The following is a 56,747-nucleotide window of genomic DNA, read 5'->3' as shown; positions in this document are numbered from 1 at the left end:
GACATCAGAACTGATGTGCTTTGTTTGCTCAGCTGCCTATGTTGGGGAACCTCAATTTTATTCTTCTTGATCTCCAAAGGACTGTGCTTCAGGGTTAATTCAGGGCTGTATCCTGACTGCTGGACTTTGGGTGTGTCTCCTTGAATTGACCCTGAACCTTGTTTCCTGACCTTTGGACTTCACTTGCGTGGCTCAACCCTCAGACTTTGGACTTGGCACACTGACTTGCTGCCAGGTAGGCCAAGGGTTCTGGGCACACAGATACATTCCTGGCAGACAGTAGTTTGTAGACCCAGGGCTTGAAAGGAAAGGGAATTAATGATAAAAAGCCGCCTTCTCTCTCTCTACCTATCTCTGTCTTGATGGGGAGAATCAACCATTTTTGCATACCTTGAATGTTCAGGCTGAAACCACCAACATCTCAGAAATGATGCAATAGAAGCAGAACAGGAACAAAGAAGACCAATGCAAATTAGAAAATATCCACCATATTGGGGTAGCCAAGGTAAAGGTAAAGGGACCCCTGACCATTAGGTCCAGTCGTGACCAACTCTGGGGTTGCAGATCTCATCTCGCTTTATTGGCCGAGGGAGCCAGCGTACAGCTTCCAGGTCATGTGGCCAGCATGACTAAGCCACTTCTGGTGAAACCAGAGCAGCGCATGGAAACGCTGTTTACCTTCCTGCCAGAGCGATACCTATTTATCTAACTTGCACTTTGACGTGCTTTCGAACTGCTAGGTTGGCAGGAACAGGGACTGAACAACGGGAGCTCACTCCGTTGTGGGGATTCGAACCGCCGACCTTCTGATCAGCAAGTCCTAGGCTCTGTGGTTAAACCTACAGTGCCACCCGTGTCCCGGTAGCCAAGGTGGTACCCTCCTAATTCTGTTGGACTACAACTCCCATCACCCCTCTCCATTGACCATGCTGGCTGGGGCTGATGGGACTAGGAGTCCAATAACATCAGGAGGGGGCACAGATACATTAGCTACCCCTGTGCAGTACATTTACTACGAGGGGAATTTAATTAGGCTGAAAATCTGCTGCTTCTAGGAAGCAAGTCATTTGTTTTAGAAATAACATGACTGGAGTATGTAAATTCTTGAATGGATAAAGGAAAGTGAACGGGGAAATTGATTTGCCAAATTATTAGCAGTGGAAATATCTGCTCTCTGCTAGTGGGTTGTATCAAAACAAGTTCTCCCCTGGCCCAATTAAATTAATGGAACTGTGCTAAGCATGCCCATTCATTTCAATTGCTCTGAGTTCAGGGCCAGCCCACCCATGAAGCAAGGTGAAGTGATCGCCCCAGGCAATTTAAAAATATATGTATTATTATGTATATTCTGCCCATCTCTGACGGGGTTACCCCAGCCACTCTGGGCAGTTTCCAACAAATTAAAATACAGTAAGACATGAAACATTAAGAACTTTCCTAAACAGGGCTGCCTTCAGATGTCTTCTAAAAGTCAAATAGTTGTTTTTTCCTTGTCATCTGATGGGAGGGCATGCCACAGGGTGGGTGCCACTACTGAGAAGGCCCTCTGCCTGCTTTCACCAGGGCAGCAAATCCCAATGTTGATCTTTCTTACCCTCCTTGTTTCTGAGGTAGATCACCCTTCACCCCTTTTTCCCTGGTGGGGAGGAGGGGTGCCATTTTGGGGTCTGCCTTAGATGTTCAAATATCTTGGGCTGGCCTTGCCTGAGTATGAACAACACTGGATGCAGCCCACTATATCTGAATTCAGGAGTTTGCAGACTTCTGGAGAAGTTCATTGCGCAGTTTCCTGCATTGCTCAGGCTTGCTTACAAGAGGAATAAATTTGTGACCGGCAAGGGGAGGGGGCATTTTGCGTTGCCAGCTGTTACCCACCCACAGAAATTGAATTATTGCTGCACTTTCCAAAAATAGGCTGCAAGCAACTACATGTTTATTACATGAGCCAGCCACCTGTGCCGTACAATGTTGCCGCGAGAAAGGAACCGGTTTCCTCAGAGCATACTTTTGTCTTCTGTGTGCATGGAATGCACTTGCTGGTAGAGCCTTACGTGCCATAAATATAAAGCGTTCAAGCTCTTCTGAGAAACCTGAAGGCTGCTGTAATGCCAAAGCAAATACATGGGAACATTGTTCCTTCTACTGAAGACACAAGAATGCAGTCATGCATTGCTCCCCCACCCCCCACTCCAGCAAGGTCAAACTTCCACTGATGTCAACAGAAGTTTTGTCTGGTGGGGGTTTGTTGCAGCAGGACATCGGCAGCAGTGAACTTTTACTCACAAATGTTGTCGCTGGCTATGCCAAGTTGTCTGCTATGCCAAGGAACCAACCTTCCCTTTTTTATTAGTCTAAAATGTAAGATTATGTTTACAGCATCCCCCATTCACCTATTATTAATGGAATACGAAGGCATCAACTGGACCATTTATTGTATTTTAATCTTTTGTTGGAAGCCGCCCAGAGTAGCTGGGGAAACCCAGCCAGGTGGACTGGCTTTAAATAATAATAATAATAGTAATTTATTATTATTATTATTATTATTATTATTATTATTATTATTATTATAATATTTATTTATTTATTTGTTTGTTTTTGGTTCAAATCGAGATGCTCTCAAGTTCTTTTCCTTTCCCCGTATTAATTGCACCACATCTAGCTCTGTGGCATCTCCTTCGCTAATTATTTGGCTTCTGTTTTGCACACACACTGAAACAGTGTGCCATTTCTAATCACGTACACACACCCCAATTCCTGTGTGCACTAGCTAGTCTATATACCTTTCCCGTGAGGAACTGCAGAAATAGTGAACATACCAACAAGACTTTTTAGTTAAATGAGTTTTGACCAGGTAACCACCAGTGATTGCTTAAAAACAACAACAAACAATAGTTATTTCTCCCTGCTGTACCTGTCTTTCTTCACTTTATTTCGTTTTTTTATGAGTTGCTCTATATGCGTTTGCCAAGCGACAGATACACAGCAGCTTAACAAAACCATAGGATACCAATCAACCCTACAAACCAATAACCAAGGCAATAAAACCATTACCTGACTCCTTTTACTGCACTGCAATATTTTATTGTATTGCTGACCTTAAATAAAGGTCATTTTACATTCTTGCAAGCTGCCCAGAGCACTGTGATTACAATGGAAGGGTGGAATAAATAGTTCCTTAAATTAGGGGTAGTTTGGAACACGTTGCTGGATTCCAGCACTCATCAGCCCCAGCCAGCATGACTAATCGGGAATGATGGGAGTTGTAGTCTAGCAACACCGGGAGGGCAACAGGTTCCCGCATCCCTGCCATAAATAAATGCACAAACAAATACCATTTGCAGAACTATCCAGGTAAAGAAAAGAAGTTACTCTGTAGCTGAATCCTTCTTTTGATCCTGGCTGCCTTTGTACAGAGCAGGCATGGGGTGTGGTGCTGATAACGCCAAGGTCGCAGGTTCGATCCCTGTATGGGACAGCTGCATATTCCTGCATTGCAGAGGGCTGGACTAGATGATCCTCAGGGTCCCTTCCAACTCCACCATTCTATGATTCTATAACTCCCATCAGTCCCGATCTGGCAAAACATTCCTCTTTAACTTGGCCTTTGGCTGATTGGCATCCAATGCCCTTTTAAAATGTGTTGGGGAGGTTATTGGGTTGTTGTTGTTGTTGTTTATTTTACACTGTATTTTGTGTTGTGATTTTATGTCGTGACCACCTACCTACTGGTATAGAGCCGTATACAAATTTAATAAATAATAATAAATCAGGGTGGCAATGATCAAGGGTGATGGAATTTATAGGTACAAAGGTGCCATGGGCTTTGAAGATGCTTTGAAGATGCTCTTTGAAGAGAGCCAGTGTGGTGTAGTGGTTAAGAGCGGTAGTCTCGTAATCTGGGGAACCGGGTTCGCGTCTCCGCTCTTCCACATGCAGCTGCTGGGTGACCTTGGGCTAGTCACACTTCTTTGAAGTCTCTCAGCCCCACTCACCTCACAGAGTGTTTGTTGTGGGGGAGGAAGGGAAGGGAGAATGTTAGCCACTTTGAGACTCCTGAAGGGGAGTGAAAGGCGGGATATCAAATCCAAACTCAGGACGAAACAGAGAAACATGCTAGGAGGAAGGCACATTTGGCAAACCCTCACTTGATCAACTCCTGCCTGGAAACCTATGTCCCCACTGTGGAAGGACGTGTGGATCCAGAATTGGCCTCCACAGTCACTTACGGACTCACTTTTAAAACCGCGTTTATGGAAGACAATCTTACTCGGCTACGAGTTACCGCCAAAGAAGAGATTCATAGAATTGTAAAGTTGGAAGGGACTGTGAGACGCAGGAATTTTTTTTGCCCAACATGGGCCTCAAACCCATGACTCTGAGGTTAAGAGTCTTATGCTCTACTGACTGAGCTATCCTTGCACATGTGCCTGATTGAGCATAGCTCACGCACATCTGGAGGGACACTGATGTCCCATCCCTGATAGAAAACTTTTCATTGCTAGATCATAAAAAAAATTCTCAGCCTAAGCACCAGCAAGGAGCACTCGTAACAGTAGCTACAGCAATAAATGCACTCCCTTTGTTTGTTACCTATGTTAATAAAGCTTTTTATTTAACTGTGAGCCAACAGGGAAGTAAGTTGGTGCCTTGCACTACACTCCTCAAAGCCACAAGGGTGCTTTCTTTTGAAATGTCAGAGGCAGGTCAGCTTTTTTCAGAACAACATCGATGGTTCTGAGTGCAAACCATGACGTTTGTTATGCAGAAGCCAATGGACTGGTCTTTGCCAATATCTAGCCCACTTCAGCAGATCAGAAACGAGTCTTTATTCAAACCAGGAAAGTGTTCAGAAATACATTACTGCAGCTTCAAAACGTTTTAGTCCTGTTCAGAAGGACATATCCTTGGAAATGTATTCTTTAGAAGGGAATTGAAAATGAATAATGGGGAAGACAAATGCATCTCACTGGGGAGGGTACTCCACAGAGAACGACCACTTAGGAAGTCCATCATGGGCCAACTGGTAGCCCTCAGTGGCAGCAGAACCAACAGGGCAAAAAAGGTAAAGGACCCCTGGACAGTTAAGTCCAGCCCAAGATGACTATGGGATGCAGCGCTCATCTCACTTTCAGGCAGAGGGAGCCAGCGTTTGTCCACAGACAGCTTTCCGGGTCATGTGGCCAGCATGACTAAACCACTTCTGGCACAATGGAACATCATGACGGTAACCAGAGCACACAGAAATGCCGCTTATCTTCCCGCCACAGCAGTACCTATTTATCTACTTGCGCTGGCGTGCTTTCGAACTGCTAGGTTGGCAGGAGCTGGGACAGAGCAATGGAAGCTCAGCCCGTCGCAGGGATTTGAACCGCCAACCTTCTGATCGGCAAGCCCAAGAGGCTCAGTGGTTTAGACCACAGCGCCACCCGTGTCCCCTGTTGATCGTAGGGTCCAAGATGGTTGATATTGAAGAAGGTGCTTGGGTACTTAGGTCTCAAGCTATTTAGGGTTTTGTATGCTGGCACCTTGAATTGGGCATGATAGCTCACTGGCAGCCTGCACAGCACTTTCAAGGCCAGTGATCCCATCAGGCTACCAAGCAAGCAGCCACATTCTGCACTAGCAGCCCCTCTGGATTGTCTTCAAGGGAACCCCCATGGAGAGTGCGTTGCGATTGTCGAAGCAGGTCACCAAGCATGGACAACTGAGACCAAGCTATCCCCGTCCAAGAACATTGACAGGGGCCGAACCAGCCTCACCTGGCACAATCCTAGCCACAGAGGCCACAAGGCTCCAGCGAGGGTCGGGAATCCAAGCCTGTTCCTTCAGAGGAAGTGCAACATCTCCCAGAACATGCTGTCCACCTAATTCCCAGACATGGGAACTGTCCAGCCACAGCACTGCTCTTTCCAGGATTCAGCTTTGGTTTATTGACCCCCCGTCCTCCAGCCCAACACTGAACCAGCACCAATTCAGAGGGAGAGAGCAGTGTGTCGTGAACATACTGATGACGCCATGCTCCAAATCCCAATGACAATCCCCACAGCTCAAAAGCCTGTTGCCTCCTGCAGCTACTCAAGAGATATCCACCCACTCATAAGGGACTATGTAGGAAAACGAGTCCATTTTAGTTTTTCCCCACCCCCAAAAAGCCCCTGGACCTATTGATCTGCAAAATGGCAGGCTTAATCCACTTTGGAGGGGACACTTATGACTTAACATTGACTACTGTCCTTTATTATTTAAAAGATGGAAAGTTACCGTAATTCTTAGAATCACCTCAGGTGCCCCCCAAAGAACTTCAGTGGTTTAAATGTGGTAAGAAAACAAAAACAAAACTGGGATCTTGCCAGTTAAAATGGAAACTTATTTTCTTATTTTCAACTACTGGTTTAAGATCATCCAGCTGGTGAGGAGAGGCTGCCAAAACTCCTTCTTCAGGATCAGAGTTCAATTACTGTTATGAAACAAATTATGGCTCCAGAACATCACAGCTTTTGTATTCATTGGGATTTTTCCGGGCTCTCTTTGGTATGAAAGTGCTGCTTTGGCCAAATCAGCACTAAGAACAACACACTAAACTACATTCTGGTGCAGTTAATTTGTCAATGGTCAAAGAACATGGGTTCTTTGGTACATGCTGAGATTTTAGTAAACGAGAACTTTAACAGAGATCACGAAGTTTCATCAAGAAAATGTTGACGTTTTAAAGGAGGGTGTAAGAGAATCTGCCCCACTTTATGAGGAGAGATTTACATACTTAGTGCACCAGATATCAAATACTAGTCACTCATCAGCTCAACAAAAAACAAACATTTAATCATCTTACATGGAATCATAGATTCTATGATACTATGTAAGCTGATTAAATATTTTTCTGTTGAGTTGCTAATATTTAGACAAGTGGAAAGATGGTTTCTTTTGTGGCTACCTCTGTTCAGTAGAAATATTTCTTAAACAGAAATAATGGGCTGGTTAAAAGCGTATGAATGTGTATGTGTTTTCGCTACCTTGGTGAAGCCTGCCCTTCTGTTGTGACCTTTAGTCTAAACAAATAAGTTTATTGCATATATCCACTTCACAGCAACGTACATTTAGATGAAAGCAACTTCTATTGAGTTTGACTAGCTGTGCATTGTAACATGGGCATAACTTGGCCAACACATTGGGCGCTCTATTGGATGCACCCATCTTATTTATTATTGATTGATTGATTGATTGGATTTATACACCACCCTATACCCGGAGGTCTCAGTGCGGTTCACAAATAAAATCGTAATACATAAAACCAAATTAAAAACAATAACCCAATAAAAAAACCCTAAAATGGTATCTTCCCTCCAAGGAGCTTGTGATGGACAGCAGAGCCAGACCAGTCTGGTGATGCAGTCCCTCAGTAACTCCACCAGAGCCTCTCTCTGATTGGCTACCAAGTCAGGGGGTGGAGTCAGCACTATGGGGTGGGAGAATAAAAGGAGCCGTTTCTGAGGGAAGTTTTAGACAGGGCTTGATTTGAGAAAGATAGGCAGGGGCTGCTTCTTTTTTTAGCAGGAGCTGAGTTCCCTTACCTTAAAAAAAATAATCTTTTTGATGATGGGGGAGGGGCGCTAGAACAGATATACACCCAATGCCTGAGACAAAAATCTACCTATATCTGTAATCAATAAAAGTTGTGGCCATTTCTAATCCAGACCATTCTTTGCTTCAGTTTATTAATCACATCTTACATTTAGCCACTGCCCAGGGGGTGGTGGCGCTATGACTGGGCCCGCAATAAATAGACAGACATACTTACTTGCTTTGTGTCAAGTTCCCTCACCTTATTTTCCAGGGGGCGGGGAAGCACTGGAGATAGGAATTAGGATAGATTTTGTCTGAGGGAGAATTGGTTCCGATTTGAGTTGAACATCTGTTCTGAGGAGACTTATCTATAGCCAGAGGAAAGAGCCTAGCACCTTAGGGAGACCAGGTTGAGTGTCTGGGGAAGGTGTACAGATAGGAGTTAACTGGAGGGCTAAGTCTGGGTCAGGAGAGGTAGAACCTGTGGGAATAGAGACTCCCTGGGTCTCATTCTAGCCAGGAGAGGAAAGTTCTTCCAGGTAAATAATAATAATAATAATTTATATCCCGGCCATCCGGTTGGGTTTCTCTAGGCACTCTGGGCGGCTTCCAACACAATATTAAAATACAGTAGTCCATCAAACATTAAAAGCTTCCCTAAACAGGGCTGCCTTCAGATGTCTTTTAAAATCTGGTAGTTGTTTTTCTCTTTGACATCTGGTGGGAGGGCGTTCCACAGGGTGGGCGCCACTACCGAGAAGGCCCTCTGCCTGGTTCCCTGTAACATCACTTCTCGCAGGGAGGGAACTGCCAGAAGGCCCTCGGAGCTGGACCTCAGCGTCCGGGCAGAACGATGGGGGTGGAGACGCTCCTTCAGATATACTGGACCAAGGCCGTTTAGGGCTTTAAAGGTCAGCACCAACACTTTGAATTGTGCTCGGAAACGTACTGGGAGCCAATGTAGGTCTTTCAAAACCAGTGTTATGTGGTCTTGGCGGCCGCTCCCAGTCACCAGTCTAGCTGCCTCATTCTGGATTAGTTGTAGTTTCCGGGTCACCTTCAAAGGTAGCCCCACGTAGAGTGCATTGCAGCAGTCCAAGCGGGAGATAACCAGAGCATGCACCACTCTGGCAAGACAGTCTGTGGTCAGGTAGGGTCTCAGCCTGCGTACCAGATGGAGCTGGTAAACAGCTGCCCTGGACACAGAATTGACCTGCGCCTCCATGGACAGCTGTGAGTCCAGAATGACTCCCAGCCTGCGCACCTGGTCCTTCAGGGGCACAGTTACCCCATTCAGGACCAGGGAGTAAAGCCTCCCAAATCTGTAACAAGGGGTGAGGGGGATCCCCTGGGTGTGTTTGACTAATTGGAATACCTCAGGGGTGGGATTTCTAAGAGAGTAGGGTAACTTGACGAAAAGTGCCCCCTCGCTCATGAGCCAAAGTATTAAGCTGTGAAGTGTCAAAAATATTTCACCGTGACGCCTGTCATAACTAAGTAAAGGAGCGAGAGTGAAGGAACAGAAACCGAGTTAAGCATTTTACTGACTATTCTAGAAACCGGAACACCTACATGAAGTGTCAACAACCGATTTTTAGCAACTGACGTCTAAGAAAAGCTGGGTATATACCACTGTGCTTGAGTCTGTGACATCTATTTCATTTAATAAGTTAACTTCTACCTGAAATAGTGCATCTCCTGATCCAACTTCGTTTTCTGGTTTGATCAAAAGTTTGAGAAGCTGCGCACCTGCTATGGACACCAGATGTTCTTGTCACGGTTCCCATGTTTATTCTTTTCCTCAGAACTATTAAATGATATAGGATTGGTATGGAGTAAGGAGATGATCGGTACAGAGGTTGCTGTCTGAGTGAAACGAAGTTCAGGCTGCTCACCTGATGCTGTAGCCCAGCTGTTGTGTGGAGTTGCAATTGTCAGCTTCCTCAAGATGTAAGGATATTTATAAATCTCTCTTGAATCCCTTGATTTTATAGAAAGGCCAGTTCTAAATCTTGAGGCTGCTTTGTGTTCCCTCCAAGCAGCTGCCTGCATGTTATGTACTGAGTTGAATAGGATCCAAACTGCAGCAGTCTGATTGGTCCTAGAACAATAGGATCCAAAATGCAGCAGTCTGATTGGTCCTACAACAATAGGATTCAGAATGCAGCAGTCTGATTGGTCCTACAACAATAGGATCCAAAATGCAGCAGTCTGATTGGTCCTACAACAATAGGATTCAGAATGCAGCAGTCTGATTGGTCCTAGAACAATGCAGCAGTATGATTGGTCGGCAGGAGCCACCCAATCCAGCTCCAGATAGAAGTGAATCCACAACCTGATTGGCCTACAGGAGAAGTCCGGAATTAGCCAATCACGTGCAGCCCATTGTGTAAATAATGTATATAAAGCAGATACTTTGAGGGGACTTCCATTCCTCCTCACCACTATGAGCTGAATAAAGAGCATGAAATCACTTTGCGATTCTGAGTATATTTCAATGCACAAACTTATGTCACATGCTTTGTATCTGCACAGTTCTGGAAACCTACAGTTGAGTGATTTGGCGTTGACATATTTTTTTCATGTGAATAAAATTATTCTGCATAAAATACATCTTTGGGGGTTTTATGCAGACATTCTCACTGCATTTTATTATGAGAAAGCTTAAGTAGTGAATGCTGGAATCAATGATACAAATTTTCAGGAACTGGAAGCTCGTTCGTCAGAACTTGTTCCTCAATACTTTTGGGCTTGGACAACTGGAAAGGTTATCAGGTGAACAAGTATTTAATGACTGCTACCCACATCAAATGGGGGTGCCTTTTGCGTGGTCGTGTGCAGCCCCCCGGATCCCAGTGCAACTCCTGGTAGTTTGGGCTGGCTTCATCCTCCCCAGGCTGGATACCTGGAGGCCTCCGCCTACCTCAGCCAATCGCCCAATCCTGCCTGGGGAGGCATTGCCAGGGGATGGCCAGGTAAGGGGAGGGACCGTCCTGCCCACACAACAGGTGAATTTTACCTGTGAAGCGCAGTCAGCTCCAGAGCTTCTCCCACCCTCCCCTCCCTCAGTTAAGTCATCTTTTTGCAAGTTAACCTCTTCTTCACAGGTACGCAGGCGCTGCTACGTCAGGGTCACTGTTGAAGGGCCAGAAAGGAATTTTCCTGCATTGGCAGGCTTTGCCTTCTGCGTAGCAAAATGCCACAACTTTGGCGGTTTCAGGCCTTGGGCAGAATCCTTTAGTCTTATCTCCCTAAATGGGGGGGGGGCATGAAGCGGTGACCCATGCTCCCCTTGCAGTGGTGATACCAGGGTTCCCCGTTAAAGGGGTCTTGAGGGGAGGCATTGCCCATACGCCGAGAAGTTGTCATTGCTCTCCCCTGCGATGGCAGCAAAACGGGGGGCGGGCTCTCTGCTTGAACATATGTTCTCCAGAGCCAGCCCAATCCCCACACATTCTGGATAACCCTGATGTCTCCTAGCTCCCTGGCTGGGGACTAGGAAGGATAAATGCCCAATGCCTGAGCCACAGTCTCCTTACATCTGAAACTTAATATAGGTTGTGGCCAATTTTAATCCCATAGCACGTTGTCTTGAGTCATTATTCTGCTCGGGAGTCACCTGGGGTTGGGGGGACTCCGCCTGTCCACGCAAGTGCTCTTCCCTTCTTAAACTTCAAAGAGCTTCTCCAGTGGCATTCTCTGCGAGGAACATTAATGGGGTGGTGTTGTTGTCAGTTTATCTGGACTCCACTGAAATAGAGTCCCATGTGATCAGGAGCGGTTTAGAATTTGATCCACCCAATTTTAAATTATTTACATGGTAGACCAAAGGGTGTTATGTTAAAAGTCCGTTTGAAAGGAAGATTATTATAAGGGTGGGCCCATTTTAAAGTTTGGCAATCAAGGACTTAATATGATCTCAGTGAGTTTATGATGGATAGTTTTGTATGTTTCATTTGTATTATACTTCATGCTATATGTAACATTCCATGTTGTTTGTGGTCTATTATTCCCCCTCTGTTTTTATACTAATGGTCTATGACCTTATATATAAACCTCACCTGATATAGCCACTTTTATCCACTTACCAAGACCCACACATTCTGAACACAAAACAGAGAACTCAGAGAATACTTATAATTTGAATAAAATTATATACAAACTTATGGCATAAACAAGTAAGAAAACTTACAAAATTAGAGATAGTCAAACAAATCTTAGCATTGTCAGAATCAAGTGATATCCTGAATTTACATACATATATACAAGTGCTTATAAAATCCAAAAACCTCTTGACTAGAGACAAAAAACTGTCTTCAGAAAAATTAAAAGTGGTAAGACTAAAAGAAAGGAGTAAGAAATGTAAACATTTGTCGAAAATACCACAATGGAAACACTTATTTTTACTATATTCTATTTTATGAAGTGCTGGCATAACTTATTGTGGCATGTTTGTTTCACTTTTTTTCCACATTAAAAGTGTATTTATGCAAGATGATCTTCTATTTTAAACCATCTAAAATTAACACTTTTAGGAAGGAAAAAAGGGAAGCAATATTAATATCCAATATGACATCCACCAGGGGGGAAAACAGAAGAACGAAAGGCATCCTTAGATACCCAGAGAACAGTTGATTTGATACAGCAGATGATGAATGAGCAGATGAAAATTCTTAAAACAGAAATGAATGAATTCAAAAATGAATCTTAAAAAGACAGCCATTTTTCAAATACAAAATGTCAATGACTGGAGGAGACAATAAATAAAATACCAACATCTTACGCACAAATGTCTGGAGAAATGAAGCAAGTAAAGGACAGAGTGGAAATGTTGGAAAGTGGAAGTGGAAAATAGAGATGGAAAGATATTGGATGACATAGCATTATTGGAATTGAGAGAAAAAGAGCTCTACTTATGACTCAGAGCAATTCCAGAAGATGATGATGAAGAAGATACTAGGTATAAAGTCAGTATAAAGAGAGTTATGGTGATGGTTTAAAAAGAAACTTACAAACGAAGAGCACCTGCAAACAATTTGATGTTAACTTAAGAAAACCCATTGCAAAGAATAGGTATTATTATGGATAAAGTAAATAATTTTGGTATGTTAGCAGGCTTTAAGATTAATTGCCAGAAAACAAATTTTAACAAAAATCTGACAACAGAAAACCAGAAGGTTCTGATGGAGAAAAAAGGGTTACAATTTTTAAAAAAGTTAAATACTTTGGTATTACTATGACAAATATGAACTGTACATTGTTCCAAAATAATTATGCTAAAACATCGGATGAAGTTAAAAAAGATATGTCAAGATGAGAGAAGTTAAAACTCTTGCTGTTAGGTAGAATTTCAGTGATAAAGATTAATGTTCTGCCTAGACTGATGTTTTTATTCCAAACAATACCTATTGTGACCATTTAAAGGCAAAATGAAAGTATTGCAAGATGGAAAGGAAAGGAAAGGAAAGGGGAGGTTTGGGTCTGCCTGATTTGAATCAGTATGTTGTAGCCTGTTTAGTGTGGATGAAAGAGTATCTCTGAGAAATGAGAGACTTTGGGAATTAAGTCATGACTTAAGATTTGGATGGCATCATATTTGTGTTATGATAAGGTCAAAGTCAATGTGGACTTTAAAAAATTTTTTACCAGACATACTATATTGAGAATCTGGAAGATATATAAACCTAGGTTATACCTGAAGGTACCCTTATGGATCTCAACGCTAGAAGCATTTCATAGAAAAGACGTGATAGGCAGAAAAAGGGTTAACATACCAAGAATTATTAGAGTCCAAGAGGACTAAAGTTAAAACAAGGGACGGTCAGTCTCTCCAATGGTTTTCCTACTTACAACACAGAGATTTAAGTCAGATAAAGAGGATTTTCGGTATAGAAAAAAGGCAGACTTTGAAAACAGTTGTGTACAGATGATGAACATGTCATTGCGAAAATGTACAAATTACTGTTGAAATTTGAAATGCAAGAACAAGTAGTAGTAGTAATAATAATAATTTTATTATTTGTACCCTGCCCATCTGACATGGTAAAATGTATGATTAAATGGGCAAAAGACTGGGCATAATATACAGATGGAACAATGGGAACATACGTGGATTAAAGGGTTAAAATACACATTGTGTTAAGATTTTTATAAAATGATGTACCATGGTATTTAACCCCTGAGACGTTATTTAGGATGTATAAAAATATTCCAAATACTTGCTGGAGGTGTAAAAGGACATTCTATCTTGCTTGGTGGACACGTCAAAACGCTAAAAAATATTGGACACAAATTCATACAGTACAGAGATCTTGAATGTTAACTTCCATCTGAAACCAGAACTCTTTCTGCTTGGACAAACAATGAGAAACGGATTGTGGAACTTCCAATACATGACTATAGCAGCAAGACTTTTATATGCACAAAGATGGAAAGACTCATATTTACCAACAATAGAATGGTTGTTAAAACTATTGGCGGTAGCCAAGATGGCGGAATTGACATGTTCAGAGAAAAGACACTTAACATTTACTAAACATTGGAAACCCCTTATCGCCTTTTTGCGTGAAAATGAACTAATGGCATTTGGGTTTGAAGACTGAAGATAATGTTGGTTTATAGAAAGTGGCTTTGTTAGGCGTAATACTGGAGTGGATGAGTTGAATAATGTTTACAAATTGCCGATAGATGAGGAATTGGAAGTTATTTATTTTCTTTTTTCTCCCATCATTATTTTTATCTCCACTTTTATCTATTTTCCTTTCATTTCTGTTTTTTTGTGCTTTTATCTATATTTTACTTTTGACAAAAAAGATCTGAGTTTCTGTATACCTTTTTCTAAATTCCAATAAAATCTATTTTAAAATAAAGTCAACACTTTAAAAACGCATATCAGGCAATTGAATTTTGTATCCCACCCTTCCCATAGGGATTTTTAGCTGATAGTCTTAAGAAAATATGGCTTTCAAATACTGAAATTCTGTACCGAGTTTCTGAATGTGGGCTTGAATCTGCACATTGATTATAAAGTATACCTCAGTCAAACTACTTGCAGTGCCAACCTCATGTCACTGCTTGTGAAATTCAACACATGGCTTTAGGCTTCATTCCTGTGTACTCTTACCTGAGAGTAAGCACCATTGAACATAGTGGGGCTTACTTCTGAGTAAAGAGGCATAGATTACAGCATTACACACATATTAGTGGTATCATATATTTCCTGGGATACCATCAATGGATTCAATTGATGAATGGGAAGGTAGAAGAGAGTTGTAATTTAGGAGAATAATTTGATGAAGTCAACTTCATCTATAAAAGATAAATTATGACGAAACCTAACATTGCACACTTTTGTGGAAGTTCTCATTCAATAAAATTTAGTCTTGTTGGCCTTCAGACTTAATACCTCACAAAACTGAGTGTGCCCTTAAGTAGTATATAGAATTGCAGATTTTCCTGCCAGAAAGGTATACCACATTGACACAAGTTTGTGAGTAGATAGGTAAAGGCAGTGCTTTTTTTTCTAGAAAAATAGGTGCCGGTACTCATCATGAAGTTATTAACAACAAATAAGAGGTGCCGGTACTGCGTACCCTTGCGTAGCCCCTGAAAAAAATACCAGCTAAAGGTATTTTCACATGACACAAATGCATCTTTGACCCCTTTCCATGTTATTTGTATACACAAAAAGGTTTTTAAATTAAATCAGTATTTTAAAACATTTGTGTATTATATTTGCATAACAGAATTGTGGAATGCAAATGGTTATTTAAGTGCCTCACATGAAAATGGTCTAAGGCTGCAAACCTCTCTACACTGAATCCCAGTGAGGCTCACTTCTGAGCAAACATGCAAGAGCCTCCGGGCTGCCAGTCAGGAAGCCACTTGAACTCCAGTCAACATTCCAAGTGAGAAACACAGGCTCAAAGGATTCATTGTAGTACAGCTATATACTAATAAGTCACTGATTTGAATCTGTTCAACAAAAAGATGACAGCATGAGGCTGCTCTGCTGGACTTGAACAAAAGGGCCCATTTCTCTGCTTTGTCAACTTCATGTAGCTTTATTAACAATGCAACTGCATATGTATTTTTACATCACTCTTTGGCTTAGAACATGGTTATGGTGTGTTTAACAAGGCTAACTGTTGGCTAACATTAAAAAAATCCTCTTCCCAGTTTGCCTATTTTATTTATCAACACACCAAAATCCATTATTTGGACTTCAAATGTAAAAGTGCAAAAAAAAATACTCAGTTGCTTGTCTGCCTCCAAAGACAATCCACTTCAGGTGCCAGGACTCCAGTTTCCCAGGAGTCAAACCCATTGCCAGCAATGGTAGCACAAAGAAGGGCCAACACAACATCAACTGAAAGTGCATTTCTTGGATAACCAAAATGCAACAGTGGACAAGCCATAATCTGAAAGCATGTGCCACAGGAGTAGATCAGAATCCTAAATTCAGTTCAAAATAGCATTCAGGAGTGCATCTGTTAGCATACAAAGTCTGTTGTGAATTCTTGGGGGTACTGGAGAGAATCATCAAAGCGAAATCGTTTGGAGACTGTACTGCTGTCTTCTGGAATATTCTCTTTATCCTCTCGCTCACTGCACATTCCATTACACATGCACTTATTAGTATTTCTTTCTTCTGTGCACTTATTCATATGATCATGTGTTGGAGAAGAACTGGGGCTTTCTTCAGGGCTGTACAACAAGAAGAAATCTCTTTGCTGAAGCCAGGAGTGAGACAGACAGGCCTCTGCTGTTGGTCGCTCTCTTCAAAATAAAAATCAAAAGATATACATTTAAGACATGGAGGTCATTTGAAAGCAACAGCTTAGCCAGTGAAAGAAGGGTTAAATACTACCTGATGTTGGAATAGCCTTACTGCCTTCAAACAAATCTATATCCCTAATCAACTAGATTTGGCAGAGATCCACAGGGAGGAAGAGATGGGCAAGCTCATCTTCCCCACACAGCATACACTTCTTAACTTGACCTCTTGTAACTCCTCTCACTGACCCCACCAATTCTCATCACAAGGAAAGACAAAATCTTTTTGGTTTAAGTGTCTATAGCTTGCTCTTCCTCTATTTGCCATCAATATGTATTTCAAGCAGTGGGAAGGTGGCTGTACGGTGCAGGCAAAGAATGGACGGAAAAGACAAAGGAAGGCAAAATGAAAAGGTTTCCTTCCTCAATCTGCCTTCCCTTTCTTATACCACTGATACTATTCTGTGCACATAAACACACAAACTAACAAGGATTATGGCTGCAACATAATAGGGAGTCAGCCAACTAACACAACTCTTCACTGCTTGGAGAAATTGTAGAAGCACAATTCATTTTCGTGAAAGGCTTTGCAGCATGCTGAAATGGCTACAGCTGTTCAATTCCATACCTTAAAAGCAGGAGGGGGAACCACCGGCCTGTGGGCCCAATTATGCTCAGCAGGGTTATTTGGCCCACAAGCCATGTCCACCTGCTCCACACCTGACATCCTGATTGTTCCCTAGAAAGAGATGTTCGCATTTGTCACTTTTAAAATTTAGTGCCAAATGCAAACCACACTGGGATTGGTTCCATTTGGGAGCCCCCAGATGCTGCAAAAATTAGATTTTGCAGTCAGAAATCACTTGATTGGCATAAATGGAATTAAAGCTGGCCTGCAAAAGAAGAAATGAAAGTGGGAGCACACTTATGGTGCACTCCTGATTCTTTCCTTCAAAGTTGGGTCATGATGGAGAGGTGGAAAGCCTTGGCCACCTCTGAAAGTGCCCCACAAGGAACAGATCCTGTTCCGCATCCTGCACTAGAGAAAGCCCTGGTCCACCATCTCAGAGGGTTATATAGAAAGTATTAACAAACACAGAGGGTTGTACCTAATGTTAGTCATGCTCAAAACAGACCCATTGGAATTAATGGACATGACTAATTTAGGTCCATTAATTTTAATGCGCCTGCTCCAAGTAGAATTTAGCTGGATACAACCCAGAGTCAAATACTGCTAGTTGCTCTTTGGCATTATAAAGCCAAGCACATAGGGAAGTATTTCTGATGGAAAATACACAAAGATTCACCCCAAATCTAGACCCATAAGAATTTCTGTGCCACTGCAGTGTGTCAGGTTATACAATGCAGTTCTTACAAAAGAGGAAGAGAACTCAAGAGTAAATAAAATGATTTTTAATTTGAAATTAAGCTTGTGATACACAGACATGCAAAAAATAGCCTTTTCATATGACTAAGCCCCTTGCCACTATATTTATATTTCAGCAAGACAGAGATTCCGCTTAAGTTTTCTTCCTCTGCCCTGCTCCAAATCATCTACTTACTCAGGATTTTTAACAAGTAGCATTTGAATGAAGTCTCTGGCCAATGGTGAAATTGAAGCAAATGTTTCTTCTGAATAATCCACATTTACTTGAGAAATATTGAGGTACGTTTCTTGTTTGTCGGCTCCCACAAAAGGAGATTCGTGTGTAAGCAGCATATAAGAGATCACACCCAAACTCCTGAAATTAGAGAAGTTATGTATTTAATATTGAAATGTTTGTTTGTAATTACACATACCAAGCCAGATTTTTCTTTTTAACTTTTCAGTTATCTATCTCTATCTAGATCTATAAATCAAAATTTGTAGAAAGTCATTACAGGTAAACTAGAGGCATTCATATAATCAGCTTAGTTTCATGACACAGAACAAGTGTACTTCTTACACACTGAACTGTTCCATTTTCAACACAGAAGGGCAGAAGGCAAAGTATTTGCCTATTTTTACAACTATACTTGTCACCAACATATCAATCAAAATATTTAACAACAGGACACTGGCAAGCAACCTGCTTGTTATCAAAATATAAGCAGAAAGATTCTCTCCACAAGGACTCTACAAATCCTGGCAGGCATACATTGTGCTAATGCCACAATCCAATTCTCAGGAGACCCAAATGGAGACAACCTCATAAACGTTTCATTGCACTTCTTGCACTATGATAGATATCAAATGGATGATACTCTCTCAGTGAGAAGACTTTACCTTTCAGCACAGTGTTTAGGGCATGCCATACAAATGAACTGGGCACTTATATTTGCTTAGAGCTCCAATATGAACATCCAAAACTCTAGATCAGGCTGCACATTTAATGGATCAACAGATTTTCAGTTTAACAAAAAAGGAAGCCAGTGGGCACAGGGTTAAGAATTCAGAAGTTTGCCTAACAGTAACAGTGGTAATGAGATAATCAGAAACTGAAATAAAAACAGCAAACATTGGCAAAGAGATTCTATTTCTGGTACATGCTGGAAAGCAGTGAAAGCAAAGACGAACACCACCACAGGATATGTTTAAAAAAGAAACAAACAAAATCTAATTACTTCCTTAGCTTATGAAGCCAAGGCTGGTAGTCCATCAAATCATAAATGGTGCTTGGTCATCTAAGGTCAACAATATATAAGCAATAAAAGGTTATAAGACCCTTTCCACTGAAGCCTTATACATTCTGAAAATAAAGGTGTAACAGGAAACCTTGTCTGATCCCAGGTTTGCTATTAATCACTTGTTCCTTTTCATATTCACCTCAACTAACAGCCAATTTACTTTTTGGGCTGTTAGTTGTAGAATTCTGAAAAAGTGCTGTGGCAACAAGTGACAAAATGGCCACCACAGGGCATAGAAAAAGAACGTAAGTGTAATTAAAAACGCATCCTCTTTATTTTTGCATGATTTTTATACAAGATTTTCCCCAGGCCACCGTCAAACTGCAAGTCACATCTGTCTCCATAGCCTTAATTGTAAAAATTGCAGATCCAGGACTCTTCAGTACCACCATGAGTACTATCTGAAGAAGTGTGCGTGCACACAAAAACTCATACCGATAACTTAGTTGGTCTCTAAGGTGCTACTGGAAGGAATTTTTTTATTTTGTTTCGACTGTGGCAGACCAACACGGCTGCCTACCTGTAACTAGAACCATGAGGGGATAACTTGCAAAAATCATAAGGATCCATGCCTTACACTGTAAATGTCAATCAAGCACTTACCAGCACTACCCTGGGACAAAGAAACCCATAGATCTAAGTCACAGATCTTCATGGATTTTACAAGGCATATCCTCAAACCACCATCAGAATGAAAGGGTGTGGTATAAAAGCAGCTGATTATAGGATAAGTTAAATCTACCAAGAGGATTGAGCCTATACAGTAGAATCAGAAATATGCCCTCACCTGGTGCTTATTCCTTCACACAGAATATTAAATACTTGCGGGGGAGAGAAAGGGAAAGCCTGTACCTCACTGTTTTTTGGGTGCTCTATCCCCTTCCATAGGGCGTTTGGATAAAGAATTCCAGAAGAGATTTCCATCCCCTTCCTATAGGAGCATCAGGGGTGGGGAGCCAGGTGGCCCCGCTCCTAGGTGCTGGCTGCTGGACAGGAATGCCCCTATCCTTTGGCCATCGTCTCAAAAAGAAGCCAAATGTCCTTGCTCCACCACCACTACATGCTGCTTCTTTTTCACACACTTCTCACCTTTCTATTCATCACAAATATATCCACTATAGACTGCTGCCTCCTCTTGCATTAAGACGGGAAGGGGGTTCAACCAGATGGATGGGAGGCATATTTCAAAGTTTGTGCAGAGGCAGAGGGCAGGGAGAAAGGCCCTGGCATTGGGGCTCATGAGCACCATATGGAAACCCCCGCTTTAGGTCACCATGACTATAACTTGTTCCCTATAGTCACAAATAACAAATGAATGGCCAACAAAGGCATTACAGTGGTACCTTGGGTTACATACGCTTCAGGTTACATACGCTTCAGGTTACAGACTCCGCTAACCCAAAAATAGTGCTTCAGGTTAAGAACTTTGCTTCAGGATGAGAACAGAAATCGTGCTTTGGCGGCGCGGCAGCAGCAGGAGGCCCCATTAGCTTCAGGTTAAGAACAGTTTCAGGTTAAGAACAGTTTCAGGTTAAGAACGGACCTACGGAACGAATTACGTACTTAACCCGAGGTACCACTGTATGTGAAAAGCAGTTTCCAGAAATTTAAACTGAAATGATATAGTAGCTAATGTATAAGAACTAGATAGTCTTTACAGTTGTTTTAACTTCAAAAGAAGTGATCTTACCATATATCTGTTGCTGGAGTAATAGGTTCATAATTTAAGACTTCTGGTGCTGGACAAAGGGGAAAGGAAGAGTACCATGAAGTACAGCAATTGTGTTCTAGTATACTCATGACAATTATCTGAATTTGGGCATCATTTTAAAATTATAGGTTTGTATGACTGACAAAAGAGAGAGCTTCCTCTTCAACATCTACGGAATGGTCCACACAGTCCTTGCTGGTGTATTTAGTTCTAGATGCAGAGCAATGCAGGAGTGAACCGGCACAATCAAGCCATCCTTCTGTTGAAGTTGCTACAAGGTACATACACTAATCTCAAAGTAACCCATTTACATTCCGGAGACCAGTATACATTTATTTCTTTAAAGTTATACTTTTCAACTTGAGACAATTCATGTTTCCTAACCAGTGACCGGGAGAAAACTGAAGAGGAAATTTCCTCTACGGCTTATATGTAGAACAACAATGACTCCATTATTTTTACTAGTCCTGTGTCAGGGACTGATTACCCAATACCAGTTTTATTTTATTTTTATTCGTAAGGATATTCATAAACCACTACCTCATAAAAAAATGTAAAGGCTGGCATTCAATAAAATCATTAAAACATTGTAAAATCATGAATCAAATTAATTCTCTAAAAACTTTTTCAGCAGGTGATAAAATATCAAAATTGCAGGTACCTCTCTAATGTTGAGTAGTTCTACCATATGTGAAAATACATAGAAGCATTCAAAGAGCATGTGTGCACAGTGACATACCTTGATACTCGGGAGTCCCAACAATTTCTCGTAGTTCAATGCAATTGCCAATCTTCCGAGACATGCCAAAATCAACAATTTTTATATCGCCAAGGGGACATACACTACTCAATAAAATATTCTGGGGCTACAACAAAGAAACAAAAAATGTTCAGTGCATGCATAATTCACCACAAATTAAGGATATAAATTTAAGATTAATTCATAGTTTTAAACTACTCTAATCCTACTGAAATTGGCATATCACCAATTTAGGAGGCCAGTAGTTTCTTACCAAAAAATCAAAGCATTTTTATAAAAGCCAATTTGAAATGTTAAGGAGTTATCAAGATACAGTCAATATATTTATGAATTTATATCCTAGAACATCAACAAAAGTGCAGAAAGAAATACATTATAGTTACCTTTAAATCAAGATGGACAATGTTGTTCTGATGCAGATGACAAATGCCCTCAAGTATTTGTCGTATAAGTCTAACAATATCTGTTTCATCTATTGCTTCTTCTAGGTCAGGGAGACATAAATTAAAGATTTCTCCTCCAGCAGCACTAAAAAAATATAAACAAACACACTCAGTTTTAAGCGTCTTACTCTCTAAATGACCTCATCACAGAGGTCAGTATCAGTCGGAAAGTAAACTCCAGTTCTACTGCCTTGTTGTTTCAAAGAGTTTGGTACAGGTTCATATTTAATTGGACTGAAATGACAATTGTAGAGATGGAGGGGAAAGTAAAATCCTCAAGCTTGGGATTTTCTGTTGCTCCAACATGAACTTTTGTAGGGATAGTCAAAAAGAAGCAGTGAGGATGTGATGTAGAAGGCAAAATCATTTGCAAGCTTCATATTTGTGAAGTCAGTGAAATGGCATCTATTTCCAGAACACCAGCAGATACCAGAAAACAAAGAAAAAGGTTTTAGTGGAAACTTAAATCTCAGCACAGCATGTTACTGACAGCAAAGGAAATGGATATTTTTTTCTAAAGTATCCAAGAAGTCTTTTAAACCAACTAGAAAAACAATCAACAATCCTGAAAACCTTCTATGTTGCTCAACATTAAGACAGCTTTGTTTTCTGTGAACTTTCTAGGAACAGCCCCTTAAGAGGGACTCAAAACACTTTGTCCTGGACTACTTTTCACCTAAGTTTCTAAAAAAAGTAGTTTTCAACTACTATATAATACTTGTTCACCACAACCTTTCAAGAAATGCTAAAAATGTAGCTCTTGCCTTTTTTTTTTCTGGAATGCATTTGATTTTGGCACTCCAGTTACATACCTTCCCTGAAGCAATCATATTAAGTTATATTTCTCTCTCTCTCTCTCTCTCTCTCTCTCTCTCTCTCACACACACACACACACACACAGAGAGAGAGAGAGAGAGAGAGAGAGAGAGAGAGACAGACAGACAGACAGACAGACAGACAGACTTTTGGAAGCAAGATGAAAACAAAAGCAAGATGAAAACAAAATGTATGCCCGAAACACAGCCGCTGCTCTGGCATGTCTTCCACTGCAACCCACGATCCCCTTGTGTGAACACACACACACACACACACACACACACACACACTGTTTGCTTTTGTCATTTCTTAATCCAACTGTAGCTCCCTGCGCTGGAGCAAGTAATCACATGCACTCAAACATTGGAGAGGATGCCTTTCCACACACGCCTGCTCACCCACACTAGCAACCTCCTCTTGTAAATTTGGTATCAAATTATACTTCAAGCAAGCTTGAGCACAAAGCATAATTTTGGTTTCTTCTGTGACTGTTACTTGACCAATCCATATAAGAGGATAGACAACAGTTCACCTCCATTTACACAGCTCTCGTCATGGTCAAAGAACAGCAATGATGAGGCTGCTCTTGCATGGATACAACTCCAACAGCTGAAGGCTGTCTCTTCACCACCATCACTCATTGTATACAGGCATAAAGTACCCTCCATGTCACCAGCTGTTCCATTTTAAAACAGTAATATATTTGCAGAAGCCTCTACACCAAAAGAACGATTTCTTTTTCTTTTTTTGTTGGATTGATGGGCCTATTTTCAAAAACACCAGCAACACAAGCTATTAGCGGCCCAAATTCTTCTTCCACATCTATTTCTCATCCTGATCAAAATAAACTATTACCAGATTATAACTTCTATGCAAGAAAACGTGCTAGGGTAAATCAAGAGGAGAGTTCTGCTGCACAGGAGTTTCTCCTTATCCCAATGGACTTTGGAAGGATGCCTCAAAGCTTCATCAAGTTGCCCTGTACATAGTAATCTAGGATAACAACATTTCAGATGACTACAACTACAAGTTTTACAGTGGTCTACTAGGACAGCAAGGTTTCTATGTAACTCAAAGAAGTTAAGCTGCATATCCTGAAGTTGCTGTTGGTCCTTATGAACATGCATCCATATTCAGCAGCCACTGGCCTATCTAGCAACAGCGATTCAGGAATGTTGCCTTCCTCTGTGGCAGAAAGCAACTCAGCAAATGTCCACTGACACTATCTAGCACTCTCGATATCTAAGCTGTCATCTCTTTCAGATGGTGTCCTTTTTCAGTTGAAGCACCTCTCACAATAAATCTTCTACAGCCTCACTGGCAAATTAGATATAATCCCAGCATTTACACAAAAGCATCTATTATATTTCACAAAGGTTATGCTTTTTTAAAATTAATGTTTGGTTTAAAAAATAGCAACAGCACACAAGGACAAGACACTAAAAGTTTTAGCTACCATGAAACTATAGTTACAACAGATTTATCTCAAACAAATCTGACACAGAGTTAATGCTGAACTTATTAAGGGCTGGAAAAATTGGAAATTACACTTAAGTGGAAATGTTGAGAAGTGCCAACGCTGAACAGTTGAATAACAAGAATGCAACATTGTCAGAGAACTGGTCAAGCTGACATTAATAAGAAGTGCAAAGATGACAGTTACCTTGATAATAAAAAAACCCTGGTTCTTTGGAACACTGAGGACAGCAACTTGCAACTCTCATTTTGAAACTTGTTGAAGCTGATATTTCATAACATTCCATATATATATATATATATATTCAGTTTTTAAAAGAATATTTTAACAATACAAATCCAATGTTACAATAAACATGAATATTTTGACTCCCCCCGCCCCTTTTGCGGTTTCTTATATTGTTTTTATTTTTAATACTGCATTTTCTTCATAGTTGTGACTAACTTAAGTGCACCAATTACAATGAGTCCACTCTGAGTATGCCTCAGTTGGAAAGAACCCAGAGATCTGCCATGCCTACAACAGAAAGCACAATATAGAAGGTCAATGATAATAGTGCCACTGATAGAAGGTTCATTTTAACAAAGGATTAAGATCCAAAACCTAGAAGAGCCAAACACAACAGAAAGTACACTGTATGTATTCTCTAATGTTACCTTTCTGGTTATGTTTGGTAAACTTATGCAAACAATGACAAAATCAATACATCTATTATCAAACATACTGGCACAAAGCATACTTACTATTCCAATACCAGAATGATTTCATTTGTTGTTTCATAGACTTCATGGAGATTTACCACACGGGGACTCAGCTTTGTTAATTCTAGAACAGCAATTTCATGTAGGATCTCTGCTTTGCAGTCTTGGCCTCTTCTTCTCTTCTTCAGAAACTTAGCTGCATATTCCTGGCCTGTAGATTTTGCAATACATTTTCTCACCACAGCAAATTTTCCTCTGTAAAAGGACAAAAGTATTTGTGAAGTATCAGAGCTGCCGAACAGACACAAGAATATGGAAATATTTTAAAAGTAATGTCAACATCACAGCTTTAGATTACTGCAAACAAGAATGTGTGTATTTTTTGCAGTCATGGTTTTTGCAGTCTTCTCATTATCTAGACCTACTGAAGACTTGAAAAGCAAAAATAGAGCTCTGGGCAAAGTTTTCTGCAATCCAGAGATAAGGCTTCAGTGGCTGGAGCATCTCCTGACCTTACTTCTACTATAGCTACAATTATCTGTACCCTGATTTCTCATGCAACACTGCATTTCCTTTATCCTGCTTCACTCCAAACCTTTGCAAACTTGAATCCCAGCAGCAGACCATTATTATGTAAGAAAAGTTCCTCTTGTACACTATTCTGAGTGTGAGGAAGAAGGGCCAACTCTTTTTAAGGCCACAAATCTGTATGAAGTCAGGATGCCTGATGTAAATGGAATTTAAGCAGCCTTACTACATGCACATTTGCAGCCTTCAACCTGCAAGATAAATATACTTGGATACCCAGTACTAATTAGGAGATCACTACATTACAGGGTTTTTAAATCAAATATTCTTAGTTAAGAACTTAAGACAAAACTTGCACTAAAAATGTATTAAGATGCTTACAACTCCCATTTTAAAGATTGAAAATACTCTGCAAATGCAATTTACCAGGTACAGGTGACGCTCATCTTATGCAGGGGTTATATTTCAGGGTTAACGCATAAACCAAAATTGTGCATAGTCAAGACACATTTCCCCCTGATACCTTCCCCCTTTCCACCTTCACTTAAATTTTTAGTATTTTTTTGCAAAGAACATAAAGCTGAATGCGCCCAAGTTAAATGTGCATACGTTGTAAGTTACCTGCACATAAAATATACTTCTGTATTTAATATCCTAGGATAAAAGGCCATTTAAAGTGTTGCAAATGCATTTTAAAAAGCTTCACTCCACCACAGTGCTGACAAGTGTATTTAATACACAGTGCAGGTAAGAACATGGTTCTGTTTTTTAAAGATCTCTGAAATGCTTCTTCTTAGAAGAGTTTAAGAGGTTGTTTGGGGTTTTTTTGGCAAGAACTCCTTCAGAAACTGGTTTCAGGTTTTTAAAAGGATATTTTAAAACACATTTTGCTTAAACATATGCTCAGATTTTCAATTTCAGGGGATAATGTCTCCTCTTAACAAAGTGTAAAGCTTTAACCTTAAGGTGCCACAGTACTGCGACAACACACCGGCTATGCTGCTGAACTGAGTTGGGACCAAATCAAGTACTTTGAATTTGAGAGAAGTTACTACATTCCTGGCTTTCAAAGGGTGGGTTGTGACGTGACTAGGTATAAGGTAGACTGCATCACTTTTTAAAAAGTGTTCTTTTTTTTCTTTCCTTCTAATAGAGAAGAAGAGGAAGTGCAGAGAAAAAACACAGCTCACATTTTGAAGGTGGAGAAGATCTAAAATGTCTGCTGCTGGGCACTCATAGCCAATGTAAAGGTTTTGAAAGAGTTGTGTGTGAATGAGAACATTTAACATCAGGAATAACTGGACAGATAAACTGAGGCACAGGGAAATTAAAGAGCTAGTCAAATTAAAACAATGTGTTCATGGTAAAACAAAGTACAGCCTAAAGCCTCCACACAAAAGCCCATTCTCAATTGCTAGCAAGAAACAAGTCATGTAAATCTCATCTCTTACCAACTGTTTAACTTTAGAACCAAAAATGTATGTTGGTAAGATTGTGTTTTTAGAAGAAAACCACATACTGCTTAAAAATGAAGCTGACCTTTTAGGAAGTAAAGAAAAATGTGTTCCCTTGGCCAAGTTAGGAATGCCTGAAAACCAGGATTATGATTTTAGTGTTAATGTTTACATGAGTGCCCAGAAATACAATAAGTGAAAAGTTTAATATAAAACGAATAACAGAATCAGGTCTTTAAAGTGCTTGAAGTTACAGAAGTAAAACATGTGTACTGGATATGCCTAAAATGCTTTTTATTCTAAAGTAAAATTTTCACAACTTATCTTCAACCATTATTCCAGGCACGTGAACATCATTTTTTTATTTACAGGTAGATAGCTGTGTTGGTCTGCCGTAGTTGAAACAAAATAAATAAATAAAATAAATAAATACCTTCCAGTATCACTTTAGAGACCAACTAAGTTAGTTATTGGTCTCTCAGGTGCTATTGGAAGGATTTTTTTATTTTTTATTTTATTTTGTTTCAATCATTTTTTATGACATCACATAAAAATATACTTTGAAAATGTCCCTGTTCTGAGCCCTTTCTTATTAACAACTTATTTATTCAAGGGCTTGTAAGCAACTTCAGGAAAATGTCCAGATTTGGAGGCCAGTGACTAAGAACACTACAAGCTTTCACTAACTGTAAATATGGGGATGAATATCAAGCAGCTATTTTTTAAAAAAAAGACTCAGAGGTAGGCAGCTTTAAGTGTGCATTTTCATTTGGAAATTCTGCAGCTACTAGAAACAAAATATTTAAGAGTCTAAAATATGTTACTATCATGGTGGGGGGACGAAGGAGTGAATCATAACTTCTTTCAAGGCTCTTCAAAGAAAGATTCATCTAAGATCTTTAGAGATTAGTTAACACTCATCTGCCTACACTTAAAATGATGTGCAACTCTTACAACCTGGCAGAAAGCTGTTTTGCTTCCTTTAAAAAAAGAAATCGAGCAATTCCCATAGGACCCCCAGTATAAAGCAGTTAAGGAAATAATTTATCTAGTAATTAATAATGAAATACAACAAGACAACAGGGTGCCTCATTCCTAAATTAGCATTTGAACTCTCCAATGAAATGCAAACATTAAAAACTGACCTGCAAGACACATATACAGTATTAGAAATTTCACCTGTAATTTCAAGGTGTTTTGACAACTTTCCTACAAATGAAACTGCATTGCTGAAAGTGAGTCAGCCAAATTCTGTAACACAATAAAGCCTGAATATACATCAAGCAGTTATTATTGCCTCACCCAGCATGATGCAAACTTACTATGAGGAAGCTGACTAGCATTCTACAAAAGGAGGAATTACTTCAGTTTCATGAGAACAACAAAATGTTTATCTTTCTTCAGGTGCTTTTTAGAGAACTGCCACACATTTGACCAAAAGACTGATCTTGGTATCTGGAGACTCAAAGCTTTCAACTCTTTTCATAACTGTTCAAAAGGTATGCGCTAATCACTTTTCTGCCTCGTGTATCCTCTCTTTGTGGCCTGTCACCCTTTAATCTAATGCCCATCCACCAAAGCCTTGCCCTCATCTGTATCCTATTCCTCCACTCTTTAGGCATGACAAAGACTATACATAACAGAAACACAAACTTGTTTTAAAACCAATCAATTTGAGCTTCCAGCTACATGCATATGGAAGATGCACACATCTGAGTGCCACAGCTGAGAGCATACATACATGATGCGCGGACATCTTACACATGAAACTGCACTATAGGAAAATCAAGAAATGGAAGGACTATGGAGGAAGATTAACAAATTTTAGTTTGGCTCACTAACAGTGATGTGGGGTTTCTGGAAATTTTTGATTTTATTTTCAGTTTTACCAGAAACGTTTCTGAGGCACATGCACACTGGCAAAAAAGTGAGTAGATGGAGGCCACAGCCATGAGGGAAGTTGGAGAAATCTGACAATAAAGGAAAAGAAGGCAAAAATTGTTGCAGTTTGCATATTCATCTGTAGTCAGGAATGGAAATCAGTCAAACATGATTAGCATTCATTGAAATTGTTGTTGTTTCTTGAAGTCCGTAAATGATATGTAGTTAATTACGAGGGGTTTTTTTCATTGTTCTGATGTTTCCTTTGCATTGAAATGAATATAAGTTACATAAATAGTTATGTAAGTTACATTAACTTATGTTGAAAAGTGGACAGTGAAACAAATAATGTATTTGGTAGGACTGAACTGCAGTGGAACAGAAAGAGTGCTGATTGCGACAAACACAGGTCAGAGTGGAAATTGCTGCCTTACATTCCTAGATTGAAGCCACTATTTGCTCAATAACAAAGTCAAATCATTAACACTAAGCAATTATACAATATATGTTCCAAATGTGAGCACAAGACATACAATGAATTGGATCCAAAAGCTGCTAAAGTAGAACTGCCCCCTACTCCCAACTCTCCACCCCTAAAAGCCTTTCCAGAAGGTCAAAGACCCTTCTCAGCAGTATTGGCTATGGCACAGATGGCATAATCAAAGATCAGACAAAGGAACCTTGTGTGAATAGAGAAGAACTTTCAAGAGATGCAGGGAAATAGTTCTAGTCACAAAGCTTCAAATCCAACCCAATAATACACCAAAAAAAAATAAAAAATTCAAGAACAGAAAATATTCCAATGAAGAGAACAAAGCCATGAGCTTATATTCAAAGATAATGAATTAGTGACTCAATTAAAACTGTGAAATTCATCCCACCCATATTTCCTCATTCTTATTGCCACTCTGCTTGACCAGGCTCATTAAAATTTCCTATCGCCTAAAACCTATTGCCAGTTTTCATCTTGCCTCAGAGAACTACCCCATATCTAGTGCCTGAATGATGTTTCAAAATCAGCCAGATCAACAACCTTCCTGTTTCTTCACAAAAGTTGAACTGCAAATATATTGATAACTTTGTTCCATGAACAACTGGAACATTCATGAGCATTCAGTAACATCACCCCAACTTAGCCACTCAGTGTTAGAAGATTAACTGCCACAACTACTTACATTTTCTCCACACAAACTCTTAAGACAATTAAGCTCAAGTACTTCAATTTTCAAAATTTTACTTCTTGAAATTAAAGTTTGCCTCACTAAGCACTGGATTGGACTCTCTAATTTTGCTCCAACCACCTTTCATATTAAAAATGCTACAGGGAAAGAACACACTGTTTCAGTAATGTCATAGTTCACAAGTATTAAAGCTCAAACAAGCTACTAATGTCCATTAACTGGTCAGCAAAGACAAAAAGAATACATTTGGAGTATGTCTTGAAATGGGAAGGTGAATCAAGAGTTTTAAGAACTTTAGCACACACAATTCTAGAGCCTCTGCAATGGCTGCCATCTATTTTAGATGACATTTACTTCAAAGCTGTCAAGTTATTTCTCCCAAAGAGAATTACTCTCCCAATAAGCAAAGAGAATCTTATGCGCTCAATATTTTTGTGTAGAAGAATCTGTAGAATTATTTGCAGTGTTAGAAATTCAGATATAAAAGTTAACCGCCAAATCACACCTTTAACCTAGGTTGTGGTTGCCACAATGGAATGTCTAGGCGCCATTTCTTTCAATGGTATGATGATTTCATTTCATTTCTATAGCACTTTATATTTTAAAGAACAAAATTCAAAGCAGTTTACTACACATTAAAACGTCAAATCAAACAATCCAGAATAAAACAAATTCAAGCTTCAAAGAAAATATTTCCGTTCCTTCTCTAAGTGACATTTTGCTTTTCCCAGTTGCCAGTCTGGCATCCAGAGTTCTCCACGTGGTCGCAACTGGGCCCGCATCAGTCGCAAAATGTGCCTGGCGCCTAGCTAATTTCTAACACTGTATTCCTGCAATACTAATTTCATTTTCTCCAACCTCTTTCTTTCCCACTTTGCCTGGCAATAAGGAAAGACAGAAAATCGTGTAATGTGGGAGCACAATTGCACTTGTGTTACTTTTTTTTTTTAGTTCCAGTTTTAAAATGATTTGGGCATCCTTTCAGAAAGAAAAATCAAGTAGTAGTAGTTTTAAAGTCTAGAACAGTAGCCCACCAATACTGATAGTTATCAATTGCCCCACTACCTTCCCCAACAGCCACCCTTTAACAAACAAAGAAGTCCTAAAAGTCAGGAGTGGCTAATTTCTTACTTCATGAAGGCTTTGGGGACACTTGGAAGTTGCTATCATCTCTCCTTCTGCTTCCAAAAGTTGGCAACACCAAACACAAAATGAGGGGCTGATCCCTCCCCATTTTTTACACATGACGAAAAACCTGAAAGGTTCTGACTTTTCCCACACAGAATGAAGTGTTTTTCCCCACCTTCAAATTCTCTGCAATTCATGGATATCTTATGAGTCTCTCATGTTATGAAACCAGAGACAAGTGGTCCGTAGAAACATATTTATGGTCATGACTGTCCACCAGAGAAAAATTTGTGGCCATGTGGCTCCATATCAGGAGACAAGTTTCTTAGGTGTAATCCTGATACTGGCTTTAACATTCACTTCCCTTGCTTCATACTGAAGCATTCCATGAACTGCTCTTCCACCAGGCCCCTGCGTGCAGGCTATTAGCAAAACAGATGTAGAGCTTTACAAAAGAATGGGTCACTGACACTTCAATTTCAGGTACAGGAGGTATTGGAAAGTGAATGTTCTGGTTGCAAGCCAGCACGGCAGTGGTTTGCTCTGGATTAGGGCAAGATAGGAGAGAAAACTAGACTTCAAAAGTTGCTCTATACCTTATACTGAAAAACTTAAGGTTAATGAATCAAATTATTAAAGTTTGTATTTGTATTATCGCAGATCAGTCTTGGACACAAAGTAAAATCCAAAAAACATAATAGTTTCTTACCTTCCCAACTCTTTGGATTCAACTTCATAGAAACTGTAAAAATTATCCATTTTTATTTGTGTCTGAAGAGATGTAGACAACAAGCCTGGAGGACTTTTGCTCTCCGACTTCCTCCTGGACATAGTTAATGCATGAGGTTTCTCCAACACTCGTTACTGATTTCCACCTGTCAAAACAACATTTATTTAAATACAAGTGTCACACGGTCCAAGTAAACTACCAGTTCTCATTCTCTTGGCTTGCTAAAAAAAACTTTTAGCAGTTTTGATGTCCAAAAATAAACCTTTATGGTTGTATCCAATTTTGTCATGCTCAGAGTAGACCCACTGAAATCAAAGGACATTACTAATTGAATTCCACTGGTTTCAATGGGTCTACTCTGATTTAGTTGGCTACCTTTTGGGAAACATGCAATGATGTCCACCTGCTTGTACGACAGAAAACTGGGCAATGGAACTTCTTTCCTCTCTTACCTATTCCACGCTCCCCCCACACCCGCAGCTCTGCTCCAGAGTGTATGTCAGATTTGGGGTACACAGGAACTAAGAGGGGAAAGTAAAACAAGTGAAAGAATTGTGCTAGGTTTGATCTTACCCTTTCTTTCTTTCTCTCTCTCTGTGTGTGGTTACATATTTATTACACAGAATTCAAATATTTTTAGATCCTATCATGCAACATGTAAACAGTATGACATTCAAGTGCTAAAATTATTAATTTCCACTAAAACACACTACATGATGTATCCAACACCAACGGCTTAAAAACAAAGCAGATGATCCAGGATGTGGCGAAGGCACAGCAATATAGAACAAAATGAAGGGGAAACGTAAGTATAATTTTAATGCTATATTGTTTCCTAAAACGAATAATATGATAAATGGGTTACAATAGTAACTGGGCAACTGAAAAGTTGTAATTAATTTTGCAGAAGAATACACGTCAGAAATATATAGATATCTAATGCATAGCTGTTTCTATGATTCACGTTAAAATCAATGTTAACCATTTTCAGTGCATTCACTTCAGTGCCTCTCATTTCCAATAAAAGTATTTCCAAATAAATCTATTAATTTGCTTGAATTGAAACACCATTAAGATTGTTTTATTCTTTTTCTTCTAATTAAATATTACACTTAATTAGAGATTGGTTAGCCTTAAGTTAGTTGTCTTAGGTAAATCAGTGGAAAACCTTATTAAGACTAGAATTTTCTTCCTTGCCAAGGAAGAGCCATCATGGCTTTTACAACACCAGGTAGACTACTAACTGGGTGGTTGCTTTTTCAAGAAGCTCCTCATTAAAACACTTCTAAGGAATTGTACTAGTCATGGGATCTTCTTTGGCAATCACTCGTAGCCGAGTAAGATTGTCTTCCATAAACACGGTTTTAACAGTGAGTCCGTAAGTGACTGTGGAGGCCAATTCTGGATCCGCACGTCCTTCCACAGTGGGGACATAGGTTTCCGGGCGGGAGTTGATCATATGAGGGTTTGCCAAACGTGCCTTCCTTTTAGTACATTTCTCCCTTTTGTCCTGAGTTCAAGCATCTTCAAAGTCCATGACACCTTTGGTTAAGGTTGTTCTCCAATTGGAGCACTCGCAGGCCGTAGCTAATAAAGAGATGCCTCTATAGTTTTCGCAATCCGCTCGATCACCATTTTTAAAAAGGCTGATAATTTTGGCATCCCTAAAGTCTGTTAGGACTTCCTCTCTCTCCCATATTTTTTCAATGAGCTTGTGAAATTGTTATGTAAGTTCAAATCCACCCACTTTGATGATTTCGGCAGATATCCCATCAGGTCCGCTGGCTTCGTTGTTTTTCATTTGGTTGACAGCTGTACACAACTCTCCCAGATTTGGAGATACTGCAAGCTCATCTCTAATTTGTTTTTGCAGAGTTTGTGAGAGAACCTCAGCAGCTACAGGGGACTTGCAGTTAAGGAGATGCTAGTAATGTTCTTTCCAGTGCAATCCCATAGTTTCTTTATCTTTTAGAAGTATGGTACCGTCTGTTGAGCGTAGGGGGCATATGCCATGATTTATTGGCCCATAGATGGTCTTTCTGGCTTTAAATAAACTCTGTGCATCATGAGTGTTGGCTAAGTGCTGGATCTCTTGAGCTTTTTTTTTTTATCCAACAGGTGTTCTTTACTTCTCTGATTCTTCTTTGAACCTCAGCCTTAGCGTTGGCATAGGTTTCTTTTTCTTAGTGGCACAGTTTCTATCTCTTTGCCAGGTCTGAAAGGCCTTCCTTTTCTTGTCAATAATGTGTGAGTCATGGGATAAGACAAGATCTTACAATTGATCACTATCTATTTAGGAGATTATAGGCAATAACCAGGGGCGCTATTTCATGCATTCATAAATGATCTACAGTTAAGAGAGAACAGTGTGGTTCCTGGTATCTGTAAACTGGAGCATTATTTAGGATGGCAATTCCTAGCAGATTGGGAAGAGTTCCAAAAGAATCTCTCAACTATTTAGAGCAGATCACTGCAATTTTGGTTTAAGTGCCCCATCTTTTAAATTAACTTTTCAGGTGTGTATCACATTCAGACCCTGAACTAACTGTAGTCTCATACTCATACACTATCTAAGTAACAGCTTCACGTAGCTTTAGAAGCATCCGTCATACAGAAGTTGAAGCAAATGTTGGTCAAACTCTGTAGAAGACTACTTTTTTCTTTTTCAAAGAAGTTATCAGTAGCTTCGACACAACGTCACCATTACCACATATTTACCACAAACTGTTCCGGAGAAAAGCAGAAGTCTTGCACTGACGTCTTTACTTTATTAGAAAAAAAGCTATGTTTTGACTCATAGCTCGATAGATTCATATCAATCTCATTTCATTGACCTGCCTGAAATTCTTAGGTATATGTGCTTTTATGTGAACTGCAGTCATTCAAGTTGCAACCCATTACAATTAGTAATGAAGTTTTTAGCTAAAGCAGTTTCAGGGGAACAAAAAAGTTAGGCATGGGATGCAAGCCTATTTTAAAAAATATGAACCATACTGAGGACACAATGTAATCAAACAGCTGGTTTAAAAGATTCAACAGCAATTAAAATATTTTTCACACATAGCTTAAGAGCAAGTGATTTTTTTAAAGACAAATGTACTGTGTATGCCATCAAATCATTTGCTGAAGAGGAATTTGGAATTCATGGTTGTCATACTATAGACACAGTTACTTGGAAGTCCTGCTGAACTCAGGACTTCCAGTAAGCATACAAGTCTCATGTCAGGCTACAAGTCTCATGTCTAACATTATGTCCACTGAAACACCCTAACTCATAGAATGCATGGGAACTGGAGATGCATTTTTATAACACTTCAATGATATAATGGAACCCACTGTACCAAACATAAAAGTCCTTCCCTTAAATTCTGTTACTTATTTGAGCACAAATTTAATACACAAAGACTTCTGTGCAGAAAGTCCCATAAATAGCAACTGGTCACAATCTGAAACAATTTACAAACTTTCAAACACTACGACCGGAACCATGCCACAGAAATCAAGCAATTTCCTTTATAGAAGGTCATAATGTGTGATACAGGTATTTCCAATCCTTGGTAATTGGAATCATTTAAATTTTCACAGACTGGAACCCACAAGCTTTAGAAAGCCTCTCATATTAATCAACTATGGCTCTGCTTCATATTCCACCATTAAGGGAGATTAGAACCTTGGATGCTAAGTGCTAGGTCTTTATAGCTATAGCCCCAAAGGAAAGGAATGATACGCTGTTTGGAAAAGTTGGAAGATGCTCATATTATATCTAATTTTTGCCCTGTCTGGTTAATGGTTACGAGCTGAGCTGGGAGTTTGTCTGCAAGGCTTACAGCAGTTGGATGGGTTGTTATTTTTTAATGTTAATAATTTTGTCCTCTAGGGGCTTTCAAGTTAATGCTGCAATCCTAAAATCATTGAACTTGGGATTTACTCCAGAGTAAACTTGCTATTAATAAAAAAAAAAAAAAATTCTTTCCAGTAGCACCTTAAAGACCAACTAAGTTAGTTCTTGGTATGAGCTTTCGTGTGCATGCACACTTCTTCAGATACACACATTGCTATTAATAATTACTACTATTACTATTCTACAGTGTTGTATTGCAGGGTACTTAAATGGTTTGGGGACAAAAGCTAAATTAAGCATACATCACAAATCTATTTTTAAAATTACCATAAGTAACTAGAAATAACCAGTTCATAAAACCATCACAATGACAATGCTCTTTGCAATCAGGCACCCACACCTGTGCCAGCTCCAGGTTCTGAGACACCCTTGGGCATGGGTAGGCAAACTAAGGCCCAGGGGCTGGATCCGCCCAATTGCCTTCTAAATCCGGCCTGCGGACGGTCCAGGAATCAGCGTGTTTTTACATGAGTAGAATGTGTCCTTTTATTTAAAATGCATCTCTGGGTTATTTGTGGGGCATAGGAATTTGTTCATATTTTTTCCCCAAAATATAGTCCGGCCTCCCACAAGGTCTGAGGGACAGTGAAAAAGTTTGCTGACCCCTGCCCTTGGGCAAGATGATTTCAGTGGGTCAACTTTCTCCTCACGCTCCAATTACTTACCCGTTCCCTCTGCACTCAATCTATACAACTACTAAATGGGAGATGACCAAGCAAGTGAAAGATGCTGCTCCATCACCTTGCTCTAGTCACTGCTTGCATGTTCAGAGAGGACAGGTGAACAGGCAGTGAGTGACAACAAAGAGCTAAAGAGTCAGGAGGCACTAATAGCTGAAGTGGACCCCCTGCAAGGGTATGAACCTCAGTGATTACTCTGATTAGGTGCTGCAATTGTTAATAGATTTTCTTTTTCATATAAGGTTTCTTTTATAATATTGTTTTTAGGGTTTAATCTTAAGTGTTTTCAGCAATATTCTGCTTATTACGCATTGTTTACAGGATGGGGGGGGTGTCCCTATAAGTACACCTTATATACATTTTAGGAGATATCAGAAATTGCACATTGCAGAAGGTTTCCGGTTCAACAAATCTGCGCACACTCAGTGAGCTGCTGCTCCTACACCATATGTGCACGTTTCTTCCACAGTTACTTAGTCATCTCCCAAACTACATGAATTTGCCCTAAGCTATTATTATGCCCACTCCACATCTGAAAATAGAATTCCATAAGTGAAAATGGACTGTGTGAAGAAGTAGTTCATGGCACTGACCATGCACCTTAAACAACTGGACGCTCCAAAAATATAAAAAAGCAAAAGGCATCCGTGTAAGGGGTGAGAGGGAAGTATGAAAAAAGATCTGAAAGATGGCAGCCTGAAGATATAGACCTGCAAGGGGTCAGGCAAGGATGCCAGCCACCACCTTAGAGCCCCATCATCAAACAAAATACTAGCTGTATAAACTGAAATGGCTGCGCACACACAATCCACAACTTTATCAACCCTTTTTTCCCTGGACACACTACACACACTACTCCAAAAATTCCTGCTCCCGAATGTCTGACACAAACTTATGATTGTGACAGCCAAATTGCCATTATTATTATTATTAATAATAATAATAAGGGAATCCATTTGCACAATCTGTGTTTCCCCACATTCAAGGCTTGGCTTTTAAACCACTAGTCACCTTTTCCTTTTTATTAAGGTGCCCGAAAAGCACCACTGGTGTATCTAAGAGTGAGACATCCTTGAGCCTCTCTTGCAATCTTGAGCTGCAGTTTGCCGGTAATGTGTGTGATCTCTCTCTATACACACACACAAACACATATAAACACACACATATAGGATCAACTCCTAGGGCCAAGGTCTCTTGGGTCTCCTACAATAAAATATCTGAGCGGGGCAGGGAGCCACCAAGGTTGATGGGCATTCCCGTTTGAATAGCATGTGTGCCACTTCTTGTGATTATGTGGGGCAGGGCTTACCTGCCCCCCCAATATTTTATTCAAGTTGGCACCACAGCACAAAAACACATTTCTATAAACACAAACCAAACAACACCCCAATGCACATATAAATATATGCAAAAGCACACATTTATATAAACACACACACACACAAAAACCCCAATAAACAAATACATGCACGCACGCACACACACACACACACAGAGGACCAACTCCTAGGGGCCAAGGTCGCCTAGAATAAAATATTTAAGGGGGGCTGGGAGCCACCAAGGTTGATGGGCACTGCCATTAGAATAGCGTGCGTGTGCTACTTCTTGTGATTGATTGATTGATTGATTGATTGATTAAATAAATATTTTATTTAAGTTGGCACCACTGCACACACACACACATTTATATAAACACACACGAACAAAAACCCCAATAAACAAATATATGCACACAAATATATACACATACACTCACACACACACACACACACACACACACACACATACATATACAAGCAGACACAAATCTGCACACACACTCACTCAAGAGAAAGCTGGGGAAAGGATGTCATGAGGCGAGCGAGAGAAGCAGAAGCGACCGGGTGGCGGCGGCGAGAGGGAAGCTCATCCAGGCGCCCCACCGTCGCCGCCGGCGGGGACGGCGTGACCCACAAGAAGCGCCAGCCTCAGCAGAGCCGCCATCGCCACAGGCAGGCGATGGGGATGGGGGGGGAGCGGACTTTGGGGAGGGGGCGCTGCTGCCGAGGCCGCCAGGGGGCGCTTTCCCTCCTCATTGTCGGCCGTGCTTTTCCCTCAGCAGCAACGCCGCCCCCCTCTTTTCCGTGAGGTGGGGGAGGAAGAATCCTCCCCGGCCTATAACACTATTAATAAGAATAACAATAATAATAAATATTCTCAGGGCACACTCACCCTTTTTCCTTCCTCAGGGCTTCGTTTCCCGAGCCCAGACGGTTCGCCTTCTCTGCCTGTCTCGCCCGCCGCCGTCTCACGCTCCTTTTTATTTCCTCCCCCCTCAAACACACACACACGCCCGCTTCGTCCCTGTTTCCAACGCAGGACAGCAGCACCTCAAGGGACAGACCAGCCTCCCCTGACGCGGCTCTTTTCTTGCCGCCGCCGCTCGGTGCCAGCGGCCCCCCCAGCGCGCTCGTGCCCGGCCCCGCACTCGCGCTCGCTCGCCGCACAGTTGGCGTTTGAAAAGCGCAAAGCCGGTTTGTGCGGCGGTTACAGCGCCGGCTGGCTCGCGCCCCGCCCCGCCGCCTCCTCGCCCCGCCCCGCTCTTCGCCTCTCAGCCAATCCGCGCTGCGCGGTCGGCCATAGCGGGAGGGGGAAGAGGGGGGGGGAGGAAACAAACAAGGCTCTCGTCTTCAACCGACGTTTCCCATCCGCCTCCCGCCCCCCAATCAGCATTTACCATTCCGATAGGCTTCCTCGTTGGTGAGTGGCGGGAGCCCAGCCAATCGGCTCGAAAAAAAGGTTGGAAGGCGGGGAAGACGCGCGACTGAACCTGTCAAGGAACGGAAGTGACAAGGGGCGGAGCTAAAAAGGGAAGCGAAGAAACCCTGCTGGAAGAATCTGGGGCAACAGGGCGGCGGTGGCGTCCCGAGACACAGGAGTTAAGGTTGTCGGGATTTAATTTCGAAAATAAGGGGCACCTGGGCTTAAGATCTGCTCTGATGCAACGGTCGCTTAGCACAGAGGGTGGTTTTGCACTTTGTGCATGCTCAGAGGCACTCATTTCTCCAACTTGCCTTTTGCCATTTTTTTATAAGTGCAGGTGCAAAGTCCAGGAGTGGTAGGTACACCCTGGTGAACAAGGAAAGAGAGAAATGACAGCTACACAGGGCCAAAGGCTTGAACCTCTGATGCAGCCTTGAATAAACGAACCACAGTACTAGGTAAAGGTAACGGGACCCCTGACCATTAGGTCCAGTCGTGGCCGACTCTGGGGTTGCGATGCTCATCTCGCTTTACTGGCCGTGGGAGCCAGCGTACAGCTTCCGGGTCATGTGGCCAGCATGACTAAGCCGCTTCTGGCGAACCAGAGCAGCACACGGAAACACCGTTTACCTTCCTGCCGGAGCGGCACCTATTTATCTACTTGCACTTTGACGTGCTTTCGAACTGCTAGGTTGGCAGGAGCTGGGACCGAGCAACGGGAGCTCACCCCGTTGTGGGGATTCGAACCGCCGACCTTCTGATCAGCAGGTCCTAGGCTCTGTGGTTTAATCTATGGCGCCACCCGTGTCCCCACAGTACTACCATGGGGCAATTCCCTGCTGCCGTAAACTGCAGTTCCTGCCTATTAGCATACCACACACAGCATAAGCGTTGGTCAGAAAAGGTGTCGCCTGACAGGAAAGTTGACAATTGTTCATCCCTTTAATTAAGGACTTGGCACAGCAAGATCCATGACCCAGCAAAGCAAAGCAAACACACAATAGGAGGTGACGTATCCAAAGCAGGGAAGAGAGTTGTAAAGATTCTGCTGCTGGCCTGCTTACTAATTCAGTTCCATTCAACCGGTGTTTACTGAATTCAGCTGGCATTGAAGCCCGCAAGCAGCTTGGAACCCAAAAACCTGAAGGATCATCTCCCTATTTGAGCCTGCCCAGCTCCTCTACTTCCTGCCCCATTGTATCTCTTCAAAATCCCGACTTCTTTGTGCCAGAGCACCTTCCTGTTTATTGGGCCTCGGTCTCACAGGTCTTCCACTTGTGGTCTGCTGGCAAAGGAACGACTCCTGCCTTCACAACTGGCCTCATGCCACTGATCAACCTTTTCCTGGGGCAACTGCCACAGAATATTACTGTCCAGGGCCACCTTGCCTGAAAGTCTTAAAAGGCATCCATCCTATGCTCTTTTAAAATGTGGCTCTCTCTTTTTGGGGTGTGTGCGTTATTCAGTTATTGTTTTTATTTTGATTATATATTTTGTGGGGGGTTTTATTGATCTTTTCTGTGAATCGCCCTGAGACATCCGGGTATAGGGCGGTATATAAATTCAATAAAAAATAATAACTTACCATTGGTGGCCAATGGTATGCACAGGAACCAAGGTAGGTGGGAGGGGGGGCTTGTGGGCCTGGGCCAAATGGCCCCAGTTGCCTCCACCCACCCACCAGGCAGCTCTGTAACTTTGCAGCATTACCAAGTTGTGTTAAAATATAACCATGCTATAGTTAAAGCTATGGTTTTTCCAGTAGTGATGTATGGAAGTGAGAGCTGGACCATATAGAAGGCTGTTCACCGAAGAATTGATGCTTTTGAATTATGGTGCTGGAGGAGACTCTTGAGAGTCCCGTGGACTGCAAGAAGATCAAACCGATCCATTCTTATGGAAATCAGCCCTGAGTGCTCAATGGAAGGACAGATCGTGAAGCTGAGGCTCCAATACTTTGGCCACCTCATGAGAAGAGAAGACTCCCTGGAAAAAAACCCTGATGTTGGGAAAGATGGAGGGCACAAGGAGAAGGAGATGACAGAGGACGAGATGGTTAGACAGTGTTCTCGAAGCTACCAGCATGAGTTTGACCAAACTGTGGGAGACAGTGGAAGACAGGAGTGCCTGGCGTGCTCTGGTCCATGGGGTCACGAAGAGTCGGACACGACTAAACAACAACAACAGGCCTGCTGCTCCCAGTCTATCCCCCACCTGTGTCTATGAAAAAGGACCCAAGTGGGCTACCTCTTGCACGTTGCTCTGCTGTTCCACTTCTAGCATGCCAGTGAAGTCTCTGTCATGTCGTGTGGGTGGCTCTCAAAGCATAGCTTTCATGGGGTTGTTGGCCTAGATTCTTTATCATGTTCTGCACAAACAAAACCGAGCCAACGGCAAGCTCTCCTCCCTGAGCTCCAACACTCCCAACCTCAGCTACAAAAAGTAGGCCTTCTACCTTGAAGAGACAGTGTCACCATATATGACTGTCTTCAGTCTTCTCTTGCTGCTTTAAAATAAATAAATACGTAAAATATAGAGTGACTAAGCCTAGCAACCGCTTTGATTTGCTTTTTGTTTTGTAGCAGTTCCCTATCTTTTGACAGGCATTCTTTTGTTTTATAACATTTACTTATAACAAAAGTTATAAGTAAAAAAAAAAGTATCCAACTGACCTCCCACATTCAACCACTTTATTTCATTATCATTTATGTAGTGTTTATAAGATCTGAAGTGCTAAGTGCTTGGTAAAATCTGCCCCAAAGTCAAACTGTGTTCCACCATTCCCCCCCCCCCCACAGCCCTAGCATGGATTACATCAACATGAAAGCTGAAAAAGAAACATACTTTACAGCTAATTGAAGGAAGATAAGATAATCTGGGACGCGGGTGGTGCTGTGGGTAAAAGCCTCAGCGCCTAGGGCTTGCCGATCGAAAGGTCGGCGGTTCGAATCCCCACGGCGGGGTGCGCTCCCGTTGCTCGATCCCAGCGCCTGCCAACCTAGCAGTTTGAAAGCACCCCCGGGTGCAAGTAGATAAATAGGGACCGCTTACTAGCGGGAAGGTAAACGGCGTTTCCGTGTGCGGCTCTGGCTCGCCAGAGCAGCGATGTCACGCTGGCCACGTGACCCGGAAGTGTCTCCGGACAGCACTGGCCCCCGGCCTCTTGAGTGAGATGGGCGCACAACCCTAGAGTCTGTCAAGACTGGCCCGTACGGGCAGGGGTACCTTTACCTTAATCTGTAGAACCTTGGGGATGGGGGGAAGGTCACAGACGTTTGCTTTTTGCCACTCTAGCTCAAGGCAGGTGAAACATTAAAAAAAATCACAGCCAGTGAGCTCAGCTTGGCACCCCGCCCCCCATAGCTTGGTGCCCTACGCAATTGCACAATGCATCCTGTAGCAGTATGACAGGTGTCTCAATGTTACAATTATTTTAGCATCAGCACCAAATTCATTTATTTGCCCAGGCACTTTAAAGTTTGGTTTCTAGTCTGTTTTAAAATGCACCCAGTGGTTTTTATTTATGATGTGTTGTCTTTAATTAGAAATACAGGTGGTGCTGTGGGTAAAACCTCAGTGCCTAGGACTTGCTGATTGTATGGTCGGCGGTTCGAATCCCCGCGACGGGGTGAGCTCCCGTCGTTCGATCCCAGCTCCTGCCCACCTAGCAGTTCGAAAGCACTCTTAAGTGCAAGTAGATAAATAGGTACCGCTTTATAGCGGGAAGGTAAACGGCGTTTCCGTGTGCTGCTCTGGTGCTGGCTCACCAGCTGCAGCTTCGTCACGCTGGCCACGTGACCCGGAAGTGTCTTCGGACGGCGCCGGCTCACGGCCTCTAGAGCGAGATGAGCACGCAACCCTAGAGTCGGACACGACTGGCCCGTACGGGCAGGGGTACCTTTACCTTTACAGTGGTACCTCGGGTTAAGAACTTACCATATTTTTCGCTCTATAACACGCACCCGACCATAACATGCACATAGTTTTTAGAGGAGGAAAATCCGTAGGCATGCCACCCGTAGGCATTCCCTCCATAACACGCACAGACATTTCCCCTTACTTTTTAGGAGGAAAAAAGTGAGTGCTATGGTGCAAAAAATACGGTAATTCTTTCTGGAGGTCCATTCTTAACCTGAAACTGTTCTTAACCTGAGGCACCACTTTAGCTAATGGGGCCTCCCACTGCTGCCGTGCGATTTCTGTTCTCATCCTGAATCAAAGTTCTAAACCCGAGGTACTATTTCTGGGTTAGCGGAGTCTGTAACCTGAAGCGTCTGTAACCCGAGGTACCACTGTAATCATAAACTTTCAATATGAAGGGCACAAGGATGGGAAGCAGGAGACAGGAGTTTGCACTGTAGCATGAGAAAGGATGGAGGGGCATTATTGTTTTGTTCTTGTTTGTGTTATATGCCCTTTGTGGTTTTATTCTGTAATAAATAAAAGAATAATAAATAAATAAATAAAAGAGGAGAGGGAACATGCCAGAATTCAGGGGCGTGGGTGGGAGAGAACCCTTGTGATTGAAATCAACACAGCAAGTTCTGCATACAGGGCTGCCCCAATGCGTTTTGTTGCCTGCGGCAGATCTGCAAATGGCATATGCACCCAGAGCCAGATTTAGGTTTGATGAGGCCCTAAGCTACTGAAGGTAATGGGGCCCTTTATATGTCAGCTGTCCTTTGTCAACAACAAATTGTCGCTGTTTTGTGTGTGTGTTGAATATATGCTATATGGTAATTTATGGACCCGATAGGTATCTGAAATATACTCGGAGTCGAGAGTGGATTTCATGCTCTTTATTCAGCTCATAGTGGTGAGGAGGAATGGAAGTTCCCCCAAAATACCTGCTTTATATACATTATTTACACAATGGGCTGCACATGATTGGCTAATTCTGGGATTCTCCTGTAGGCCAATCAGGTTGGGGATTCACTTCCACCTGAAGCTGGATCGGGTGGCTCCTGTGGACCAGTCATACTGCTGCATTGTTCTAGGACCAATCAGACTGCTGCATTGTTGCGGACAGTGCGAACTAGGTTCATCTTAAATGCAGTGGGGCATTTTTTAACCATCTCCCAGCACATGTGTCAGCCTTAACCGCTTGGACTACTGCAATGTGCTCTATGTGGGGCTACCTTTGAAGGTGACCCGGAAACTACAACTAATCCAGAACGCAGCAGCTAGACTGGTGACTGGGAGTGGCCGCCGGGACCACATAACACCAGTCCTGAAAGATCTACATTGGCTCCTGGTACATTTCTGAGCACAATTCAAAGTGTTGGTGCTGACCTTTAAGTCCCTAAACTGCCTTGGTCCAGTATACCTGAAGGAGCATCTCCACCCCCATCGTTCAGCTCAGACACTGAGATCCAACTCTGAGGGCCTTCTGGTGGTTCCCTCACTGTGAGAAGCGAAGTTATAGGGAATCAGGCAGAGGGCCTTCTCGGTAGTGGCGCCCACCCTGTGGAATGCCCTCCCATCAGATGTCAAGGAAATAAACAACTACAGTCGTACCTTGGGTTAAGTACTAAATTAGTTCCGGAGGTCTGTTCTTAACCTGAAACTGTTCTTAACCTGAAGCACCACTTTAGCTAAGGGGTCCTTCTGCTGCTGCACCGCCGGAGCACAATTTCTGTTCTTATCCTGAAGCAAAGTTCTTAACCTGAAGCACTATTTCTGGGTTAGCGGAGTGTGTAACCTGAAGCGTATGTAACCTGAAGCGTATGTAACCCGAGGTACCACTGTACCTGACTTTTAGAAGACCTCTGAAGGCAGCCCTGTTTAGGGAAGCTTTTAATATCTGAAGGACTATTGTATTTTAATATTTTGTTGGAAGCCTCCCAGAGTGGCTGGGGAAACCCAGTTAGATGGGTAGGGTATAATAATAATAATAATAATAATAATAATAATAATAATAATAACCTCCCCACTTCTACCCAAGGAATCCTACAATATATTCTCTGGGGCTTGATCAGGTCAGATCTCCCGCTCTTCCTCTGTCCTCCCCACCTGCCCTTATCAACATAAAACATTTTGTGCCTCTACAACTCTCAGCTATACAGACTCACACTGTCTGCCTGTATCCTGCATTCTTTAGAAACCCTTTAATCTCTCTCTTTATCGTTTCAACCACCATCAGCACACTGTAAGCCCACAGATTTCTGTCGACTGGGGTTACTTTTTTTTTAAGCCATTTGCTTTTAAAATCACAAATGCATATACTTCCGCATTTCTAAGTCATTGCCTGTGGATGCAGAAGCCACTATTTTATTTTTGGGTGGCCCCGTCTTGCTTACATGCTGAGAGACTCAACCCCCCCGAGTTTGCTATTAGAGAACCTTCATTAAAATTGCTGGCGTTAAGGATGAGTGAACCTGTCAATTTCAGTTTCTAATTTCTCAGATCTTAAATTCAGTTTGTCACATGTATACGTTAGTGATGTTAAAGTCATGAAAATTCATCAGCGTTCACGTTTTTTTGCCCAATAGACACATTTTTGCAATACGCTTTCCCCCGAAATAACACGCTTTTGCACGCGGTTTTAACTATTATGTGAATTTTCAGAGACACTTTATTCCAGTATATATGTTTTTGGACAGATTAGTTGGCTGGAGTACTGCACCGCAGAATCTGGAGAAGTGTGAATTTCAAAGGATGGGTTGTGTTTCGGTCCACGTATTGTTTTGGAAAGTGCAAATTAGGGAAATTTATCTTTAAATGCAAATTAACTCAAATGTCTCTCCCATCCCTAGTTGGAATATCCCTTACAAGGAGCATCCCTGTTCAAAATGCCAGCCAGCCAGCCCCTCCTCTAGAAAACTCCATTCCGTTCCTTGCCCATTTGGGAGGGGGGCACTGCTGCAAACCTTGGTGTTCTCGTAAGGATACTAATGCTTTTGCTTCTGAGTGGCTATGTAACTGTCGGCACTCACTGCCTCCATTTGCTATGACGATAGTGTACAGAATCTGTACCCTATTCCAATTTGCATTCCATTCTTTCATTAAATGTTTATCCCAACCACCCTTCCAAAAAAGCTCAGGGAAGCAAACGCACTTGTGGTAAAACAGTGCAATTAAAAAACAAAACAGAAACGTATTTAACACATCTGAAACATGTAAAAACATCCCTAGGCATTTAAGAGCAATAAACATAGTCAAACACTAAACAAAGGTAAGAAGAAGAAGAAGAGGAGTTTGGATTTGATATCCCGCTTTATCACTACCCGAAGGAGTCTCAAAGCGGCTAACATTCTCCCTTCCCTTCCTCCCCCACAACAAACACTCTGTGAGGTGAGTGGGGCTGAGAGACCTCAAAGAAGTATGACTAGCCCAAGGTCACCCAGCAGCTGCATGTGGAGGAGCGGAGACGCGAACCCGGTTCACCAGATTACAAGTCTATTGCTCTTAACCACTACACCATGCTGGCAGATACGACCAAATCATGCGTCTGGGTAGACCCACTGGAGCAGAAAATATTTTAGCAGGTGTTTAAAACAGCACTGTATAGCACAGGTGATAGGACTGAGCATGGATTGGCAGGCAGGGGTGCAAGAGGAAGCTATGGAAAAAGAAAGGGGTGCTCGAACGGTGAGAACCTGGACTGGATTGCGCCTTCCCACCCCAATTTCAGCCACTTCAGAAGCAGGGAGGCTGGGGGGTGGGGGCTCTGATCATAGAGTTGGAAGGACCCCCAAGAGCCCTCTAGTCCAAGCTCCTGCAATGTAGGGATCACAATCAAAACATCTGCAACAGGTGGTCATCCAACCTGTGTTTAAAAACCTCAAACAGAGGAGAGCCGACCTTCCGAGGGAGTCTGTCTCACTGTCAAACAGCTATTACTGCCAGAAAGTTCTTCCTAATGTTTAGTCGGAATAGGAGGGTGCAATCTTCCCATACCTAACCGGGTACCTCCTTTGCAGATGGAAGCAGACCCATTCACCCTGACAAGAGCATCTCATTTCCACAAGGCGAGTGAGTGCACCCCACCTCTTCTTTTTTGGCGGGTGTGGCACAGAAACTCATTGGGACGTCTTCGACGCTTCCCCTCCGGTTCTGAACTTCCCGTCCTGCTGAACTCCTTAGCCCCAAGCCCTGGGCTGCTAAGTCTGTCGCTTGTGTGAACAAAGTTCTCATTCTTACTTACAAGCAAGAGCTTGTGTGTTTTGGGGCGGGAGCCTGGATACGGATGTCAATAGATGTCGGGGATGCCCAAGCGCAGGCGCTGCCACGCTAAAGAGAGGGTGGCTCACTAATGTGGAACGAACACTGTGTCGTGCTTGTAAACGGATCTAACAGGCACATTAGGGGATAAGGCAGTCCTTCAGGTAAGCCAGTCCCAAGCTGTAAAAGGCTTTATATACCAACGGTAAGACCTTGAACTCAGCCTGGCAGCAAACTGGCAGCCAGCACAGATCATTGAGCAATACGTAACCTGCTGACAGACTTGCACTCCTGTGAGCCATTGCACTGTAGTGTGCAGTACTAACTGCAGCTTCCGGACCAGGCATGAGGGGAGTCCCACCTACACACCCATCGCTGAGTGTAGCAGGTCCAGCTTAGGCAGGTGTCGCTGCCTCCCTGACCACACCATATTGTACAGCAGGATCTGAAATGGCCGAGTGTAAATAAGACTGCATTGCAACCCCCCTTGATAGCTTTTCCTGTGTATTTGTAGAATTGCAAAATGTGGCAGTAGGCAAATTATACAGTGTTTCTCACTACAGATCCACTTTAAAGCAAGCAAGCGAGCAAGCAAGCAAGCAACAAACAAACAAATGCATATTGCCTTTGATTATGCATGTACAATTGCTGCAGGCAGCATCATAGAAGAAGCAAAGCTGACTGTATGAGAGTAAACTAGGAGTGAGTCCTTTGGAACTTTCTTCTCTATTTTATGTAAAGATATGGTGCTGTGGTCTGTATGTGATCTTTTATATGTATAAATTTTGTGTGTGTGTATACATATATACAAATATGTGTTTGTGTGTGTGTGTGTGTGTGTGTACACACACACACACACACACACATATATAAAAATAAGAGAGGAACGAGTCTTCTAAGATGAGGCCTGCCTCATTTGATTTGTATAAGTACTCACACACAATTTTTAAAAAGCCTACTATCTAGTTGAAGTGCAAACACATTTTTAATCACCACAAAATGATTTCATCAATCTAGCTGATTAATGGGCTAAATTCAACAGACCTTATTATGTTATGTAAACGGGAGTTGCAAGTCATTGCATTAGTGGAACAACTTCTGCTTGGGCAACAGAATTTCATGTCCCTGCACTGCCCCCCTGCCCCAAATCTTATCTGGGAATTTCCCGAAGCCCCCAGAACAGATCCGGAGTGATGTGCAGTGACTTAGATGGGTGCAACTCTAGGTAACTAACCTTTACTAAGCAACCTGGAGTACCGTATTTTTTGCACCATAACACTCACTTTTTTCCTCCTAGAAAGTAAGGGGAAATGTCTGTGCGTGTTATGGAGGGAATGCCTACGGGTGGCATGCCTACGGATTTTCCTCCTCTAAAAACTACGTGCGTGTTATGGTCAGGTGCATGTTATAGAGTGAAAAATACGGTATATTCTCAAAGTCATCTAGGCAAGGATTTCACCACTGTTCTGTACATCTCCAAATACTCGAGGGGCATGCAAGAAATGTGTAAGAATGAAGATCCTCAGGATTGCAGATCCTGGGTTAGATTCTGCATCCTGTAGTATACCACATAGGCATGAACTGATGCCACAAGCTATTTTCCACCACCACCACCACACCGAAGCTTTTCCGTTGCTCATTGCCCGCATTAAGTTACAGCCGTCACATTTCTCACAGCAATTCAATCTCATGTAACCTTCCACCTAAATTTCACGATTGGCAACTGATGTTCTGTTTTCCACTATCGCAGTCTAGGATCTTCACTAGGATCCTCCCACAGAATTATACATTTCTGTCAAACCTGAGCCTACGCACCTGCTTCATTATCATTCCAGGTCGGCTCTGCCAAAAAAGAAAAAAAAAACAAGCAAGCAGAAGTATTCGATGCATCCAAGAGCCCAATCGGATTAGGACTCGGAGTTCGTTCGGCACGGCATGAAAAGAAAAACATGGCATTCCTAGCATGCCAGATAGCGCACAGGATGAAAATTAAAAAAGATGGCTACAATTAAGATGCTTGGCACTCTTGTGGAACATGGGGGCCAGCGGAGCAAATGACAGCACTTGCGCGTCTCCTGGCCTTATTATGTCTCCTCGCAGATCCCTTCTGGAGCCAGAACCACTCTGCTCCGCCATGTTCCGAAAGCCATACAAACAAACACACACTTAAGAAGCGGAGAGCCCTGGGAATATTATTGCAACGTTTGTTATTTATACAGAGCTTTTGGCACGCACCGCACTTGGTAGAGAAAACATAGCCGGCAGAACACAGCCCCTCCGAGGACCCCAGAATTTAAGTGATATGGAAAATAGGAGGCAGGGGAGTCAGAGGCTGAGGGAACATTACGAAAATTATGACTACACGAGATCGTAAAGTCCGTTTACCGCAGAGCTGGGAGGCTCTCCTCCAACTCCCATCAGCCCCAGCCAATTGAGTTGTGGTCCAGTGACATCTGAAGGGCCACAGGTCCCCAACCCTTGGCTTACCAAATAACTTACTACCTACCAGGCAAAGGCAGCCCTCTGGCCTGGCACCTGCCCGACAAGGCAAGCAGCAAAAAGGCAAAGGTTTGCCGGGTCCTTGATAGGACTGCATTTATTCCAAGGGTTTTTGGCAATGCACACAGCATGGCCATGCATGGCTGCACTTGGTTTGTTGGGAAAGTAGGTAAAGGTGTCCTGTGATCACATAGAAGAGTTTGGATTTGATATCCCGCTTTATCACTACCCGAAGGAGTCTCAAAGCGGCTAACAATCTCCTTTCCCTTCCTCCCCCACAACCTCTGTGAAGTGAATGAGGCTGAGAGACTTCAGAGAAGCGTGATTAGCCCAAGGTCACCCAGCAGCTGCATGTGGAGGAGTGGAGACGTGAACCCAGTTCACCAGATTACAAGTCTGCTGCTCTTAACCACTACACCACACTGGCACAAGCACACACACGCGCGCGCGCACACACACACACACACACACACACACACAAAGTATACGCAGTTACCAGGGCTTGGGGCTAAGGGGTGGTGAGGTGGGCCCCCGCCAGGGGCGCAGGTGATTGGGGGAGGCGTAAAAGTGGCTTAAAAATATGTCCATAAATATAAATACTGATTATTGCCTCATAAGAAATGGTTTTAAATAGTGAATTGAATGGGTGGGTGAGGGGGTTGGAGGAGATGTGGAAAGAAGAGTTAATTTGTCCGTGGCTAGGCGGCAAAATCTGGACAGTTTTGCCAGGGGCGCAAGACGACCTAGCTACGGCTCTGGCAGTTACTTAAAGCATTAAGAAGAAAATAAATAGAAACCCATATTAAATATACCAAGTATGTCAGGTTACCAGTTATGGTTAAGGAGGAAGGAAACTTCGGTCCCTCCTGCAGTAAACATTTAAAGCAATACAGTGGGACCTCTGGTTAAGAACTTAATTCGTTCTGGAGATCTGCTCTTAACCTGAGGTACCACTTTAGCTAATGGGGCCTCCTGCTGCTGCTGCCGCCGCGCGATTTCTGTTCTCATCCTGAAGCAAAGTTCTTAACCTGAGGTACTATGTCTGGGTTAGCGGAGTCTGTAACCTGAAACGTCTGTAACCCGAGGTACCACTGTATCATACCACAGGGGCTGCTCTTCCCTACTGCCCAAAGCAAAACAGGAAACCTCTCTTAGTGGGATCATGCAGAGGCATCTCCTTGCTTCTCCAGAGGCAGCAGGGGTGGGCAGGGCCCTGTCCTGCCACCTTAAACAGTCATGGCTTCCCCCAAGAAATCCTGATAAGCGTTGTTTGTTAAAGGTGCTGAGAGTTGTCGTGAGACCCCTACTCCCCTCACATAGCTACAATTCGCAGAGCAGTTCAACAACCAACGCTTCTTTCCAGGGAACTCTGGGAATTGCAGCTCTGTGAAGGGAATAGGGGTCTCCTAAGAACCCTCCAGCACCCTTAACAAACCAAAGTTCCCAGGATTCTTTGGGGGAAGACGTAAATGCTTAAAGTGGTATGAAACTGATGGGGCCTTCTATATGTGTAGGGATGTAGGGATATTTCACCAGCTAAACTTCACAATAGGCTGATACAGTGGTACCTCAGGTTAAGTACTTAATTCGTTCCGGAGGTCCGTTCTTAACCTGAAACTGTTCTTAACCTGAAGCACCACTTTAGCTATTGGGCCTCCCGCTGCTGCCGTGCTGCCGGAGCCCGATTTCTGTTCTCATCCTGAAGCAAAGTTCTTAACCCGAGCTACTATTTCTGGGATAGTGGAGTCTGTAACCTGAAGCATATGTAACTTGAAGCGTATGTAACCCGAGGTACCACTGTATATCATGATGTCTGAAATAAAGATGGAGCTATGTAGAGCCATTGGCTGGCTTCACGGTTTCCCCCGCATTGTGATTTTTGCATAACACACATAATGATTCGCGATATATTGCCAGGTCAAAAATGATGAAACCAATATCACAATACAGTATGGCCTTCAAACCAGTTTTGGACGATATAGTGATATATCGCCCAGCCGTAACAATGTCCAAGCGCTTCAACTGCTCTAGAACCCAAATCTGCCACCAGAGAATGATCAGATTAGACGTATATGCAGTTTTCCTCCCAATACCATCCTTAGTTTGCTTGGCTAGCCACACCACAGTGTCAAGTAATTTGCCAGAGGGAAAAGGAGAGTGTTTGGCTTTCCCCCGATATTATAGTGGCAGAGCAAAGCGATGGACAACATACTTTTACTGAACTCTGTGTTTGTTCCTGTTATTTTATTCTGATTTATACTGCACCACACGACTCCATAAAGCCCTCAGGGCAGTCAGCTAATCTGCATCACTGGAGCCTCGCCCTTACTATATTTAGTGTTCTCTCTCCCTCTCTTTCACACACACACACACACACACACACGCATGCGCATGCATGCAAATGCTGGCTAAGACAAGAAGTTTTTCAACATGTCAAATTTTCGCCCGTGGGCTTTGCTTATTTCACTACCACGTCCAAGAGCAACAGCTGAGTAATTGAAATGATAGTATCAAACTCCTCCTCCTCCCACTATTTTCTGCAGATTATCTAGGCAGATATCCCTAGACTCAGGTTGCTACGGAAAAAGCACCTTCAAGATGACAGAAAGGTATAATCCCCAGGAAATGGTCATTGAAACGGCACAATAGTATTCTAACTCAGTACCCATTCATTTCAACCGCTCCTGCACAAGCCAGGCTGGCCCAAGATTTGACTGTGGGTTGGTTTGTTTTTTGCTGCCGTTGGTGAATTAAAAATTTGCCTACTATGGTTGGAGTACAGTGGGGATACTAAGTGGGGTATGAGCATAGGGAATGAGATTCATACACCCAACAGGACTTCCCCCTATCCTCCCCGAAACCCACTCCCTAAACCTGTTCTGAGGGTTCCCTCCAACCCTTTCCGAGCAGAGTGCACCTTGTTCTGCACACAGAACAATTTAGTTGAATCTCACTCTCTTATTTTATGCTGACCAATATAATAGCAGCTCATTAAATGACCCGAAGTATTTTCACATGTTATGATTGCTTTACAGCTTTCCCTGGTTAAACTGCCCAGATGGCCTGGGTAGATTGATCTGTCCCAACTTGGTCTTTTTGTTCTTATATTTCCCCACCCCCTCTGTACCTAGAACCACTTTAATTTTCCCATTCTCGATGTGTTAGCGTCGGTATCGGCGATCGTGCTTTGGTGGTTTATTCCTTTGTAGCTAATCCTGTTGAGATCTGTTCGAAGAAGAAGGAGGTATCTCTCCGTCACTCTCAGTTGTGTTCTGGAGGGCCTAGTCTTGTGTTGTCTTTTCACCTGATCCACATCCAGAAATGGGCAGTCTAGGAGGCTGGAGCCCTAGCAGTAGACCTTCAGCGGCAGCATCAGTAACATAGGAACAGCCTGCTGGATCAAGCCAATGGCCTAGCTAGTTCAACAACGCAGCAGCGGGGCTGTGTGGGCACCCTGGCAGGAGTGCCAGTTTGGTTCTGCTGTTGTGCCCACAGTGCACCAGCCTTACGGTCTCCTCATTCCTCTAGGGCAGTTGGGAGAATTCTAATGGAAAAAGGAAGCGGAAATTGCAGCAGTTCACACGTTTCTCCGGGAAATCACAATCAGTGTCCATTTACAATTTTGCACCATTGTAGCTGTTTTCAAGTGTCTGCAAAGACTTCTCTCTACATTGCTCCGGGATTTCCGTTAGACTGGAGCGAATGCAAGTTACATACATTGCAAAAATAGTTATGAAACTTTCGTGAAACAGCAGGCACTGGCAGGGGAACGGAAAAAAGCACCGATTGTGGGAAATGCAGGTCAGGGCAGAAGCTGTAGTATATTAAACTGTATATTAAGCTGTAGCAACACTGTTGCTGGGAGGCTTCTGTTGTGACCCCGCCCCACTGGGTTACCTGCTCCTGCCAAACCGTCTCCTTCATCTCAGCCTGATTCAGCCACCCAGTCATCGTTCTTCTGCAGCTGCTCGAATTCTGTTCAATCAATCAATTAAGGTGAAGGTGGTTTGACACGAAAGTGTGGTTTCGCCGTGAATTTAGCTGACTGGATAGACCAGACGTGGCGAAACAGTTTCAGCTTAAGGGTTGTCTTTCCTTCGGGGCGGGGGGCACCTGTGAGTGGCAGGCAGGGAAAGAAGCAAAAGTGAGCAAAGCAAGGAATCTACAGTGGTACCTCGGTTTAAGTACTTAATTCGTTCTGGAGGTCCGTTCTTAACCTGAAACTGTTCTTAACCTGAAGCACCACTTTAGCTAATGGGGCCTCCTGCTGCTGCCGCACCGCCGGAGCACAATTTCTGTTCTCATCCTGAAGCAAAGTTCTTAACCCGAGGTACTATTTCTGGGTTAGCAGAGTCTGTAACCTGAAGCGTATGTAACCTGAGGTAAAGGTAAAGGGACCCCTGACCATTAGGTCCAGTCGTGACTGACTCTGGGGTTGCGACGCTCATCTCGCTTTATTGGCCGAGGGAGCGGGCGTACAGCTTCCGGGTCATGTGGCCAGCATGACTAAGCCACTTCTGGCAAACCAGAGCAGCGCACAGAAACACCGTTTACCTTACTGCCGGAGCAGTACCTATTTATCTATTTGCACTTTGTGCTTTCGAACGGCTAGGTTGGCAGGAGCAGGAACCGAGCAACTCTCTCAATTCTCGATCCTGGAAGGCAAGAAGCACGATAACAATTCAAAGATTCATCCCAGCCAGGTAAAAGCATTTGAGGAGGGTGCAAAGCAGACTGGCGAAAGGTGTGGTCTGGCAAGAGTGGTGTGTGTGTGTGTGTGTGTGTGTGCGCGCGCGCGCGTGCGTGCGTGCGTAAGGGTCTATACAGTCAGACAGAAAAGTCTGAAAAGCTGCATCCAGCTCCTGGGCCTCAGGTTCCCCGCCCCTGAGTGAGACACACAGCCTGCATGTTGCAAACAGTTAACAGAAGGCTGTTAATTGTGTCCCTTAGAACACAAGCCCTTTATTTAGCAATTAAATGCTAAAACCCCTCTTTAGCTGGTTTCTGTAAGAAGGTATGTTTGGGATCCGTTTAACCAGGGAAGGCAATTTAATGATATGGCCATTGTGTGAAATCAAACAAGAAAATGAAATTGCAGGCAACAGATTACGCTTCCATTGACTGCAACGCAATTTGAATACCTTGATTAGAAGGAGAGGTATCTGGGAGCAGCCAGCAATTTTTAATTAGCTACAGGCAATATGCAACGTCACCTTGGAACTCTCCCTGTATCATCTGCTCAACCACCCTCAAAAGAAAGGCAGATCTCTTTTAATAGAGCGTTACAAGGAGATGGCCACATGCCGTATTTTGTTTTCATGCTTGAAAACTGTGTTCCCTTCTTTTGCCTTTAAAATAAAGAAGCAAAGACACTGCAAAAGAGTATTGACTTGAGGTGCAAATCAAGATATGGAGATGGCACCAAAAAGGGAATTAGATAAATTCATGAAAGATTGGTCTGTTAACACAGCTATCAGGCACACTAGCAAAATATATTAGGGAATAGATGAATCTATCAATTCTGATTTCCTCCCCCTTTCTCGTTTTTCCAGTTTTGCCCTAGCCAGATTTCCATGTGTGTTTTAATCTGTATTTAGTTTATTGCTAATCTCAATTTATTGAATGTTTTCACTAGATGTTTTTATTGATAATTTATTGCTTTATTCTTTTTCTAAACTGCTTTGTGGTTTGTTTTCAACAATCAAGTGGTCCATAAATATTATGAATATTTAGCATTTTTTAAAAAAGTCATTGAGAAAGTTTGCCAGCATTTTAGTACGCATTTTTGCCCAATGCACACACCTTTTTTTGCAAGCAATTTCTCCCAACAGAGCACTGCTTTCATTAATATATGCATTCTTAGGCACACTCTCCTTTAATACATGCCCTTTTCTGGGGAGGGGGCTGGAGGACCGCACCACAAATTTCTGAGAAATGCAAAAGATAGCTGTGTTTCAGTTCCCATATTGATTTGGGAAGTGCAATTTAGGTAGATCCACATTGAAATGCAAGTCGAATTTCCTTCCCATCCTTAAAATATGCCTCTGGGTTGTTCAGAGGCAACCAGAAGAGGTGGCTGCTACCTTTGTGCCCCAGTCTCAGAAACATCCACCCAGGCTGGAGGATGCAGGACAGAATGACATTTAGAGACATTGCTCCTCTACAAGTATCACATTGGAACGAGATGCTAGGCCTGTGTCTAGTTAAAGGCTGGAGAAGTTCCCCTAATGAAGACAGCAAACACACATGGGGAATCACCTATTAAATAATAATTGCAACATTAGCATTGCTTCTCTTATGTGATTAGGGCAGCCCCTTCTTCCATTTCCCATGTACATGAAAACCTCTCTGAATGTTGAGCCAAAAGCCGAACTACCATTATCATCCCATGGCTTTTAACACTTTGTGCCAATCTAGGTATGAAACTGAACATGAAACTGCATACCCTCCAACATTTCTACAATGGAAACAAGGAAGTCCTATTCCATAATAATACTAATATGAATACTACTACTAATTATAATAAATTTATTTTTTATACCTCACCCATCTGAATGGGTTGCCCCAGTCACCCTGGGCAGCTTCCAACATAAATAAAAACAGGATAAAACATTAAACACTGAAAAATTTCCCTATACAGGGCTGCCTTCAGATATCTTCTTAGGTATCTTCTAGTTACTTATTTCCTTGTCTCGTGAGTCACATAACTCCATACCCTCTCAACACTTTTCCGATGAAAATAGGGATGTACTAAGGGAACGTTTGAGGGCACAAGGAGAAGGGGACGACAGAGGACGAGATGGCTGGACAGTGTTCTTGAAGATACAAACATGAGTCTGACCAAACTGCGGGAGGCAGTGAAAGACAGGAGGGCCTGGCGTGCTCTGGTCCATGGCGTCACGAAGAGTCGGACATGACTAAATGACTAAACAACAACAAAAGGAAAAGCA

At 42.4% G+C, this 56,747-nt stretch overlaps 1 protein-coding gene across 1 annotated transcript; it reads right to left on the bottom strand.

Moving 5' to 3' along the window:
* Positions 1–13,552: 13,552 nt before the first annotated feature.
* STK17B (serine/threonine kinase 17b) lies at positions 13,553–38,884 on the bottom strand. Its single transcript, XM_053360471.1, has 8 exons — positions 38,605–38,884; positions 31,792–31,957; positions 24,953–25,165; positions 21,857–22,001; positions 21,453–21,579; positions 20,693–20,741; positions 17,898–18,077; positions 13,553–16,338 (listed from the first exon to the last, which is right to left on the bottom strand). The coding sequence occupies exons 2-8, from the start codon at positions 31,911–31,913 to the stop codon at positions 16,053–16,055; spliced, it is 1,122 nt and encodes a 373-aa protein (XP_053216446.1). The 5' UTR covers positions 31,914–31,957; positions 38,605–38,884; the 3' UTR covers positions 13,553–16,052.
* Positions 38,885–56,747: the final 17,863 nt, after the last annotated feature.

The sequence above is a fragment of the Podarcis raffonei genome, chromosome 1, assembly GCF_027172205.1.
Source record: "Podarcis raffonei isolate rPodRaf1 chromosome 1, rPodRaf1.pri, whole genome shotgun sequence".
NCBI lineage: Eukaryota > Metazoa > Chordata > Lepidosauria > Squamata > Lacertidae > Podarcis > Podarcis raffonei.
The sequence above is the reverse complement of the archived record's forward strand: the minus strand, read 5'-3'. Positions and strand labels throughout refer to the sequence as shown.

Excerpts from the sequence above, each read along its gene's own strand:
- STK17B (XM_053360471.1), bottom strand. The coding sequence starts at position 31,913 with ATGTCCAGGAGGAAGTCGGAGAGCAAAAGTCCTCCAGGCTTGTTGTCT. Across the intron at positions 21,580-21,856 it reads TTGTCCATCTTGATTTAAAG|CCCCAGAATATTTTATTGAG; the intron begins GTAACTATAATG and ends TCTTTGTTGTAG. Across the intron at positions 16,339-17,897 it reads CTACTTGTTAAAAATCCTGA|AGAGCGACCAACAGCAGAGG; the intron begins GTAAGTAGATGA and ends TTTATTTTGAAG.